General features: G+C 38.9%; 3 protein-coding genes and 1 pseudogene across 4 annotated transcripts; 3 read left to right on the top strand and 1 right to left on the bottom strand.

Moving 5' to 3' along the window:
• The first annotated feature begins 33,387 nt into the window (after positions 1-33,387).
• Positions 33,388-37,929, top strand: LOC141611544 (uncharacterized). Its single transcript, XM_074430110.1, has 11 exons — positions 33,388-33,565; positions 33,734-33,813; positions 34,071-34,176; positions 35,084-35,182; positions 35,292-35,357; positions 35,466-35,582; positions 35,861-35,935; positions 36,332-36,434; positions 37,066-37,113; positions 37,298-37,419; positions 37,526-37,929. Exons 1-11 carry the CDS (start codon positions 33,491-33,493, stop codon positions 37,625-37,627), a joined length of 993 nt encoding a protein of 330 aa, XP_074286211.1. The 5' UTR covers positions 33,388-33,490; the 3' UTR covers positions 37,628-37,929.
• A 5,424-nt stretch (positions 37,930-43,353) lies between these two features.
• Positions 43,354-45,174, top strand: LOC141613261 (uncharacterized; annotated as a pseudogene).
• A 357-nt stretch (positions 45,175-45,531) lies between these two features.
• LOC141611541 (coatomer subunit alpha-1-like) lies at positions 45,532-52,739 on the top strand. Of its 2 annotated transcripts, XM_074430107.1 has the most exons (5): positions 45,532-45,836; positions 46,334-46,593; positions 47,283-47,777; positions 49,372-52,342; positions 52,446-52,739. In XM_074430107.1, exons 2-4 carry the CDS (start codon positions 46,386-46,388, stop codon positions 52,311-52,313), a joined length of 3,645 nt encoding a protein of 1,214 aa, XP_074286208.1. In that variant the 5' UTR covers positions 45,532-45,836; positions 46,334-46,385; the 3' UTR covers positions 52,314-52,342; positions 52,446-52,739. The 2 variants fall into 2 exon arrangements, with proteins under 2 accessions (XP_074286208.1, XP_074286209.1); XM_074430108.1 differs by having other exon boundaries at positions 45,542-45,836; positions 49,372-52,498.
• Positions 52,740-53,331: 592 nt separating this feature from the next.
• LOC141611543 (CRM-domain containing factor CFM9, mitochondrial) lies at positions 53,332-58,038 on the bottom strand. Its single transcript, XM_074430109.1, has 3 exons — positions 57,476-58,038; positions 55,339-55,740; positions 53,332-54,858 (listed from the first exon to the last, which is right to left on the bottom strand). The coding sequence occupies exons 1-3, from the start codon at positions 57,842-57,844 to the stop codon at positions 53,815-53,817; spliced, it is 1,815 nt and encodes a 604-aa protein (XP_074286210.1). The 5' UTR covers positions 57,845-58,038; the 3' UTR covers positions 53,332-53,814.
• Positions 58,039-72,089: the final 14,051 nt, after the last annotated feature.

The raw sequence follows: 72,089 nt of genomic DNA, 5'->3' as shown, positions 1-72,089 counted from the left end.
CTTCATTATGTCTCCGCCTTGTGTTGTTTGCTTTTCTTCTATATTTAGCATAATCTCCCTTAACATGAGTGAGTAGATCCCTTCTAGGGTTTAGGGTGATTCTTTATGGGATTTATGGGCATGATTCTTTGAATATTTTGGTCCTTGGTGAAATTGTTTAACTTTCCTATGCATTGCACTCAAGGTGTTTGTTGATTTGCTCAAGTGAAAGCTTTGGCCTTTCTTCATTTATTGCTTAATTCTCCCTTAGAATGAAAGTTTTTGGGAGTCTTGATGTATGTTAGGAGAGGAGGGATACTTAATGAAAATTAGTAGCCACCCTTAAGATAGCCAAGACATTGGTTCTTCATCTTAGGTTAATCCTTCACCATTGACCCTTTTTGATCTTCATGTTTGCCCCTAGACCATATTGATGACCCCGAAAGCCCTAGCTTTTAATTAACCGTATTCATTATCATCATCTTGTTTGTCTTTTGCTCTAGTGATTATAACCAAAACCTTTTCTTTTAATTTTGATTAAACTTGACTCTTAACCGAACTTTGTAGCAACCCCCGCCGTCCTTGAGTTCGACCCCGACTAAATACTACGCTTTTTCGGGTTTTATAAATTGTTTTGGTATAGGAAGTAGACGACAAATTTCCTATTATCAAGCATTTACATAGTGACCTCTACCCAACTATGATAAATGATTCCAAGACCCAAATTCATATCGACTTAGGCACGGTATGGCCGATGAAACCCTTATCAACATAACTCGGTGGATTAACGTTTTAATCGATTCTACTTCTAGAACTCTTGGTCGATAAAATTACTCTAATATTTATCTATAGCCCGGAACACATGCAACTACGGTCGCGAATACTTCCGTTGAGCTCAATCCAAATTTCGAATAAATGTGTCCATTATCCAAATCCACATCAACTTGGGCACGGTATGGCCGATGAAACCCTCATCAACATGAATTCGGTGGATTGACATTTATCACCCACTTCCCCTACGTAACAAGGTTTGTACCCCGGTAGGGCCGAGTGCACTCCCTCACGAAATAGGTTTTCATGGTTTCTACTATTTGGTAAAGCTATGTCTCAATTAATTTGTTTTAGCGAGAGGTCATGTCAATTTATTATCTATCACGTTTTAAGTGAACTAAAGCGGTGAACTACGATAATTTTAATTGACACGGTCGATAAACTCGATAAAAAGACAATGCATGTTTTAGTTATGGCGATTTAGCGATGCATGTGACATATAAATAAAATGCAAAGCATAAAATAAATAAATCCTAGTATGGCATTTCCTAAAATAGAAAAACTATTTAACTATTACATATTCGGAAACCAACTCCATTGGTCCCTTGAACTTCGGTTGTGGCACGCATCTCGAGGTAACACCGTCTTTATGTATCGCCATTCTTGAAGAAATCCGTCTTGAGGAACTCCGGAATGAATAAAATTACATAACAAATTACATAATTTCCTATTATACATTTGTAACTAAAATAAAATAAATCTATTAAATTACAAAACGGTGATACGAGATCACAATAAAAATTACAACCGAATCGATATTCCCATACATTTCGGGAAATACAATTAAAATCTAAGGCCATACTAAGTAAAATTACATAATTCAAAATTACATAAATTAAAAATTATGACAATCATAAAGAAAATGCAGCATTATAATATGTATGAACATGCTCAATTTTATGCTAAATCGCCTTTAATTAGCCAATATCGTATATTACTCGGTTTTTACGGATTTGCGTGATTTCAACATTTTATAATCACAAAAATACATAAACTCATATTTATGCATAAGTTAATTACCCTAACCTCTTAGAAGTCTCAAAATATAGTCTTCACTAATAATTTGACCATAATTAACCTTTATTTACAAAATTGTTCATAAATGGACCAAAATTACAAAAATAAGCTATTAAACTTCAAATAAATCACAAAATTTCAAATAAATTCAAAATTTGAAATTTAAATCCATGAACATTCTGGAAAAATTCCATGACACTCATAATGTTCAAAACCTTAGGTTAAAAATTTCGAAAATTTACCGGAAAAACAATGTTGCGGTTTATCGATTTATAATAAAATAATCATAAAAAATGGAAAAATTATTTTCATTAAATTTTCAATTTTAGATCTGAAAAAGATAATAAAATGCAACATTAGACGTTTTTCCTAAGTCATAGATTATGTTATATTAATTTTCACCAATAATGTCACTATTTATGCTATTTTTCTTCAAAAATTCATAAATCATGCTAAAAGACTTCTTTATAGCCAATTATTTTACACACATCTTGTAAAATTGCATGTGACAACATATTAATTTTCTATGACCAGATTCGAAATTTAACTCATATTAACCTATTTTTCTCTTAAATCCGAATTTAATGATGAAAAATTCATTTTTCGAGCATAACAAGTCCAAAAATTATGCAAATTTACAGGTTATCTCAAAATAATATATGTAACAACATATCCAAAAATCAACTTAAAATTCGAAGTATAGCTAATTTTCGACCAAAAATGACATTTTTACTCATAAAATCACATTTAAATGCCATTATAGTAAATTATGAACAATAAAAATCCGAAAAATTAACCAAAATATCCTAAAACATTTTAGGACCAGAAATATTAACATGCATGTAATAATTTCGTGATATTTCATAATAACACAAATTTTACAAGTTTTATTTGTTATTCATATAACTCGGAAAAACTTTTAACCGATTTGCATGCAAACAACCGTGGCTCTTGATACCGATTGAAGGAAATGTAGATTCATATACAAACTAACATACTCATATATGTCAAAATTAATTTGTCATAAAATTAAAACGGATTTTATGCATGCAAACAATAATAAAATAGAGGAGAAATCATGTCCTTACAATGATGATTTCGGTTATATTGGGCACAAGAGAGATCACCTTTCTCTCTTGTTCTTGAGCTTTCCCTTATGGATGAACAAGATCTAAGTGTAAGATCTCTCCCTAAGCTTTATACCCAAGGCTTTCTCTTAATTTAATTAATATTACAAATACTAGTATAATATTAATCTTATGAAAAATTTGAACCAAAATGTTTGGTTTTTAGGCTCTCAAAACCGGTTGAGAGAAGAGGAGAGGAAGAGAGATTATTTTTGTCTCACTAAAATAAAATTGTGATGAGAATGAATAATTATTTTTCACACACTACTCCATATAGTGAATAATAGAAAAATAAGAAAAAGAACCCTTGTTCTTTCCAAGGGAGAACTAGGGTAGGGTGGAAGGAAATGGCCTATGCATGGCCTTTGTGCTCTTACACAAAAGACACTAGGTATGCATGCCTAAATTAGAGTAATCATCATTATGCTTACCACTAACTTAAACAAACACAATATTTGTTTAAACAACCTCCCATTTTCGGCACATATGGTAATATGAGATCCATTTTATTTTTGTCAAATGTCAATATGTCACATGTCATATGTGACATAAATTTGTTATGTAATTTTTAACATGTTAAAAAATCAACGTATTATCAAAAATACGTCACATACAAAAAATTGACTTAGTAATATCATAATTACTTGTACCAAAATTTTATCAATTTATAAATCGCATTTATAATGATTCATTCAAATCCAATCGTTTCTTTAAACAATAATTTCATCCGAGTAATGATACAATTCGATTACTCAGACCGTATCTCATTTAATCACATTTCAATTTGATACGTAAATTTTACTTCCAAAATCGTCCGTCAATTTTTCAAGTAATTTAATTAACTCGTAACATTATACGATTAATTAAATGATCAATTAAGAGTATTGCCCTATAGGTATGACCTAGGGGGTCAACTGATCACCACCGTCACACGACAGTAATGTCAAACTCTAGTCAGCCAATCATTACCGATATATGTTGACCAGTTGACAGTAACAATATTACTTCCCAATTGTATTCTTAAAATGAGATTTAATAATGATATTTAAATCATATGATCGCACTATTGTTGAGGACACATTTCCCAACATAGACAATATTTGCAACCTATTAATTGTTCCGTGTCGGCCGTAACTCACAAGTGGTTCACTGTAGTTTAGACAGCAGGTGTTAATCAGGCTATGACGTATACTAAATGGGAAGGTAACTGCTATTAAAATGACTGCATAACTTCACTGATGAAACGTATAAGCTAGGTTTAGGAATGTGTAACTCCATTAACGATATATATAACTTCAGTGATGAAACATATAACTCCATGTATTACTCTAGGTATAACTCCAGTCCTCTAATGTATAACTCCAAAGTATAAATTGTACAACTCTGAGCATATACATTAACTCTATATTGATATAGCTTAATATGATAAAACATTAGGATTTTAGACAGCTTACTCATTTGGATATTTGTAGTCGTCAAGGAAAACGTAATCAGCCACTTGTTTGCGATACACCGGGATATCCCTAGTTAATGCCTTGTTCATCTTCAGCATCTTGGCGACCACGGTAAGGTTGGCGTCTGGTTCCCCGCAATATTTGGTGCAACCAAGGCCATCGCCCTTACCCCGGGAGCGGCTATTAACAGCGGAGAGGGCCCGACTGGACGGCGTCCGGCCCAGGGCTACTTTGGAAGGTGGAGTCTGGAAGGTTGAACTGACCTTAGAGCAAGGTCGTTTAGCAGAACTGTTCTCTCCGGCGTTTCCAACACCTCTCTTCCTTCCACTTGTGTTGCCGGCTGACCTCTGTTTATCACGCACCTCCTCCAATTCACGGTCTTTAAGCTCCTTAAAAGCTGATACCCTGGATAACACATCTTCCCTGTCCAAGTTAATGTCACTGAGGACAAGGGTTGCAGCAATTTCCGCTCGCATGAGGTCATTGCTTTCCTCAGTCCCTAGGGTACAGTCGAATGGCTCTCACGGTGACAAAGAACATATGAACCATGACGTACAGACCACAGTCATTGGCAGTATGTCCTGCTCCCTGCCAGTTGAATTTAATGTTGACAAAAGGGAACCCTTCAACTCTCTTGCCTTTGTCGAGCCCTTTGTAGGCCATATACTTTCCCATTGCATCAGCCTGGCGGAAGTTAGGCAAGGCGTTTAAAAGGGGAAGACGTATTAACAAAACAAATGGAGCTGATAATTAATCTAGTCACCAGTTTTATAAGTCTTACAGTAATACGCGCAATCCCTCCGTATGGTAATTTCAGAAGATCGTCCTCGTAAGAACGGTTATCAAGATACTCGATCTGCTCAGAGAGGAAATTTATGCAAATGCAAGAGTAATGATCTTCATCGCCAGTGCTTACCGGGACGAAAACCTACAAACATGCACCAAAAATCTAAGAGTTTTAAAACATAATTAGCAGATTAGAGGCATACATTTTGTGCGTAGTTGGAGTTATACATTCTATGGTTAGAGTTATACATTATATGTGTAGAGTTGTACATTTAATTTCCAGAGTTATACAGTATATTCTTGCAGTTGTACATTATGTGCACTAAGCAGATGCCTGGAGTTATACATTATACTGTATATGCTTACAGTTGTACTCTATGTGCAGTGAGTTATACATTCTATGGTTAAAGTTATACATTATATGCCTAGAGTTATGGAGTGAAGTTAGCCACTCATCAAAACTCTAAGCATATACTGTATAACTCTAGACAAATAATGTATAACTTCAGCCCTAGAACGTATAACTCTAGTAATTCTGAAAGCTAAAGTTATATACTGTATAACTCTTGCAATAGGATGTATAACTCTAGCCATAAAATCTATAACTGTAAGCATATACAGTGTAGTGTATAACTCCAGGTATTACTCTAGGTAAAACTCCATGCCTAACTCTAAAGCATATATTGTACAACTCTAAGCATATACTGTTAAACTCTACGAAAATAATGTATAATTCCAGTATGTAAATGTCTCTATATTGATATCTGAGCTCACCATATCGGAGTCCAGTTGGAATGGACTAGGACACGACTCTTGCCACATGTCCCACGAGTAACAAAAGCCTTCAGAATGATCAACAACCAAGTTTTTCTTCCTGCCTTGCCAAATGTCAATTGCTAGGGCCTATAAAAATGATAGACGGGGGTTGGCAGCTTGTATCACAAGGTACGTACAGGTTGTCACAAAATAACTTGCGGAGTTCGAGCACACTTACAGCGTGACTTAGGCCAAAGAAACAGCGCGAACTTGAAACAGCTGCGGTGTTCGCGTGCGTAAGCTGATTGAGTAGCACGGACCAGCAGTCGATGACATTTCCCAGAATCTGTTTCGCGGGCATCAACGACTGGAGATCAATACGCGTTATGCAGTTTGGACAAGGATATGTGACCAATTGTTCCCTACAAAGGATTAGCAAAATTGAGACACGCAGCAAGGGAATGCATTCATGGCCTGTTTGTCTGTCGTATTGAAATATAGGTAAAACTTATCTTTTACTTACGATTTATTATGGTCGTGGAATTCATCAAAGACATAATCCATTACATCCTTCCTCACCCTGAACACCGTCCTGAAACGTTCCTTGTTAAAACGCAACCACTGTGAGCATACGTGCTGGTCAGGTTCGGGTGCCCCGCAATCCTCAGAACAACCTAGGTTCTCAGGTACCCATACACGGAAGGGGGGCAGTTGAATGCAGCAAGAAGGGATGGTGGATCATGTCACATCGCGGCACATAAATAGGGGGTGGATGTGGTGCAACCGGCTCAACCCTAGCACCAGCGATTTCAACTACCAAACCTTCTTTGGCAGCACCGATCGTTCGCTCCTCAACCCCGGCAAATGCCTCATTCACCTCTGCCGTGCTCATGAAAGTCAGAGGGATTTCATTTCCAGTACATTCAGTTGAAGGATTCCCCCGGGTGATCTCCACACCCTCGACAACATCTACGTTTACTCCCCCATTGTTAGAATGTTGTTCAACATTCTCAATTACATCCTTTTTAACAGTGGCCTGAATGAAAAATAACAAAATTAAACGCCAAACGTATAACTCTGGCCATAAAATGTATAACTGTAAGCATAGAATGTATAACTCGGCCATATAATGTATAATCGTAAGCATATACACTATAATGTATAACTCTCTTGTATAACTCTAGATATACCTCCAGCTATCTAATGTATAACTCCAAAGCATATATTGTATAACTCTAGTCATATCTTGTATAATCGTAGTCGATATCTTGGTTAAGAGTTGTACCAACCGGCCGTTACAGTTATACTACAGTTACAAGGCCTCAACATAAGTTTCAACAAGGTTATACTATATCAACTTAGAGTTATACACTACCAATAAACAAAAAAAAAACCATTGTATAAAAAGTAATTATCGCAAATTAACAAACTTACCTCGCCACCAGGACCACTCCCGTACGCTGGAAGTCCACATGCAGTTTCTTCATTTCAGCAGTAGAAAACAGACACTCTATCAATTCTTGTGTGTCCAAACCCAATTCTGGGACCGTAGATTTTTCCATCGCCTTTTCTGACGGTTGATTGTCTGACAATCTTTCAACATTTTCTTGCAATCCCTCCCCATGAACTTGCTCATGCACCTCATCACCTACCACGGGCCGAGATTCGGCATTTCTCGACCGTCGTCGCCTTCGCCTACAATGTCTCTTTGCTCTTTCATGGTCGTGTGTCGACAATATTCCAACATTTTCAGCATTTTCATTCAATCCGTCCCCATGAACGTGCTCATGCCCCTCATCACCCGTCCGAGAGGCGAGCCTCATCGTCCTTTGACGGTCCGATAGTTTCGTCAATTTCCTCCTCGGTGTAACGCGCCTCCAACAACAACGATTCTCGACGGTTGGGACGTGGGTGCACACAACTTGATCCTCTAACCCTGGGCTAGCAGGTGACAACGGCTTAGAAACGACTGTATCACCTCCCACTTCCTCCATAATCTTTGACCATGAAACTGCAACTGATTTCGTTGGCGTCTCGGCTTTGACGGACTCTAGACGCGGCTCAACACGGGGGTTACCACCCCTGCCACCCTCATCATTGGCGAGACTAGACAGAACTTCACTTATTTGACGCGTAGATGCATCGATTCCGTCAGATTTTTTGGGAGGCTCAGTAACTACCTCTCCAAATGCAGGAGCGTTACCCACAGAAACCTTCACCTTTCGCAACTGTTCCTTCAAAGAACGTACTTTTGAATCTTTTCACCCTCAAAGAATTCTTGAGAGGCCTGACTAGGATTTAGGCCCGTCGGATCACTAGTTACAGCTTTGATCCGTGCGGTTGCATCTGCGTACCATGAATAGAACACAATAGCGTTCCTTTGCATTTGTAGATAAAGCTCGTGAGTACCCTGCATCCAAGAAGTACGATAAGTTAGTTATATTATAATATATGGGTACGTTAGTCAAAACAGAATCCATCTGCAGAAATATATAATAGTTTGCACTTACATCGATGACCCTAGCTTTCAATTCCCGGTCATCCTCGACACTGCCTTTGGTAGTTCTATCTGAATGAACTTCTTCTCGGAAGTTGGGGAGAGAGAGGGGGTGGGGGCCTGATAGCAACAGTAGTTTGGGTTCACGCGGGCCGCTGAGGCTGCTACTGTCCACACTCCTTCCATAAGAGGGGTCTTGAAGGCACCTCGGATACCTGGTCTTAGACAAGGTTAAAGTACCCAATCCCCCTTGACCCACCTCAAATTTTACCCTCTCTACAAGTGCAGTTTCATCCCAATGTTTAATCAAAGGTAGATCATGTTTACAAGGCTTACCCTTGTAATCATATCGCTGAAAGTAGCTTATCATGAGGAAGGGGATACACCCGTTCAACAATGTTACCCCCTTTTTACGATCGACCCGCTTTCACCGTCATGTCCAAAATATAAGAGCACCAGTCAAAATGCGGGATGGCTTCAGGATCTTCTACGAGCCCTTAACATGACTTCCAATCTATCCCGTTGTTTGGGGTGGGTGCGAGGAATGAAGACATACAGAACAAAACAAATAGCCGGCAAAATTGATCGTCCGCCTCCTCGTACTCCAGAAGTTGCTTGTGAACTTTCCCTAAGGGTATTGCACTATTCCCTTTGGCCACCCCGTACGCTTGCCGCCATTTGTCCTTGACTCCTTATTCTCGGGATCGTTGGACCCCTTCGCGAGCTCACGGGCACCAAAGGGAGAGAATTGGGTCCGAAAGGTAACAAGAAACAGTCATGCACGTCATACTTACTGATCATAAACTCCTTCTTCCGCGAAGCCCTGAACACATATGACCCGTCGGAGAAGGACTCCAAGAACAGTGAACGTGTGCAAGTGGGAAGTCGCTAATCTTGAGTTCCAAAAGGCCACCAAACCCAATTTTCTTAACGGCGGACACCTGATCCTCATTAAGCTTTTCAATGAGAGAGACAAGTCTTTGAGGTCGACACGAAACCGTGATTTCATGCACCCTCTTTACCCTTGGCTTGGCCTCAACCATCCTGGGGAAAAGCAAGGACAACACACAAAATTAGACATACTATAGTTGCAATTAGAGATATTTGGAACAAAGAAATAGACATACTATGAATTAAAGTAATACAATAGATAGTCAGAGTTATACAAAATATAAGAAAAGTTATACATTCTGATAATAGAGTTAATCGTAAAATATCAAGAGTTATACATTCCGACAAAGACAAAAGTTATTCAAAATGTAATCGAGTTATACAACAAATGACAACATGATTATAAAAGGGTCAAACTTTGAACCTGGGAATCACTCCTTCTCGTACTTGGTGCATCATCCATCATCTGAGTGACAAACAAAAAGGGATTCAGATTAACAGTACAGTTATACATATAATAACAAAAGTGGACAATCTGAAACTAAAATTATCTAATGTGTAACTCTAGGCATATATTGTATAACTCCAGGAATAAAATGTACAACTCTAAGCAAATATTGTATAACTCCAGTTATACATTATGACAGCAGAAGTTATTCAACATGTAATCAGAGTTATACAACAAATGACTGCAATAGAAAGTATAACTGTGGCCATGTAATGTATAACTCTAGCCATAGAATGTCTGACTCTGGCCATACATTGTATAACTCGAGTTATACATGTTGATGTTGAGAAGGTTATTCAACATGTAATCGAGTTATACAACAAATGACTGCGATAAAATGTATAACTCTAGCAATAAAAAGTATAACTCTGGTCATGTAATGTATAACTCTAGTCATAGAATGTATAACTCTGGCCATACAATGTATAATCGTAAGCATATACGATTATAATGAATAACTCCAGGAATAACTCCAGGTATAAGTCCAGGCATCTAATGTATAACTCCAAAGTATAAATTGTATAACTCTAGCTATATATTGTATATATCCAGGTATAAATTGTATAACTGTAGGCATATATTGTATAACTCTATGAATGGAAACTAATTAAAAGTATAGTCATACATATAACAATTAGAGTTTGACATTATGAAGAAGGAGTTGGTCACGAGAATCGGAAGAGCTATACATCTAGAACCCGAGTTATACATCTAGGAACCGAGTTATACATATTGCGTACTAAAGTTATACATCTATTAACCAGAGTTTTACATTAATTACCCAGAGTTATACATATTGAGTACTAAAGTTATACATCTAGTAAGCAGAGTTAGACATCTAGTAACGTATAAATCAAAATCAAAACTTTTAACCTGGATATCAACTCCCGTGTCAATACTTTCTACATCCATCTGTAGATGACAAACAATTGGGATTAGAGTTATACAGATATTTAATTGAAGTTACAAATCATTCTATAAGAGTTATACCAACAAGACGAGACTTTTTACCTTCGATTCAGATTTCTTGGAAGATTTCTTGGCATTTTTCTTGGCAAAAACCATTGTTAATTATCAAATGACCTCGAATTTGATCTGCACAACCATAATTAACAATTGAACAAATAAACATCAGCAAACCCATAATTGAAGATTGAAAAATCAAATGAACTCTTTTTATGATAGTTTAACAAAGGCAATAATTAACAAAAAAACAAACTACAAATCTTTGAATAAGGAATGGAGAAAATACCTTATAAAAAAATGGAGACAAAGTAGTTTGCACGCGAGTTGGTATTAATTTGTAGTGATGAAAATGGCGTTTGTTAGGATGGAGTTAATTGGTAGTGATGAAAATGGAGTTATCAGAATTGTGAAGAATGAAAAGGAAGACGAAATGACAGGAAATAGAGGGAAAAATACCCGCAAGTTATTTTGAATTGTCTAGAAAATGAGGAGGGAAATGATCATGGGTGATAGACAAACGAGTGTAGCATGCATGGGTTAGTGGGTAAGAGGAGAGAGGTAAATCAAAAATATTAGTTTAATGGGGTTTAGTGGGGTTTGACTGCGAAATCTTGGCCATTGGTTTGATTGATCCAACCGTCCACATTAGGACTTATGGACTTATTATATCTAAGGACCTTAGTTGATCCCTTCTCTCTCTCTCTCTCTCTCTCTCTCTCTCTCTCTCTCTCTCTCTCTCTCTCTCTCTCTCTCTCTCTCTCTCTCTCTCTCTCTCTCTCTCTCTCTATATATATATATATATATATATATATATATATATATATATATATATTATATATATATATATATATAGAGAGAGAGAGAGAGAGAGAGAGAGATATTGGATTTGGTGATTTTGGTTCTTATGGTGAGTTGTGAGTTGGGGGAATCTCAGCCATTAGATTATATTAGAGATGAATGACCAGATCTAATCTTACCTGTCATATAAAATCATTGTCATTTACTTATTTTGGTTCTAGTGTTACTCTTTTTTAAAAAAAAAAAATTTATCTCTTTTTTTTTTACCTCGTGTTATTATGTTGTTATTGTGCTTTTTTTTTTTACGACTTTGATTTTTTTTTCTCTTATGTTTTTGTCTAATTTTCTCATTATGTTACCTTTTTTCTTTTTCTTTTCGTACCAAATTTTTTTTTACTTTAATTTTTTTTACTCTTATTTTTTTTACCTCGTTTTATTACGCTGTTATTGTGCTTTTTTTTTCACTTTGATTTTTTTTACAACTTTGATTTTTTTTTCTCTTTTCTTTTACCACATGTTATTGTGCTGTTATTGCGTTGTTATTGTTATTCCGCTGTTATTGTGTTGTTATTCTGCTGTCACTTTGATTTTTTTACGACTTTGATTTTTTTTCTTTTTTTTGCCACGTGTTATTGTGCTGTTATTCTGCTGTTATTGTGATGTTATTCCGGTGTCACTTTAATTTTTTTTAGTACTTTGATTTTTTTTCTCTTTTTTTTTTTACCGCATGTTTTTGTGCTGTTATTCTGGTTTTATTGTGATGTTATTCCGATGTCACTTTGATTTTTTTTACGACTTTGATTTTTTTTTTCTTTTTTTTAACACGTGTTATTGTGCTGTTATTCTACTGTTATTCTGGTGTTATTGTGATGTTATTCCGATGTCACACAGATTTTTTACTCTTTTTTATCAAATGTTATTGTGCTGTTATTCTGGTGTTATTGTAATGTTATTCCGGTGTCACTTTGATTTTTTACTCTCTTTTACCACGTGTTATTGTACTGTTATTCTGGTATTATTGTGATGTTATTACCGTGTCACTTTGATATTTTTTACTACTTTGTTTTTTTTTACTCTTTTTTTTACTGTGCTGTTATTGTGGTGTTATTCCAGTGTTACTCCGAGTTATTGTGGTGTTATAAAAAATCAGGCTATGTGGGAGTCGAACCCACGTCTATGTGCAAAATTACACATTGTTCTACCACTGAACTAATAGCCTTCAATTTATCTGACTAGTGTACTCTTCAGATGCAAAGGTAAAAGTCGTCAATTTGTGCATTCGAGCACACCAAATTAAACAGCAAATTAACTGAATCTTAATGCAAGCAAACAGTGAACATATATGATATCAATAAACTAATCACAAATTTGATGCAGTCAATCAGATTGTTCACAGTTCATATTTATATCTGGAATTAATCTTATCGCGAATCATATTGTTCACAGTTCATATTTATATCTGGAATTAATCTTATCGCGAATGAAATGCTGAGTAATGCTTATGCTTTTTACCTGAACATGATTTATTTTGATTTCAACTGTTAACTGAGAGGTTGTCGAAATTAGGATTTAGGACAATAAAGCATTCAAAAGGCCGAGCTTGCTGTCGCAACTTGCAAAGATGAGACTGTTTTTACCTCCACATACAAGCAGCTTAATTCAAACCCAGATTCGGCACTGAAACCCAGTGCGAAACCTGATCAGCACCGGAGCAGACCACCTCAGCTGCCATAGCACCACGGCTCCATCTTTTATTCACCTGCAGTACCGAAACCGGGCCATGGCTACCATAAACACCATCATTAACACCACCATATACCCATGCATGCAAAAAAGATGAGATACTTCAACAGGTTTATCAGAGATTCAGAGTCGTACTCTCCTACAAGAACTGATCAGGACTTGTCTAAATTTAAATAAGAAAACTATATGGAACAATCTGGTAGTTACCAATTTGATAGCCACAGGACAGCCTGATACTAGTTTTCAAGTCGACTTTCAATTTTCGAGGTTAAAAGAAATGATCAGGGCTGATGGCACTCTATCTCTTTCCATTCAACGGCTCTGTACATCTAGTCCAATCCAAATTTTTCCATCCAGAAAATTTAAAGTGCCAAAAAATCTCAAAAGAATACGCCACAAGGACACTCTTAGAGTAAGGCATCTCTATAAATTATCTCCCATCTTCCTAGAGACTCACCGTCCAGAATACAATTTAAAAATTATGTCAACCAAACATAACGTTGCTAGCCTTTCTATTTATGTAAGATAGATACCCCTAATCAAGGATACATGCAAGTATAATAAAAATGTCTCAAACAAGATAACAAATAAATCACAGCTCAAATATCAGATGAACCAATGACTGTTTAAGTGGTTGTACACCATCAAGGGCTTGTTTTTGTGTGCATGCTGGGGCCCTATGCCTGTCTAGGTGGTTGTGCACCTTCAAGGGCTTATGCCTGTTTAGGTGGTTGTACACCTTCAAGGACTTGTACGCCTGTCTAGGTGGTTGTACACCTTCAAGGGATGATACTCCTGTTTAGGTGGTTGTACACCTTCAAGGGTTGGTACGCCTATTTAGGTGGTTGTACACCTTCAAGGTAACTGTATTGTCCTTTACTGATTTGTTCTGTGTGATCATCTTCACCTGGTTTTGTTCCCTCTTTCCTCCGGTGGTATTACTGCCTCTCCTCCGAACACCAGGCTGAAGGGTGTTTGAACTGTTCTTTGAGCTTTTGCCCACAGTCTCTTTTAGCTTTCGTTTCAGGTTCTCAATAGTGAGTCAGCTTGTTCATTGGACTGCTTGTTTCTGGCTGCCACGCGAAATATGTATTATTTGCCCCCTGCGAGATTTTCATAGCTCGGGTGTGGATGACATGTACTTTTGCTTGTCATTTATTATTTCATATTCTGGGTCTCAGGGGCCTGGCTGATGACAGCATGTACTGCTGTGATTTTTCGCTTGAGGAAGCTGATGTAAGAATGTGTTCTGCAGCATTCTGGCTGCTGCATGTCTCCTGCATATTCAGGGTGCTAGGAACTTTTATGTACTGCCAGATGTCGGGCAGATGTTGGGGGATCAGATGCCAGAAATTGGGATCCTGTTGAGGACCAAGCGTCTGTTACTGGGATCCTGCTGGCAGAGTGATCTGATACTCATTAGGAGGCGGAGTATCCTGCAAGCAAGGTGATCTGCAAGTTGTTGGCGGAGCGACCTATCCTGCTGGCTGGGTGGCCTGATCTGCATGCAAGAAGGTTGTTTCTGCATGCATAAAGTTTGCTGGCGGAGCGACCTATCCTGCTGGCTGGGTGGACTGATCTGCATGCAATAAGGTTGTTTCTGCAGGCAGAAAGTTTGCTGTAGGCAGCGTTCTGTGCTCTACTCTCTGCATTTTGCACCCTGTATTTCGCAGAAGGACGCTCCATTTGATCTGGGGGAAGAGTGGCAAGTTCTGGAGCCCGTGTGACCACTTCTGCTGGCAGGAGAATTTAATGACGGTCCTGCAAGAAATATTTCTGCTAGGGCTGGCAGATGGGATAGCCAACAACCCTCCGACGCTCATGGCAGTAGTTATACAAAATATAAATATTTTAATGAGATCACGAATTGATGAGCTACCTTAGGAGCAGCGTATGTGCCTATGGATATAAATCTTCTTTCTTTTGTTTATCGCTAATTGTAGCATATAAAATGATGAGTGTGGTTAATAAGATACATGGCGCCATGTGTTGAATGTTGCCCCCAGGGTTGTAAATGCGTCTGCAATAAGATTCTGGTTACCGATGAGGGACCTACCTGGTTTCTGATCTTTTTAGGTGTCCGACTTTTTCAGATGTCAGATTGTCAGGCGCCAGACTTTCAGGTGTCTGACTTCAGGTGGCTGACTTTCAGGCATCAGACTTTCAGGTGTCAGACTTTCAGGCGTCGGACTCAGGTGGCTGACTTTCAGGCGTCAAACTTTCAGGTGTCCGGACTTTCAGGTGGCAGACTTTCAGGTCTGCTGCATGCTTTAGATGATCAGGCGCATGTCTTTCTTAGGTACCTGTCCTGCTTTCCTCGTAGGCACCAGACCTATTCATATTCCCCTTATATTGGTGGCCCTACTAGTGCGCTACGTCTAATTATAGGTCGCATGTCTCCCCCTAGGTTGGGGGTGCTTTTATCCACCTAGGTCTGAGGTACTAGACTAAAGTGGGTACAGAGTCTACCATGGTTTGTGACGTAATGGTCGTCCGAAGTTCGGATTTCATGTTGTAAGCACTTAGATGTGTCGTTCAAGTGGTCATCCCTCCTGATATCTATGGTTTACTCATAATGGCTTTCAAGGAGTAGTCAGCTAGTACATGGACATTACTAGACTAAAAATGAGAACGCAGTTTATAGAAGGCTATAACATGTGCAAGGACCAGTTTTCCAAGTGGTGTGTACTTGGTCTCTGCAGGATTCAGAGACTTAATGAAGTAATATTTTGGCTTCCAGCATGACATTGGCTATTATCTCAGCCACTGATAGGTATGGGGACTGGGTTTCTTCTAGTTCTGCATATGCCCCCTTTCGCTTCTAGCTCCTAGGTGATGCTCTATGTCCAAGCTGCTGCTAGATTCTGGCTGCCTGGGTCGCTGGCTGGAAGGGTTGTTGCGACAACTAATCCAGGTTGTCGTTCTAGTGTCTAGCTCCTCATGGATCTGTCTATCTGGGCAATATATTCTTGGGGTCCTGATCTGCCTATCAGCCTGATGTGTTTCAGTCTGTGACCCTGTACTGAACATTCCTGCTAGTCCACCTGACGTTTGTACACTGTTGCTGATTTCTGGTGGATTGATCATTCATGCACTGACAGAGGCTGATGGAGCTCTAGGAACCAGATCCGCTGTAGGACTCTAGGTAGTTCTGTTGCAAGCGTCTGGATGAATTCTGGGAAGCGTGTCTGCTGCAGGCATCGAAAGCAATTCTAGGGAGCAGGTCTGCTGCAAGCATCTGAAGTAATTCCAGGGAGGAGGTCTGCTGCAGGCATCTTAAGCAATTCCATGGAGCGGATCTGCTGTCGGACTCAGGCGTCTGTCGGGGACCAGATCTGATGCCAGATTCAGGCGTCTGAAGGAATTTTGGGGGCCAAATCTGCTATAGGTCTTTGGTAGGACTTCAGGGAGCAGATCTGCTGCAAGCCTTCTGGAGGATCCCATGAAGCTGATCTGCTGCTGGCTTCTGGAAGATCCCAGTAAGCTAATTTGTTGTTGGCTTCCGGATAACTTCCGGGGAGCAAATTTACTACTGACTTCTGGAAGATCTCAGGAAGCTGATCTGCTTTTGGCTTCCAGATAACTTCTTGGGAGCAGATCTACTGCTGACTCCATAAATAGCGATGAGATCTTGCTCGCTAGCAGACATGGCACCGGAGATTAATTTGATGATAACTTGGCTATAGAAATCGATCACCATGCCCCACGGTGGGCGCCAAAACTGTTTTGGTAAAAAACTATCAAAACACGATATTCTATCTCGTTAGGAGTTAAAATGACCTACTCTTTTTAGCCTCGTATCGGGGGGTTAAATTATATGTGAAAATAAAGGAAATAATGACATAAGAGGTTTTGGTGACGCGGAAAACCCGATGTGGGAAACAACCGCGGGGGGAGTCGATATCCCGCCAATAATCCACTATTCGATAATTAGAATACAAATATAATATGCAACGGGGCCGGATATGATGACGAATAGCTTATTCGGCACAAGTACGGGACAGACGGTACCTAAATCAGACGATAAAGGCTGTTCGTGGGTTTATATGTTCTACGTTGGTAATATAGGTTTTGGTGTGGCAATGATTAGTAATCATTGCTTAATGATGAGGGTTATTTCCTTTAGTGGGTTTATGTGATAGATTTTGTACGTGAGTTTGATTATTAAAACAGAGGGGATTTTGTATTGTATGTCGTATTGTTGAGCTAGGTCGTATATGCCGTCTTGTGTGTGAATGAATATGGATCCCTTCTCTTCCTTGCTTCCTTGTATTCATAGTGAATAAACCCTAGCCTTGTCCTACTCCTTGTATGGCAAGTAATCGTGGTCCTACCATACTTCTTTCCATAAACGATGCCTCACGTTCTATTCTCCCTGATCTCCCTGAAATCTCCCTGATGATCTACAACACGCAGGCCTCCCTTGGTCGTTGGTCTCCTAGGCCCAATTCACCAAATCAGCTCTGATGGACCTAATCTTGTGTTGGCCCGATATGCAGAAATTGACCCAAACAGCGGTATTTGGTCTTCTATCCGTATTTCTCTTTCTTCGGTCCATGGGCCCGACTCCCCCATGTATGACATGGGTCCATTTTCTTAATTAGTTATCCACTCGTCTCGTGCCACGTAGCTTAGGCCAAATAGTGAATTTTGGCCCAAACAGTCATGTTCCAAAACAAGTACGTAATTTTCATATACATTGGTATGATGGCGCTGCATTTTATGAACTCGTTTTTCGGTTGTTTTCCCTAAGTGTACACATATGTATGCTATCCAAGTAATGTCAATGAGGTACTATGATAACTGTTGGTCTCAGCATATGTTAAATTGTTTCGTAATGTCAAGATTGGGTGGAGTTATCATTTCGTGTAGTGTTTTCATCTCATCTTGAAGGTGAACTTCGGGGACGAAGTACCTTTTTAGAGGGGAAGAGTAATGTTGCATGAGGAAAAATGACAAATTATGACAAAAATATCATATTTTGAGTAGACTGTTGCTAAAAGTTTATTATGTGTACTCCATTTTGTAACTTCAAAATTTAAACTTCGGTTGTGTGAAGGTAAAGTGCGTGATTGTTAAGTAAAATTTTGTTAAGTGAATTAAATTGCTTGATTATGGTGCATTAAGTGTTGTGTGAATGATTCAAATGAATGTCAAATCTATTATTGTATAATTGACTGGTAATTTACTATACATTAGATGTTAATAATTAATTGTTGGATGAGTAAGTAGAGTGATTGTGCCAGACGGGTATGTTATGTGTGGTGTATAGAGTTGTGAAATGTTAAATTGGTGGGTATAATGGAAGTAGCAGTTGCGATAATATGTCCTTATGTGTGTAGGACGTGGTTGATGATTCGGTAGAAGGTTATATTTGTTGGTCATGCTCGCAAAGGTAGATGATGATGATGATGATGATGATGATAATGATGATGATGATGATGATGATGATGAGTTGGCGCAAACAGATGGGTGGTATTTGGGAGTGGTTGAGTTTGTTCCTTTTGGGATGAGTTGTCGTCAGTTAACTTAGTTCTTGTTATACCTTGAGTTGTGGGGGATGACGAGTTGGGAATGAGTTGAACTTCGGGGACAAAGTTCTTTTTAAGGGGGGAAGACTATAATACCCGCCCCATTAGGGACCCGTTGACCACCATTGACTGACCTTGGACACATGTCTAGACCTTTGGAAGCTTTACCAGTTCAACCTTACGCCATAGTAACCTTTGAGTTTGAGAAGCTCGATCTAGCGGGGGTTACTCAATCGAGTAGCTCTGTGACTTGATCGAGTAGAGGCCACTCGATCGAGTAAGTCCTATACTCGATCGAGTATCTAGAGTTCAGCGGTAAAATATAAATCGAGAAGTCGTGAAACCAAAATCAGTTTTATTTCATTTCTCCTAAACCTAGTTGCCGTCACATCTCTCCCCTTCACCCATCTTCATCCTTTGGAGCCCTTTGTGAGTTGAGATACCATGGTATGAGAAGCATAAGTCGAGTAGCGGTTTTATCGCCGGAACGCTGTGTATAGGTATGTCATCATCATCATCATTGTCTTCCTTAGTTTGGTTAGGATTATAGTAGTAGTAGTAATAGAGTTTGTCATACTGTTTGTAATAGGTGTTTATGGTGGTTGCTTGTCGTCTTATGGTTGTATGCGGTATTGTTGCGGATTGCTAAAGGTAGGTTTTCCTACTCAGTACTGTTGGTTGTTTAGTGTGTCAATTGTATTGTTTATTGGAATTGGTAATTGGTAATTGTTGATGTATAGTTGGTTGGTTGTGTTTGTCTGTGGTTTGCGAGGTGCGCCCTCGGCTGAGTGGAGTCACTTGCAGGAGTGGCTTCACGCCATTAATTCGCCCCTTGTGGAATCCGCCACAAGAGGGGATGTGCACATTAAGGAACATGAAGTTTGTGCTCGGTATTGATGAGCGGGGCTTAGGTGGGAACGGCTGCGGTCACCCATTGGCCTTGTGGATTACTAGTTGCGGCCGTAGTCTGGCAGGACTTGACCTTCGAGCAGTCAGAGTGTAGTGGGTAATTGGAAGTGGCATTGGATGTATGTATGTTGTGTTTAGTGTTTTTGTGGTTCTTCGGTTACTGACCTGGTGTGGTGTTGTCTGTGTTTCTCTTTGTGTTGTGTCTGCCGTGATCCATTATGGTGAGCAGTCGGTTTTAGCAGGTTGACATGTGGAGCTTAGCTGGGTGCTTGGAGGGACGAGTCTACCATGAGTCATGGCAGTGATAGTATCACGTAGCTGATAGATGTTGACAGTTGTACCTTTTTATTTTGTTGAGTAACTTGTAATAAACCTAATTGTTCTCTTATTGACATTTAATATTTACTATTCCTTGGGCAACCGAGATGGTAACGCCCTTATCTGCTGAGTAAGGTCTTGTTAAGGCTCCTTGGAAGATGGGGGTGTTACATTACTAACCCTTCATGTTACTATGATAAATGCTAGGAAGTTTTTTCTTCAGTTTTTAGAGAATTAATTTGAGCTTTAATCTTAGTTTACGGAATGTTTGCTGAAGCGATGATCTTCAGTTTGTTTCATTTTTCGGTGGGTCGTAAGAGGATTTTTACTTTGATATCGATTGAATTTGAACTGTTATCATGGTTGGTTTAACGAAGTGCAACGTCTCCCAGTTTATTTGTGTGTATTTTTATAAGAAATGCAAATGGAATCTTTGGTCAAAAACAGAGTTTAAATATTTTCAAATGTTTGATGAGGGTTAACTTTTTGAAGGTTTTGTGTGTTCCTATTGATTCACTTGAAAAAAATGGGATTGCTTGTTGCTTGGCCTCACACTTATTTAGGAATAGCAAAGTCGAACAGGAATGTCGTTCTGTTTGCTTAGAGGGAAGTTTACCAATATTATATTAATTAAAGAAGATCTGCTAGGGAGCTACGAGTGTCTATTACTAAGTTTTTCTAAAGGAGGCTGTGTTCCAGCTTAAATAATCAAAGACAATATATATGTGTACAACAGTTATGTTTTTCATAAGCTACAAAATCATTTGGGACTATAAAGCGGAAAAAGCACTTGACACTAATACAAAAGTTTATCCTTAGTTACCGTGGTGTACGCAACAATTGCGTTTCATGACGAAATCAATTTTTCTTTATGTTATATAGAGATTAATTTTTATGTCGTTATTGTGATAGAAGTGTCCTATCTTTAGAATGTTAAACTTCTTTAGTTCTATTGACACGTTTGTTTAAAATAGATTCTCAAGTGGTGTTTATCAATTCCCTTGAAGATATTTGATGAAAGAAGTAAAGACGCTAGGCTTACCTTGTTGCGTACCCGATGACGCAAGGATGTTTAATTATTAAATTGAACTTTCTGCCGTAGATGTAAGAGTTCCCAATTCCCACCCATTTCATTAAAAGGAGAGCAATTTGTTATCTAACATTAGCATAATGGCTTACGTATTTGTTTGATACAAAATGGTCAAAATGATTTCTAAGATGTGTGACTTATTTTATTGACGGTTTGTGGGACTTGTGTAGAGTCGTGTTGATCTTGGGCCTTAACATCTAATGAAGTACGGAGTAATGAGTAAGGCATGAGCTGAGTCCAAGTAAGTCGTCTGTCTACTTCGACTAACTCGGCTAACTGGGTATGTTATCCGAGTAGGTTTGTGTTAAGCATCAAATTTGTCAAGGATATTTGGTTACTTAACCGTCTTACTACAATGGTGCTATGGTAGGGATACATGTTACTTTACCGTATTACTCTTTAGTTAAATAGCATTTTTTTTTTTGCTTTAGAAATTTAATTCGCTATTTAGTTTTTCAATATTGCGAGATAGATACTTTTTAACTTAAAAGATTGAATTAGGTGTTTAACTTGTTTTGCTTCCAACGACTTTTTCATCTGTCATCAGTGTGCAGTATTGTGAATATGTTGAATAAAATTGTCTCCATCTATTTGAGGTTAGTGACTTAGCGGTTTCCACTAATGGTTTGCGATGAAACTTACATTATCCGTGTTTAGCTGTATTTTGAGGTCAGTTGATTTTTCTGGTTGTCTATAGTTTAAGTGTATCTTGTATGTGCTATGTGCGCCATCCGGGAACATGTCTCTGTTTTCGCCTACCTTTATTTTTATTGACGTTAACGCTTATGCTTACCATTACATGTAACTTGATTGTCTATTTGGAGTGTTATTCTCTTAAGTTAAAGTACCAATTGGAACTTTTGGCATTATTTTGATTTTGCAAGTAAAGGTTGTAAGCATACAAACGACATACTATAAATGATTTCGCTAGATAGCATAAATGATATGTATTTGCGTTTTATTATTCTCTGCGACGTAAGATTCGTATAAAGGCGTCATTTTTTTCATTACAGCCGATATTGGTTTTTTCACTTTTAATTTTTTTTTTTGCAACAGGTATACAAACCGTCTATCATTGTGAGCACATTTAGAGAACCTGGGCCCACATATTATGTGCATTCCTGCAAAGAAAGATCATAGAAAGCAGAAGTTACAATATAAACATAAATTATCAGCACATTTTGTAGATCCTAAGAAGTAAGAAGGGATTATTAAACGGAGTTTGTGGAAGTATGTAAATTATATGAGCATAGTTTAAATATATAGATTGTTCCCTGTTATGTAGTAAGGGGTAGGTAACATTGATAGTTTTTTATTTTTTCGTAACATTATCATACTTGGGTATATTGATACTTAGTGCGTTCGATGACTATACCACATTCTTTTCGCCACAGGTATACAGTATGTATGCTACGTTTTCACATTTATAATTATGCAATTGGGACTATATCCACTCATGGATGATGTATATTAGTTCTAAACTACGTATACGTAGACAAAAGGGGGCGGTCTTGCATTACGCCTATGATTCTCAGATGCCTTATATATGTGACAAAAATTTGGCTAGTTTGGGTTGGTTATTTGTTAGTATTTAGCTGCTTTTATCGTTCTCTCAAACCTTGTCAAAGCTTGGCCTTATTTTATAAAATTTGTTATAGTTGACATATTGCTTATATAGTTGTAATTGTCAACTGTGTGTTATGATTTTGGGTCAAAATGCACCCTAAAATGTCATAAATGCGTATATTCCTATATAATTAGTTCATAGAGCAATTATTTTGCGGTTGCTACTAAAAATTGTTTGGTAGAAGATATAACATTGTGACTGCTAATGTTAGTTCTTCGTTGTTCAAGGAAAACACAAGTGTAAATTTAAGGGAAGTGTGAAGCTTATAATGGTGCGAGCAAGTCTCCCTTGTGACGGGCATATCCGTCACAAGCTTGCGACGGGTCAAGTATTACCCATGTGGGTGGATAAGACAAAACTCGTGAGGACTCCTCCCAGGCACGACTCCAGCAACCATCCAAGACAATACCTGCTAAGACGGACTACTCACCATAAGGGATCACGGCAGACACACAAGACAAACAAGACAACCACACAAGGTCAGTAACTGAGGCAAGACACAACAATCAATCATCAACATACTACAAACACAATCAAACACACACACAATCACAACCACTCCAACCAATCTCCGTCACCGACTGTCCACTGAACCAGCCCTGCCAAAGGGGGACCGCAGCTGTACCCACCAAATCCCCGCTCATCATACCGAGCGATAAACCTTGTCCCATTAATGTGAACATCCCCTCCCGTGGCGGGTTCCACGGAGGGCGAAACTAGGGCGTGAAGCCACTCCCGCAAGTGACTCCACTCAGCCGAGGACGCACCTCGAGAACCACAGACAATCAGTCACAAACAGCTGTATCACAACAACGACGACCACAACGACAACAACAACAACCACAGCAACGACAACAACAACAACAACAACAACCACAGCAACGACAACAACAATAAATAACAACCGACACTCTAAACAACCAACAGAGACTGAGTAGGCGAACCTACCTTTAACCAAAAGCAGCGATTCCTCGATCAACCATACGACATTAACCAAGCAAGAAATCCCTATACAAACAGTATACAAGCCTATTACTACCAACACAACCCTACAAGGAACAACAAAGACAAAGATGATGATGATGACATACCTACGCATCCTAGATCGGCGTTAAGACCACTACCCGACTCAAGCAACCCATTCACAAGGCACTAACATCCTCAAAGGCTCCCATGGAAAGAATTAAGGTGAAGGGAAAGGAAGGAGGTGACATCTAGGTCTGAAAGAAGGAGGCGTAAATGATTTACGATTTCTCGAAACACGATTATAAACCCTCGCTGAAAAGACGCTACTCGATCGAGTAACCCACTTACTCGATCGAGTGGCCCCTACTCGACCGAGTAACCAAGCTACTCGATCGAGTAGCCTCTACTCTATCGAGTACCACTCACTTCTAAAGGCAATCAAGGCACAAGGTAACTCCGGCATGCATCACTAAGGGCTATTATCTTCCCCCCAAAGGTCGGTCAGCGTTGGTCAACGGGTCCCTAAAATGACGGGTATTACAGTCTTCCCCCCTTAAAAAGAACTTCGTCCCCGAAGTTCAACTCACCCTTCCCCAATCTCACGACAAGAATTTAAGGTTGATAGCACTGTTCTCCCGACACAGGTTACTACTCTCTAGAAGCATTACCCCACTACGTCATCATCATCATGTTCGACACACCACATACACCAACTTCTACAACCCACAACTTGAATTACCAACTCACAACATGTACCAACACGACCAACAACTATACTATTACTCCAATCATTTAGCCACGCAACTACGAGATTATACTTTCACTTGCACACAACTACCAACATCAAACATGTCACACAACGATCCTATTACACTGCGTGATTCAAACATTTTATTACCGTTCTCGACACACTTATCTCTTTATTTCTATCTTGTCATTGTAAATTACTTAACTTTTACTTAAACATACAAATTACTAATCAAAACAATTAAAATAATTATAACTTCATGCTAGAATTATAACAGAGACAACAGCTAACATTACAAACAAACAACGAAATCAGTATAGTATACAACAAAATTATTATAATATCGGCCTTTGCTTGTGAATGCAATAAAAGAAACCTTTATGTCACATCTATTCCCACAAAACATCATTTATAAGTCAAGCATGGACCCAAACATAACTAATAAGTCGACCCAAACATGTTACTAACCTTCAATAACCATTTGAAGTATCCAAATATGCAAAAATAGAAATAATCAAACAATTTATTTTTCGAAAAGTTGTTGCAACAGTTCTACTCGATCGAGTGTACTAGGTACTCGATCGAGCTGGACCTACTCGATCGAGTGTCTTAGCTACTCGATCGAGTAGTCCGAGATCAGAATACTTTTTAATTGTCACACCTCCAGCTACTCAATCGAGTGCGGGGCACTCTGTCGAGTGGCCACAGGTCAAATTACCGCAAAACTTCCTAACACAACACCAAAATATATAGATACAATCGCATAACCGCAAGTTGGATGATATCCCGACCATAAATCCTACCAACAAGTCTAGGAAAACTAATACGGCCTTATGGCCACCAATACAAATCGAACATAATAAGTACGAAATGGAATAAACTAATATCCAACACATCTAACAACCATAATCAAAAGAGGAAGAAAGGAGCATCACTCCTGCTGCTGTTGTTGTTCATCCATGACATAATCCTCCGCTCCGTCACCACCTGAGGTACTTGCCCCTGAAGTTCCAAGACCCGCATCATCCCCTGCTCCAACCTCTAGACTCACGTACCATGGGGTCAAACCGCCGTAAGGATAAGACTGAGGTGCTCCCCATGTGGACATATCCACCCCGTAGGAGTGGAAAACCCCGCTGTAGTCACCAACTCCCCTCCACCACACTGGATGCGGTCCCTCGGTCCCAATACCCTGAGTGTATGCCATCTCGTGCATGTTCTGGAGTGTCAGGGTAGAGGACACTCTCTCTGCCAGGTAGCTGTCACGCGTCGCCGGGGTATCAAGGTAAGGGTAACAAGGAAACGGGTGTTGTGTTGGTGTTGTCGGTCGTGGCTGTGTCTCAGCCATCCTCTCCCTCACACGACATGGTCCCCTCCCTATAATGGGTCTATCCTCTGCAACTCTCACATTTCTCTCCCTTCCTCGGCTCGGGCATAACCTGAAGGATCGTCTGGTCAATGAAATACGTCTATCTCGCCGGAGGTGCATCCTCATCCTCCTCCTCATCAGAATCGGCAGCTACCACGGTCGCAGCTAAAGGCTCAGTCGGTGGGAGGTGCTCAGGAGCCGGTATCTTCATCCAGCTCATGCCCCACACCCTCCATGCTAGGCTACCATCCGCCAAGGTTCTCAACCATTTCAAGTCGAGGAAATAATCTCTATCCATGGTAGGCACCGGGGTTACTAAGGGAACGTACTCGAAGGAACCCTCAAAGGAAGTTAGCTTTTCAGCTAACCGGGTAGCAATAGCACCACAACTCAAGATCCTAGTACTAGAGGAGGCCATCAAAGCAAGACTGGCACAAACCACAGCGGGAGCAATAAAGATCACCCTCTCAGTCCGCTCAGGGTTAAGGTAAGCCATCAGAAGCAACAACTCGTGGGAGTTTAACTTACTCATATCAGACCTCTCGTAAAGGAGACACGACACAGCACGAAGAAAGATCCTCAAGGTAACATGTTGCACATCGTTGATCAATATGTTACTAGCGGTGGGAGCTGATTTCCCGGTAATGCAGGGCATAAGGCGGCAAACCTCGCACTCAGACGGTATGTCACGAAGGGCATCCTTGGAAGGCTTAGCCAAACCAAGGTGGGAAGAAAACAGGTCCATGGTTAACATAAAACTGGCATTCACAAGATGGAACTGGATAGTCTGCTCAGTCGGCTTGTATTTAAACGAGCTCATAAACTCCAAGGTCAGAAAAGCATAAGAATGCTTCCGTAAACGGTATAGCCCAGTGAACCCCAAAGTCTCAAAAATATGACGGACATCCGTCTCAATCCCCAAGTCCTCTAAAAGGGTCGTGTCCACACAACGAGTCGGTCTCATCTTACGGGATTGTAAGGCTACAAACCTTTCCCATTGTGTAAGTCTACAAAGACCACAGAAGGATACTGCAGCATACAGTGGTACCTTTGGTCCACTACCCTCCCCAACTTCGGGCTGGGAAGCCCTACCCCTCTTACTTTGTCTGGTCCCCAAGTTTAGTCTCGGCATCTGTTTCAACATATAATTTAAATACACCGCATATATGTACCAAAACATACAAAGGACACATATTTGCTCATGAAAGGATCATCTAAGTACACACCTTCACCAACAATTCCCAATTGACAAGTAAAAATTCCAATTTTCAAAGTTCAGACGGTCTTCACAGCTGTGAAAATTTAACATAGTTATTATGAATTAACTCGACCACTACTACTTTTAAGACTCATACCTTCAAAACATACTCATATACCATCCAATTTTGCAATTACATGAGACGAATTTCAGTTTGGGGCACTTTTAAGACGGAGTTTTAAGACAAATTTTGAGGTGAAAATCACAAAAATCAACTTCCCACATGATATGTACAACATACACTACTCAGATTTCATCCTTCAACATGTAAAAGACAACCAAAAATCAATTCAATTTCTCAAACCCTAGAAAATTTAGTCACCAATATATGCAATTTCTATTTGAGTTTTGTATTATAAACAACAATAATCATAAAAGTGAAGCATCTAGATCATATTACAACAATTACAAGCAAATTTTCTCACATATAAATCGAATTTTAAGAGTTTTCTATCATCCTAATTGTTTCTAATTGATGAAAACATTAAAATAGGAAGAAAATTCATACCTTGATCAAATAGAAAGTGAAAGAACAATTATAAGCAAAGGAAATCACCAAATAAATCACCACAAGCACAAGATTTGAGAGCAAGATGACAGATATGAAGGTATTAGGGTTTATGAATGAATTAGAATGAAGAGAAGAAAGATGGGAAAAGAGTATAAGAATTCCGCAACCACCCGGGTACTGTAGCTTACTCGATCGAGTATATTGGGTACTCGATCGAGTGCCCTCTACTCGATCGAGTAGGGGCTATTCGGTCGGTTTTCCATAGGGAATTCCTACATCTTCGACGTCATAGCTTCCTAACTAGATCGAGTGAGGTCTACTCGGTCTAGTAGGCACTCATACTCGGTCAAGTAAGATTGGGTACACGGTCGGAATTACAAGATTAACTGAAGATTCCTGCAAAACAGCATCACGTGTCGATTCCAAACCAAGTTCGGAAGTCGTCACTGGTTATTATATTCATTCACATTATTCCACTACTACTCAATTGTATCGTAACGGTTTCACCAACTAAGATTCATATCATATCATTCTACGGCGAACTCCACACCACATTGTTTACCACATTATTAACTCGTTTATGTATACATCTAATGCATTATCTCATAGTTAAACCTTTATCTACTACTCCGCTAATAAACCTAAAATCACATTACTCTAATCACTCATTTAACATTAATTTTACAGGCATCATTCAAGTGTACTAGCAACCTGATTATGCTTCAACCTAAGCAACTAATCTACTCAAATTAATCACATCACATGCGGAAGCTTTCAGCCATACATGTATCACATTCATCCATTAACATTTGGTACTTCTCATTACAATTCTACAACTCTTTAACTATCATCATTAGCACTATTATAAAACTTATAGATCCGTATAGACACTATCATGACTAACGACTTCAAACAAACACAGTCATTACCACATTTCATATCGCATCACACATTTTTACTCTTGTCACATACTTCTATCGTATAAAACCTTTCACGTTCCTCATTATCTTCACACACACATACTAACTCCATCAAAACTTTACCATGCATGATTCTAACTTAACTATTACGCACATGCTAACTTCAACAGAGACTCGACCACAACCAATTCCAACATAATCACCATACACATAAGGTACATAGTTGCCGACTCAACATTCCCATACCCAGTGACTGGCTTAAGCACAATGGGGTCAAGATTTTGAAATGAGGGCGTCTACTCACCCAAAATCTAGCATCGTCTGGGGCTCCCATTATACATACACCAGGTCCATTTTATTAGGCTCACTACGTTCATTAGATCCATTTGTTACAGGTTCCATTATCGTCGCTCTGATACCACTTTGTGACACCCCCATATACCGAGGAGCCTTAACCAGACCTTCCTTAGCATATAAGGGCATCACCATCTCGGTTACCCGAGGCAAGTAATCATCAAAAGTCGATAGAAGAACAATTACAGTTATTTTACAAGTGTTACAGCCAAGCTACTAAATAAAGATACAACTCATCAACTATATACTACTGTCATAACTCGTGAGGACTCATCCCAGGCAGGACTCCAGCAACCATCCAAGACAACACCTGCTAATACGGACTGCTCACCATAAGGGATCACGGCAGACACACAAGACAAACAAGACAACCACACAAGGTCAGTAACTGAGGCAAGATACAACAATCAATCATCAACATACTACAAACACAATCAAACACACACACACAATCACAACCACTCCAACCAATCTCCGTCCCCGACTGTCCACTGAACCAGCCCTGCCAGTGGGGGACCGCAGCCGTACCCACCAAATCCCCGCTCATCATACCGAGCGATAAACCATGTCCCATTAATGTACACATCCCCTCCCATGGCGGGTTCCACGGAGGGCGAAACTAGGGCGTGAAGCCACTCCCGCAAGTGACTCCACTCAGCCGAGGACGCACCTCGAGAACCACAGACAATCAGTCACAAACAGCTGTATCACAACAACAACAACCACAATGACAACAACAACAACCACAGCAACGACAACAACAACAACCACAGCAACGACAACAACAATCAATAACAACAACCGACACTCTAAACAACCAACAGAGACTGAGTAGGCGAACCTACCTTTAACCAAAAGCAGCGATTCCTCGATTAACCATACGACATCAACCAAGCAAGCAATCCCTATACAAATAGTATACAAGCCTATTACTACCAACACAACCCTACAAGGAACAACAAAGACAAAGATGATGAGGATGACATACCTACGCATCCTAGATCGGCGTTAAGACCGCTACCCGACTCAAGCAACCCATCCACAAGGCACTAGCATCCTCAAAGGCTCCCATGGAAGGAATTAAGGTGAAGGGAAAGGACGGAGGTGACATCTAGGTCTGAAGGAAGGAGGCGGAAATGATTTACGATTTCTCGAAACACGATTATAAACCCTCGCTGAAAAGACGCTACTCGATCGAGTAACCCACTTACTCAATCGAGTGGCCCTAACTCGACCGAGTACCCAAGCTACTCGATCGAGTAGCCTCTACTCTATAGAGTACCACTCACTTCTAAAGGCAATCAAGGAACAAGGTAACTCCGGCACGCATCACTAAGGGCTATTGTCTGCCCCCAAAGGTCGGTCAGCGTTGGTCAACGGGTCCCTAAAAGAACGGGTATTACAAGAAACCCCTGAAAGAAATCATACTAAATAAACATGAAGTTGTTTTACTCGTGAGGTATGTTGCGTGTTGTTAAGAAATCATTGTAATTGAACTTGAAATTTAATAATAGGATGCTTTTTTTTACTTCTGATTGGTTGACCACTTTAAATCTTACCTGATAAGAGGTGAGGGTCTTCTTGTGGCGAAGAGAGATCGTGCTTGAACGAAATGTTTTTTTTTTTTTTGCTCAAATTCTTCATTGCTAATAGTTATATGTATAGACATGATTTGGCTCTTAGAGTGTAGGTTGTGACTTGTGAGTGTTTGTGTTTACAAATGTATTTTGAGGGAAGGAATGAAAAATTGAGTGAGAGTTTCTTCTTTCAAATATCTTCACAAGGAATTTGATCATGCTTTGATACTATATTCGTCATCAGGTCATCAAAAAGTCACTCAGCTTTTTTTCTGATCAAAATAAAAAGTTCTTTTACCGTTTATATAATACATATGTCAATTGTGTCGAATTTTCCATGTTACGAGTGTGCTATATAATCGCATGTACCTTTGTACTTATAAAATGCATTTAGTGGTGCACTCTTATGTAAAGTGTTTAAAAAAATCAGCTATAGAAATGATGACCAGTATATTTCGACAAAGTTGTTAACTTAGATTTATGAAGATAAATTATATATATGTTAAGTATAAGCGATGAAGATGATTATATTATCAACATGCCCTATTTGTGTGTGTTATAAGGTTGTAGAAAATTACTTCGTAGGACTTTTGTATAAAAGGAAACATAAATGGCTCACAAAAAATAAGGATACAATAAGTCTGATAAAATCAAGTATGTGTTCACTAAATAATAAGTAAATTGATATGGAAATCATATGTCTATCCGACTACAAGTATTTGCCACATGTATGCACAAGTATTTGCCACATGTATGCATTAGATATACCTTTTGTTTTTACTAATATATACTCTGTATATGGTAGTGTAGCTTTCATATGAAGTATACTTGGTATATTTTGTGATCTACTCTTAATGGTATGTCTCTTAAACTATAGGTTCATTTTTGCTATATAAATATGTGTAAAAAAATTTCCTTTCGAAATTACTGAAAATTTTCTATTTCAGACTCAATGAATACGTCTCGTTGTTTTTTAGAGGTTAACCTCACAATTATATTGAATGATGTCTTAAGCAAATCAAACTACCAATTGGAATCTATGTACAAGTTAAATGATGAGTTTAGGGCATAGGTTTAAACTTTAAACACATGAAACTGGAAATACCTCTAAATGTGTGACGTTATTGGAACATCTTCTAAGTTTATGCCCGATACAAAAGAACTTTGCTCGCAAAGCTTACAATTTATTTGCAAGACATATAAACTTGATGTTCTGAACTTAGGCTCTGTTTGGTAAAACGAGCTGAAAAGGTACCTTAAAAGTAAAAAACTAACTGAAACCTGAAAATGTAACTGATAAGGTAGTTGAAAATTAGAAGCTGATAAGCTGACTGATTATATAAAACAATGTTTGACAAACTAACTGTAAAGGTAGCTTATTTTGGTGAAATGACATAAAAGGATAAAATAATTATTTACTATATTATGGATTGAAGGGGTAAAAAAGTAATATAACATAGAATAAGGTACCTGAAATCTAAAATGCTACCATATGTAGCATTTCATTTCAGGTAGTTTATTTGGCTAATAAGTTACTAATGAAAAACTATCAAAATAATAAGCTACCTAAAATTTTTGACAAAAAAGTTACTTTAGTCAAAACAGGTACCTGAAAAGGCATGTCAAACAGAACCTTAAATTACTATGACTAAGTAGGGCTGAGCAAAAAATATCCGATCCGATATTTTTTCCGAATCCGATACGAAATCCGGGAAAAAAATCTGAATATATGGATACCATTTAAATTGGATATCCGATCCGATTTTTTCCGAATAAACTGGATCGGATGCGGATTGTGATTTTCTTAAAACCGGATATCCGAATCCGATCCGAATTTTAAAAATTTATATATATATATATATATATATATAAAAGGAAAACTTTATGTTTAGTTTATGCGGTTTTAGACTATTTTGAAATTTATAATAAAGACTTGTAATTTATGCAATTAATACTTATAGTTTATGCGATCGAGACTTGTAATTTACGCAATCGAAGACGTTACCTTTTTTAGTGGGTTGCAAAATGCGAAATGGACCAAAATTACCTTTAGTTTTAGCCTGCCAATAGTTAAATACCACCAGCCTCAGTGGAATTTTTACTGTGCATTTAAATCCGGATCGAATCCGGATTCCGAAATTTGAATCTCTGAATTTTAGGATTCCAGATTTTCGGATATCCGAATTATTCGGATCGGATGTGAAACAAGAAAAATGAAAATTTTACATTCGGATATCCGATCCGGTTTTGAAATCCGGATCCGATATCCGGTTTTGCTCAGCCCTACGACTAAGAACAATTGAAACATAAGTAACACGTATTGGAACATAGATACATTAAAGCCAATGCTTCAAATAGTTTCGGAAACAGTTGAAAGATTATTGTCGTGCAACGACGGTAATGGATAACATATTTCACATGAAACTGTTGTGTAAATAGAAGCATAACCCCGAATGTACAATGCATGTATTTTGTATATTGCAAATTTTGTTTGAATAAGACATATGTTCATTTTATATGTCTTTGAATCGTTTTACAATTTCGCGAAAAAATCAAGAGTTGGATGCCTACGCACGCGGCATTCCAACTAGTATTCTTAAAAATAAATTAACAAATATTTAATCTTTTCACAGATTTCCTATCACAGTCCAGATCATTTCGAGGTCGTGTCAGAGTGTTATCAAGTTAGTTAGAGTCTTAGAGATAATGACCATTATACATCAACAACATTTGGGTCGGATCAATTTGAATTGCATGTCAAATTCGTATCCTCTATTCTGATACAAATTGGGTACGGGTCGGTCAATTTTGCCGAGTCTGTAAATAAAAACTAGCTCCAGCCCAATTAACTGTTACTACAATGGTAAGTAACTAAGTACGTGAAAGCCCAGATATCCAAAGTAGTAGTGCAAATTTCCACCATCCAAAATTTCTGGTTAATCATCTCTCTTTCACAAACATGGCTTCCTCCATTGCAGTGATAACGCCATGCTCCTCCCGCACTTACTCATCACATTCTTCACTCCATGATAAGGTTCTCACTCTCTGCACTTTCTATTCTGTCAATCTTCTTTCAAGCTTGTGACGTCTCATAACCGATTTAAATAACGATAAAAAACAAAAGGGGTTGTGAGATGTCACAAGCATGTGACCGTCACAAGGAAGACTTGCTGATTTTTTTTATTTTCCCGGGGAATTTCAGAGTGCATTGAAACAAACTTGCAAAAATGGACTTTTCAACTTGAATAATCTGAAGCAATGTTCTCTCTTATTGAAACCCAGGTGCTATTTTCATTCACTTTTTATACATTGTTGCTCATGGCATATAGCGGTCTTATTTGAATATTTATGTTGTTATTAGTGATTACGAATTGCCAAATTTCGTCGATTTCAATTGCAGTTTTATTGCTTCATGTCTGTTAGTTTAAGCACCAGTAGTTTATGTATGCTTTGATTAAGAAAATTGAAGTTTTGATTACTGGATGGGTGAGCATTTCATGGTAAAACCGTAAAAGGTGTTGTTTGGGTATATTAAACAGGAGAAATTTGGTATGTGCAGTCAGTCGAGATGCCGAGGAAGCATTCAAGAAGACGGTTGAAGTTGATAGGCTTATCGATACTTTAAGAGATGCCAACCCTAACAAAGTGAGCCTTGCTCGTCACATAATCTTTAGTTTGCTGTACTCCATATAGCCTCAAGCTCCTTAAACTTTGTTACTACCTCTATTAGGAGTCTAGCACTAGCATTGTCTTAGGTTCGAGAACTGAGACTCCACTTCGAACTGAAAACTAGTCCTATGACCCTAATTTATGCAACAATAACGACGACATTATCCTACTGTATCAAGGGCTTCAACATATGGCTAAATAGGGATGTTTAGATGTACATAGTCTCACCCCTGCATTGCTAACAAAGAGAGGATGTTTCCGAATGATCCAAAATGAAAACTGCATCATGAATTGCGTCGAATGACTACTACTTTACAACTAAGAAAAAAGAAAGATCCATAGTGTGTACCAATTTGCTTTATACCATCATAATCAAGACCCAAATAATAATGAGTCTTTGGCTCCATTGGATATTGTAATGCAACCGATTATGAATTGTAATATATTCTACACAAATTCATACTTGTGACAGCCACAAGTTATGACGACGCTCACAACCGATTTAAATAATGTTAAAAAGGAAATGGGGTTGTGACTACTACTCATTGTTCACTTATAAAGGGATCAATTGATATAAGGGCTGTTTCTAAAGCACTTTTCAAGCTTAAGGATTTGATTTTTTCGTGGTGCCCTTCTTAAAGCACTTTTCAAGCTTAAGGATTTGAAAAATTGGACAAGTTCAATCAAGGTGTTGCATTTTATTTACACAGACACTTGACAATGCACATTTTGAAAAGGATTTGATTTTTCGTGGCTTTAACTTTGTTTTCGACATGAGTGATATTTACTCACTGTTCTGTGTTTAGATGAGTGGATCTTTATTTCAGGTTTCACTGATCAAATTTTCTTGTGACTAAATTTGATTTACTTTTAAATTTAACAGCTTCCTCAGCTAGTTGCTGAGAATGTTCTTGCTTTCAACGAGGGTTTCTGGATTCGTCTTGCTGCAAGGACTGAGACCTGCAAATCGGAGGATGATAAAGCATGGTTTTTTATACATGATTTTGATGATTTTTTTTTCCACAAGTGATAGTACGTTTTGGACATACAAGCTTATTTTTCTTCTCAAATATTTTGTTGATCATATTTAGAAAGATTATGAGGAACTAGCAGCAACGCTGATGAGCACAGTGGACCGTCTTGTTCATAAAACCAAGGTACCAGTTTTATTTCTCCATCCTCACTCATATGTTTATGACTGCTATTTAATCCCTGCACTTCTACCTGTTATTTGCAAACAATGTTGATCACAACTTTTAATGTAGGAGAAAATTGAGTCAGCCACTGATGTTCTAAAGTCAATTCTCAAACATGTGGTGGGTGATGAAGAGGAAATTACCTGGCCACCGAGAGATCCTCAAGCTCTTAGTCGAATGGAACAGGCAAGTCTATCTGGTATTCTCATCTCTGATAAAATAGTTCGTGTTTTCATGTGTGAATTTTGTCAATTGGTTTCCTCTTATCCTACACTTCACTGCTAGTTGCTTTTCAATGTAAATTGTGCATGATCAACCATATATATTTGGTTGACGTCCTCTATCAGAATTAGTGCGGTTGTCACTATGTTTCGTCTTGGTTAGAAAAGCTAGTTGAGATTTCTGATAACTTATTCTACCTGATCTGCAGCTATTAGTAAAATTAATCAAGTTATTTACTGCAGGAGCTTATTCATAGAGAGCAAGAAGGATATCTTGATGAAGGTTTCCTCTCAGAAGTCAATGCACAACTACGGCAAGTGAGTATCTTTTCTTTTACGTGTTCTGTGTTAAATGCTCTTGCACTGTACCATAGCCGTAAGACGCAATATGTGTCAATTGGTTATGGTGTGGTCTTGTAGATACTAACGGTGGAAGGGATTCCTTATGTGGTGACATGGTGTTATTGAAGTCCAAATTTCATGAAATTTATCGTAGGGACCCAAGTGCTTCTTTATGTGTTTGGGGGCATCCAAATGATATTACCTCTTGTTTTACTACTCCCTCCGTCCCAAACGTTTGTTTACATTTGATTAATATACTCCTCCCAAAGAATTAAAAAGGTAAATAAATGATTGAGATGGATGGAGTGTATTAAAAAGACAACAATCGGTAAAAAGGAGAAATAATGTGCTAGTCCATCTTTCTTTTTGCAGGCAAAAGAAGATGTGGATAAACCAGGCCTCGTGGCTATGTTGCAAAAAGTCTTGCAATTCTATGCGTCAAGAGTCCTTTCAAAACGTAGTTACGCCAAGAAAGGTATAAACCTACACCTCGGAAATTAATGATGGATGACAGGACAATCAAACTCATCTGAAAGACACCGGCCATCAATTTATACATCCCATCCTTTTGTTTACTAACACATCTAAACTTTATACGAAACCTTTCCATTAGTTCATCTCTCAGTGGATTGGCCTGGTGTACTCGAACTACTTTATTAGTTGCTCCTTGCTAGATCAGTGCTGCATGGTTCAGTTTCCGATTTGATTAGGGAATAAATTCGGATTTGCAGAATGGTTCTGGATTCAATTCTAAAGACTGTTTCTTCTTTACAGTATGGACAATTCAGTTAAGACTGTTTGAGAATCGGCCGACCCAACCCCAAACCATGCATTAGTGAGCTATATATGGACTCTTCTTCTCTTATTCTTAGATGACTGCAGTTTTGGCTTTCATATCTCTAAATTGGAATTTCCTGTTAACATCTGTTGCTTTCGAGTATATCTTTTTGTCATAGAGAAGTGGCCAGAATCCCTTCAGCTTAAATATATTGCTCAACTGTTTTGGGACTATTCAGCATTCTAGAACCCTTCAAGTTCAGCTGATTTTTTGGGGTCTGCCTAAAGTCCCTATAGTGAGATCTGATCTGCGAATGTGATGTGCACAGGGAATGAAATTTTGAAAGCAGAGCAGTTGCTTGAGTCGATTATTTCAGGTACTCTCTTTTTTCATCTACATAGATCCCTATCACTGGTTTTTTCCCCTTTGGTTACCTACGGTTGGGCTAATTTCATCTTGGTGCCCTGATGTTTCAGTTTCCCTCGTATATTTTCTTATGTTTTTTCTGCTTTCCTCTATTATGTATTTCATAAATGAACATTACAATTTTACAAATGCAGCTCCAGAAAATGAATGGAATACACTGTTGATCAATGGCCTGACAATTGCCAAGGGAGAAGTTACGCCTGAAGAATTCAATTCTGTGATCAAGAAACGAATAGAGCGAGTGTTGATCCGAACAGTAAGGAATAAACATTCTTCATACAACTGTGTCCTGTATGTCATTCTCTTACAGTTTTACCTACTTCAAAGACGCTTCTTGAGTTATTCTTTGTGTTCGCTCTCAGGAAGGAGGATCTTACCAACAGCGTATTCTCACAGAATACCTCAAAGGCATACAATCGAGAACTGACGAAATTGTGCAGGCCCTCCAAGGAAACACACAGTAGATGTCTCTGATGCCAATTAATCAGATTCCCAAGTTCATGAGGCCTTTGAACGATTTTGTTGTCCGCGAATGTATGAGTTGATTTAGCACCGCCTCTGTAATTATTTGTTCATCCCTCTTGCCCTTTAAATATTCCTTCCGTTTTCTTCTTATCCTTTCTTTACTTTCCTTATTAATTTTTCAAAATTACCGAAGTATCCTGATGACCACTGTCTTCAGAAGTTATTCGCCACGTGAAAATAGAGAACAAAGAGTCTTGAATACCATAATTTCCGTTTTTGCTTATCAAATTTTTTGCTTGTATTCCTTATGGTTAAGAATCATTCCTGTTAAAGCTCTAGAAATTCGGCGATCAATGCATTATGTATTATACATTCTGGCTTGACAACACTACGGCATTTGGCATGCAGCCTGTCCTTGTAGCGTGGAAGTATTGTATAGAAAAGTTTCACTCCGTAATCGTCTCAAATACTCTGGTAAATAGCGCGGCTAATGAGTATTAGGACAATGCTACCGTATAATTGTCATTCCAAAATTTTTGCCAAAAGACAAAAAGCAAGTTGGTTTTGTCTAATATAATTGTAAGGTACAAGATAGCTAGTTACATACTTACATAAAGGGTGAGAACAATAATGTGAGTTTATGCGACAATAAACATTCAAGTTGTTTTTGAGTTTATGCGACAATTTTTTTATGCGACAATTTGAGAGTTTATCCGAGGCTAATGAAGTTGTTTTTTTGAGTTTATGCGACAATTTGAGTTTATCCGAGGCTAATGAAGTTGTTTTCAAGTTTATGGGACAATAAACATTCAAGTTTGAATAGGGTATGGACAATTTGAGTTGCCCTTTAAATTCAGGTCATCTATTTGGGTGTGTGTTGATATATGTTGGGTTATTGAAACGGATCATTCAAGTCAAGTTAGTTTTACTAGGTCTTACACTAATTAATCTAAACACCAAACACAAACTAAAATATTACTCCGTAAAAGAAGGGCAAAACGGGAAATTGATGAAAAAAAGGAGCATAACGACTAAAACTAGATGCGTGATATAACAATAGATGGAGAACTCCTTTGGCACCATCTTACTGTTATCCTTATGCAGTGTATCCATTGTACTATAGTTCATAATGCTACCAATCATAAGATGGATATTTTTATGGTTTATGGTTGTAACTCTGCTAAGGATAGAGAACTCCTTTAGCACCATCTAACTGGAATCTCTATTTCTGCTATAAATTGGATAATTCTTGGTGACTTTAACCTTGTGAGGGATGCTCTGAAAGAATTGACCCTCACCCACCTAAACCTTCTGAAATTCTTGACTTCAGCAATTGCATAAGGGATTGTCAACTGGATGATTTAAGCACTAGTGGATGTGACTACTCTTGGACTAATAAGCACCATGATGGATCAAGAGTGTGGTCTAGGCTGGATAGAGCTTTAGTCAATCACAATTGGATCCAACAGTTTCCTACTTCAAATGTTGTAGTTCTTACCCCCGGGTATTTCTGACCACTCCCCTTTAATTTGGTTGTTAATGTTTTTGAGGAGCAATTGGTAAGGAAGCAATTCAGTTTCCTAAATTGCTAGATTGACAGTCCCAACTACATCACTACTGTCACTAATGGTTGGTCCAAACCTTGTTCTGGCTCTCTCATGTACATCCTATTCAGGAAGCTATCTTTTGTTAGAACTGAACTGCGTAAACTGCACAAACAGGAATACAATGGCCTTACTGAGAGGGTAACTGATGCTGAAACAAAGCTTAGAGATTGTCAACTGCGTATTAATGCCTCACCTTGTGATCATAATTTACTTGATGAGGAAGTAGGTCTAGTGGACATATACAAGACACTCAAGAAAGCTGAGTTAGCTATGCTTTACCAAAAAGCAAAAATCTCGGGGATTAAGTCTAATGACTGCTCTTCTCGCTATTTTTTTGCCAAAATTGCACAAAGAAAGCAACAGAGTATAGTGGGCAACATCTGTAACCATCATGGTGATACTGTTATTGGAGTTACTAATGTCAATGCTGCTTTTGTGGCTTACTACCAGCAGCTCTTGGGGACGCAGCATACTATTCAGGAGCTTGACAGGGAGTTTATTGCTACTGGTCACTGTCTGCCTGTTGAGGATCACGCTGGCCTGTGTGTTCCTATCACTCCTGCTGAAATTAAGAAGGCTCTTTTCCATATAGGAGATAACAAAAGTCCAGGTTATGATGGGTTTTTCTGCAGGGTTCTTTCAATTTGTCTGGCCTCTAATTGGTGATGACTTTATTAAAGCTGTCCAGTCTTTCTTCAAAACTGGTAAACTTGCTAAGCAGGCTAATGTCACTATTCTTACCCTTATCCCTAAGAAGGCAGTTGTCTCCTCTGTTAAGCATTTTCGGCCTATTGCCTGTTGCACTATTTTCTACAAGACCATTAGCAAAGTACTGGTTGCTAGACTTAAGCCACTACTGCCTAGATTGGTTGGTACTGAGCAAGGGGTCTTTGTTGAGGGGAGAAACATTTTTGAAAATATCATGATGTCTCAGTCCCTTATCAAAGGCTATATTTAGAAATCTATTTCCCCTAGAAGCTTAATTAAAGTCGATATCAAAAAAGCTTTTGATTCTGTGCAATGGAGATTTATTGCGGATGTGTTGCAAGCTCTAAATTTCCCTGGTCTTTACATAAAATGGATCATGGGTTGCATAACTAGCACCTAGTTTACTTTGAAGATCAATGGTGGGCATGCTGGGTTTTTCAAAGGGGAAGGGGGCCTCAGGCAAGGAGACCCCTTGTCTCCTTACTTGTTTGTCCTTGCTATGGAGATTCTCTCTCGATATTTGAGAGTTCTTAGTGTTAAGCCACAGGTAACTTACCACCCAAAATGTGCTAGAGTGAAACTTAATCACCTTATATTTGCAGATGATCTTATGATCTTTATGAGAGGTGATGTACCATCTGTCCAGGCTGTTGCTCAAGCTCTACATTTCTTTGATTCCATCTCTGGATTAGAGCCAAATAATGAAAAGACAAATATTTACTTTGGGGGTGTATCTGATGGCATTAAATTGATGATTAAGAACTTCACTGAGTATTCTGAGGGGACTTTTCCATTTAGATACCTTGGTTTACCTCTGTATGACAGTCACCTTCATGGTCATATATATGATGCTCTGATAAGCAAAATCCATCAGTCTATTACCCATTGGACCACCAAGCTCCTCTCTTATGCTGGTAGACTTTAACTCCTGAACTCTGTTCTTTTTGGACTGGAGTGTTACTGGTGTAATACTTTACTTCTACCTGCTGGTCTTTTGAAAACTCTGAATAGGCTTTGTAGGAACTACCTATGGAATTCTAAGGAAGGACAACACCGTATGTATATGAAGAGTTGGCAATCCTGCTGCTGCCCCAGGGAAGAAGGAGGTTTCAATATTAAGGAAGTCCTCTCTTGGAATAGAGCCAACATCTGTAAATGGCTCTGACAAATCTTGTCTAACACTACTTCTGTCTGGGCTACTTGGCATTCTGTCTATAATCTCAAACTGCAAACCATTTGGACTGCTGGGATTGGTGCTCATCACTCTGAGAGCTGGAGAGCCTTACTGCACACCAGAGATCACCTCCTAAAGTTCTTTGGTACTGCTGCTAATGCCACATCTGCCCTACTCAGTTGTGTGGATACCAAGGGCCAATTCAGGGTTGCTAGGATGTATGAGCAGTTGAGGACTAAATTTCCTAAGGTGCACTGGGTCAGAGTTGTTTGGAATAGTACTGTTATTCCTAGGCATAGTTTCATTGCTGCTCTTGTTGTACAAGCTAAGCTTCCTACTGTGGACTGCATCACTAAAAGGGGGTTGTGTTGGGTGAATTGGTGTATTCTTTGTCGAGCGGCCAGTGAGAGACTCACACCCATCTATTTTTCAAATGTGCTTTCTCTAGGGATTTATGGTGCAGTATGCTCACTTGGATGAGAATTTCTGGACGCAGTATGAGCCTAAGACATGAACTTAACTGGTCCAATGCAAGGTATGCTAGGAAACATTGGAAAATGAGTTGGTTTCGTTGCTGCCTTATTGCTACTACGTATGCTATTTGGCAGGAACGAAACACTCGTTTATTTTCTGGCAAGGAATCTTCTCCACATGCTTTAGAAATCTTCAACTTAACATAGGAGTTAAATTGCTTGATAAGAATAGATCTGTTAATGACGAGATGATTGATCATCTCAATGCTATTTATATTTAACTTGGCTACTCTTTGTAAGAAACTATTCCTATTTTCTTCACCCCTTAAGGATGAATAAAGATAGGATAAACCTTTCTTGCAAAAAAAAAAAATATACTCTAAATAATTCAATTTAAAACCTCCAACGAAACAAAAAAAACTCCAAACTTTTGCATATCATTCAACTACTCATAAACTCAGGGCACTAGCAATAGAGGTTTGTCATGGGTTTATAAGATGACATGTCAAGGTTTGTTAACAAACCTTCTATTACTAGACAAAGGGGTTGGGGTTTGTTGATAGGAATGGTTACTAAATAGTTTACGGGTTTGTTGAGTGAGTTGTCCATAAAATCTGACAAGTAGTGGCCCCTACAATTATAAAGCAACGGCTATTTTGCATGCAACAGCTATATTTTTCACATTATCCTATATACTACTGCATTAACCCATGGGTAAAAACCTCTTAAAATTACAAAGCAGATATTATTAACAAACCCACCCACCATTTGTGAATGATGGACGACAACTACAAAGCATATGGTGATTTGCTTAAGTCTTCTAAATCTTCTAATACCCCTTCACAAATACCAGAACAACAACCTCATCCTCCTTCCCAAATTAAACCAATTTTATTACCTCCCCATGATTATTCCCAATCAAATCATCACCCATATCCTATTATTTATCCATATTCTCCATATCTCCATCCAAGTATGGGTCCATTTGGAATGCATGCAACTACAACCCGAACTCCAAATCCTTGTCCTAATTTAATGGAGCAACGAAGGGAAAGCATTGAAATTTCCGAAGTGCCAGAAGTGCAAGTAGCTTCTACTCAACAAGGGTTGGATAATATTGCAATAGATGATGATGTCGATGACGATGGAGGGAGCCAAACATGGACCATTGAAGATCAGAAATGTTTAGCAAATTCTTGGAGTGTTATCTCACAAGATGAGATCCATGGGAATCAACAACACTCCCATCAGTTTTGGAAGAGGGTCACTGACTATTTTAATAAGTGGAACAATTCTCTGATTAAAAGAATCCCAAGTACAGTTAAATCTTACTACTTTCGGGTTAACCCCTCCATTAATGAGTTTAATCAATTTTACAATCAAATATATAACCAATATCCGAGTGGGTGGTCGGAAGATCAGTTGAGATTGAGTGCTCATGAGTTGTATTCCAAAGTTCCTAAAAAAGGGAGGAATGGAAAAAGTGTTAAGAGACATTTCAATTTGGAACATATGTGGGCAATTTTGAAAGAAAATCCCAAGTGGAGACGACAAGCCCAGCCCGAAGGGATCAATAATTCTTCTTTAAAAAGATCGTCATCTAATTCCGAAACAAACATTGACATAGAAGATGAAGTTCGACCAATGGGTCAAAAGAAAGCAAAAGCTCAACGAGAAAAAAAGGAAAGAATAGAGGAAATGAAGATTCATTTGAAGGTAAATGGAAATTTATGGAAGACAATCAAGCAGAGAAGATTAAGGTTATGAGAGAATTAACAGAGGGGTTGAATGCAAGTGTGAAGGCTAAACAAGAGGAAGTGAAGGTAAAAGAGTTGGAATTGCTTTTTAAGGATACAAGTAGTATGACCTCTTTACAACTCCTTGTTCATGAAAAAGTTTGTGAAATGATTAAGAAAAAATATAATTTAGGCTAGATTTGTGATTAATGATGGTTGTCTAATGCTAATTTGTGAAAGAGTAATGATGCTAATTGGAATGCTCATGTAAAACGTACCAAAAGTTTGTTTAATTTGGTCTACTTCTATTACTGTGGCTTCTTAATTTACATTTAGTGTGAGAACAAATTTATTTGTGTGAGACGATCACGCAATAAATTATTGTGAGACGGTCTCATAATAAATTTATTTTGAGACGGCTTGACATTAGATTTAGTGTGAGACAGTCTCTCAATAAATATAATGTGAGACGGTCATTCGGATAAATTTAGTGTAAGACGGTCTCTCACAATAAATTTACTCTCGCAATAGATATCATTGTGAGACGGTCTCACAATAAATTTGGTACAATATTGCCTCTCACAATAAATTTGGTACAATATTGATCAGACGGTAGTTAATACATTTACTGTCATTAATTTGACGGTAGTTTGATACCATAAATCTGATGGTAGTTTTATACAATAAATTAGATTGTAGTTTGGTTCATTTATTGTCATTTAAGCAAATACTCCTTCCACTATATACGAGTCTTTTGTCATTAAAAAAATTCACCATAAAAATCCGGTGTATACACCTAATATGTTCCGACGAAGATTTCGAATGAGTAAAGAGTTATTTGTTCATATTGTTCAAGCATTGGGAAATCATTCTACTTACTTTCAAATGAGGAGTGATGCATCCCGGAGGCAGGGAGTTTCTACCTTACAGAAATGCACAGCTGCTATACGACAATTGGCTTATAGAACCCCACTAGATAGTTACGACGAGTATTTACGTTTGGGTGAAACTACTGCAAAAGAAGCTTTGTACGAGTTTTGTCGAGGGGTCATAGCGGTGTTTGGCGAGAGATATTTAAGGCGACCCAATGCAAACGATGTGCAGCGTTTGTTTCATATTCATGCTGAAAAACATGGTTTTCCCGGCATGTTAGGTAGCCTTGATTGTATGCATTGGGCATGGTCTAGTTGTCCGGTTGCATGGGCTGGCCAATTTACTCGAGGTGATCAAGGGTGTCCAACAATTATGTTAGAAGTTGTTGCCTCAAATGACTTGTGGATATGGCATGCCTATTTTGGGGTTGCCGGCAATGTTCTAAATCAGTCTCCATTATTCAATGATAATGCACTACAAGGATTTGCTCCGCCAACCGATTTTACTGTTAGTGGAACCGAATACAAACAAGGGTATTATCTAGTTAATGGTATTTACCCGGAATGGGCATCCTTTGTTAAAAGTTTTTCACCTGCTCAAGACCCAAAAAGGATCTTATTCAAACAAAAGCAAGAGTCTGCAAGAAAAGATGTGGAACGAGCATTCGGAGTCCTCCAATCTTGATGGGCAATTATTCGAGGTCCATGTAGGATATGGCATCGAAGGTTAATCAAAGATATAAAGTATGCTTGTATCATATTACATAATATGATTGTCGAGGATGAAGGTGCAACAATAAGCGAGTGGAGTGATGAGGGATCATCCACGTCATATCCAACTAATCACGGGTCAATACAACAATTTCGAGACAACCTTCAAAAGCATGTGGAATTACGTGATAATGAGATACATCACCAACTTCGAGCTGATTTGGTAAATCACATTTGGCAAAAATATGGAGGAAATAAAGACTAATTATTGATTTTACGAGGCAATTTTTATAATTATCATAAATCATTAATCATAAATTCTTAATTTATATAATTTTTAATCTAATACTAATTATGATGATGGATTTGTTTTAATGTTTAAAATTTGACAAATGTATCCAACATATATATATGAGGGAAAGAAATGGATAATTTTATGTGGGTCCTATGGTATGAACCTTGAAAAGGTTTGTCTATTGTTATGAATGAGTTTGTTATTAAAGGGGTTTGTTAAATTGGTGGTTTGTCTATTGTGGATGCCCTCATGAATGAATCATGATGACATAACCACTCAAGATCTCAACCATTGAAACATAATCCAACGATACACCTTCACCCTCTTACAACTCCTCATACCAAAAACACCACTAGTCAACGTCTTATAAAAATTAAAATTCCCTGCTATATTTCTCTCTGTAAAAAGAAAAAAAAATTAATAATTCTCCCACCAAATAGCTAGTTAGTGGGCAGATCTACACCAAATTAAAAAACACAAAATCTTCTTCACCATTTTTCTCTCACTCTAAATCCTCGCAATTTTCTCTTCTTCTCTCTAAATTTACTCTTCCAATTCTTGATGCTAAATTTGCTAATACAAGACATCACTTGATTTAACTGTCCAATTTCACTAATCAGATCTGAGTACCGGTAATTAATCTTTCAATTCAATTATTTTTTGTTTTTCCCCAAATTTTAATTTTAATTTTGCTCGGTTTGGTGATTACTGTAGTTGATTGCTGTATTTGATTCGATGCTTGTATTTTGGTTAGTAATTGTGATTTTGATGTTATCAGGTTAAGAGTTGAGCTTAGATTTGGTTTAATTTGTGGAAAAATGTGTAAATAGCAGCAAATTGTATAAGGTTTATGCTGCAAGGTAGAGAATTAGAGATCGTGGATTTGTTTTGTTAATGTCGATCGTTTTCGATCTTTTGAGGTGTTTGAGTTGATGAATTTCGTTGTGCCGATTATTTGCACTTCGAGTTTGATTCAAAATATGTGAATTAAGATTGAAGATATTTGGAGATGTATAGTAAGACCGCCTTCTGAATTGATGTCGTGAATTCGTTGTAAAAGAATATGTATTGCGCGATATATGTGTAAAACGGGCTTACTAGAGACTGATTTTATTTTGTGTTTGTGTAGTTTATTAGGGGTTGTTTCCGGGCAAGAGCGAGAAATCCTGGATTGTTGAATAATGTTGACGAAGTTTGAGAGTAAGAGTAGTAGGGTCAAGGGACTGAGTTTCCATAGTAAGAGGCCATGGATCTTGGCAAGTCTTCACAGTGGTGTGATCCAGCTATGGGATTACCGGAATGGTACTCTTCTTGATCGTTTTGATGAACATGATGGCCCTGTTCGTGGTGTTCATTTCCATCAATCTCAGCCGTTGTTTGTGTCTGGGGGTATGCCGTTATCCTATTTTCTTATTCATTCACGTTCTTTTGCTTAGAAAGCCTTTGATGCTACTAATGATGGATGTTGTTTTTGTTGCTCTTATTTATTCACTCTATGTACTATGTTACCCTTGGCTCAATCTATGGATGTGTTGTTTTTTTCTTTTTTGAGTGATTTTCTCGGGCATTGCATATTGCATAGAATTATGGACGGTGTGGAGTTCAACTTGTCTGGAAATAAAATGAACACCTGGTATTCAACTTAGGCATTAAGATACATAGTCTTGACTTTTGACTTGAAGATGACTTGGAAATTGTATAGCTTCCAAGAAATTAGTGAGTAACATTGATGCCCATATACGATAACAGAGTTATTATCTTTTTGTGCACATGTTCAAATGTTTGATGTCCATTGACTGATACCATCTACTAATGATTCATGTTACGTTCTCATACTTGAGCCATAGATATAAATGTGGATTCCAGCTTTTGTTATCTAAATAAGCTCAAAATGAAACATAAACCCTTGCTCAACATCTTAATATGCTGATTGGAATTCTTTCTTAATATTGGAAGGGTGAGGTAGCATGGGATTCGATATATTGGTCGTGTCATTTTCTTAGGGTTTTATGCTTCCATGATCAGATTAGTTAAATATCAGATTCTTGGGGTCTTTATATCTTACTTGTTTGTCTCAGGTGATGACTACAAGATTAAAGTTTGGAACTACAAATTGCACAGGTGTCTTTTTACCCTTCTTGGACATCTTGATTACATTCGGACCGTGCAGTTTCACCATGAGAACCCATGGATTGTGAGTGCCAGTGATGACCAGACTATTCGCATTTGGAACTGGCAATCACGGACATGTATTGCAGTCTTGACAGGGCACAATCATTATGTGATGTGTGCCTCCTTTCATCCTAAAGAAGACCTTGTCGTGTCAGCTTCGCTTGACCAGACAGTTCGGGTCTGGGATATCGGAGCCCTAAGGAAGAAAAGTGCATCTCCTGCAGATGACTTAATGCGGTTGAGTCAAATGAATTCAGATCTTTTTGGTGGTGTCGATGCCGTGGTTAAGTATGTTTTGGAAGGCCATGATAGGGGAGTTAACTGGGCATCATTCCATCCTACACTCCCCTTAATTGTATCTGGGGCTGATGACCGACAAGTAAAATTGTGGCGCATGAATGGTAAGTCTTATAATCTGTCATTTTGTGCAAATTGTGGTGAATGTGAATGTGTTTAACCACTAGTTAATCCTGCTTTTTGGTAATTGTATATTCCAAACAGTTGAGATTAATATTGTTCTTCTTTAAACACTATAACTTCAATGTGAGGGCGCAAGGCAAGTTTGATCCAGGATTGGTGAGGAATGGTGAAAGAAAAGGCTGGGTTGGATTTAGGGGTCTTTGTGCGAGCCATTTCAAAAAGTTCTGGCGCGTAGGCCTTTGAATTAAGACTTCCCTCCGCCCATTTGATCCGGATTGCCGGTGAATTTGTCAGAAAGAAAGCTCTTTTAGAAACTGAATCATTTGGGTGATTGCCTCTGAGGCTTAAAAGACTCCCATGAGTTGTTTATAATCGGTAAAACTATCCCCTGAGGTTTCATTTCTGACCTGTTTGTAGTTTCTTCACCCTTGGTTAAGTGTGAATTTGACTCCGTGACCTAGTTTCTTTGTTAGCAGTCTTTTGATGGATGTGTTTTATGGTCTACCCTTTCATGGACACCTTCTTTTCCACAATGCAACTAGATTGATGTTGGTTTGGCTATTACTTCACGTCCCAAGATGATTTGCTGTGTTAAATATCTGTTGCACATTTTCGAGGGACTAAATTGTTGAGATTTGAGGGGCTAATTGACCTGCATGACTATGCAGTGAGTCGTTTTCTTCACTGTTGTGAATGTTCACTTAAATCTGATTCAACGTTATTCACTATTATCGATCATGCTACTAGCCACAGGCCAGAGCGAGTGTTAACAAGTAGCCCATCTATGATGAAGTTACTAAATTTTGGGCTAAGATTAATTTTGACTTTCAGGTGTGCTGCGATAAACAAATAGGTTTTAAGAGATGCAATTCATAGGTTTGAAGAGATTGGTTTTCTTTTGTTAGCGATTTTATTAATAGTGTTACTCCTAGTTGTGTTTGTTTATTACTAGTAGGATGTGTTCTGGCTTGCTGAAACCTGATCCTTACTTGAACTCAAGTTTTTTTTTTTTAATAAACCCCAAGTTTGAAGGACATGAGTTGTTTCTTAGGCTACATCTGGACTCTTATAATGTTATTTTTTTTGGCTGATGTTGAGTAGATATAAGTCATACTCCTAACAGAATGTCAGAATATTTTGCTTAGTGGAAGTGAATTTCTTCATTTAGTTGGTGTCGAAAGGGTTTGAAATTGGTTCAGTGAGTTGAATAAACTTGATGCTGCAGAAGTTGTCTGGGAAAGAATTTCTTGCTGATAATGTACATTAGTCTTTTTAATTTTGATTGGTTGTCTGAAAACTCAAGCTACCTTATTCTGCGTCTCTTTTATAAAAACTTGTAAATTATGTGCAAGGGATGTTCTTCTGAATTTCTTTTCCTCAAATCGTACTGTAATGAGCCTATAGGGTATATGAATAAGAGATCCTATTGGATAAGTAACTAATCTTGAATCTCATCTGATCTTCTATGTTTGCTCATATCTATGATGACTTTTATGTTCTTCATAGTTTTGAATGGCTTGCTGAATTCATTTAGCGTAAGGTGCCTCACTGACTTGCTTTTACTTTATTTATTAGATACAAAGGCTTGGGAAGTAGACACATTGAGGGGGCACATGAATAATGTGTCCAGTGTCATATTCCATGCCAAGCAGGATATTATTGTTTCAAATTCAGAGGACAAAAGCATTCGTGTATGGGATGTAACAAAGCGAACTGGTATTCAAACATTCCGCCGGGAACATGATAGATTTTGGATTCTCGTAGCTCATCCTGAGATCAATCTCCTAGCTGCTGGCCACGATAGTGGGATTATTGTCTTTAAATTGGAGAGGGAACGACCAGCATTTTCTGTCAGCGGTGATGTATTGTTTTACGCAAAAGATCGTTTCTTGCGGTTTTTTGAATTCTCCACTCAACGTGATACACAAGTGGTTCCAATTCGTCGGCCTGGCTCAACAAGCTTAAACCAAGGTCCTAGGACTCTTTCTTATAGCCCTACTGAGAATGCTGTTCTCATATGTTCTGATGTCGATGGTGGGTCCTATGAGCTCTATATTGTACCCAAAGATGCCTCTGGAAGGGGTGATGTGGCACAAGAAGCGAAAAGGGGTGTTGGAGGATCTGCTGTTTTTATTGCTCGCAACAGGTTTGCAGTGCTTGACAAAAGCCACAATCAAGTCATGGTGAAAAACCTGAAGAATGAAATTGTGAAGAAGAGTCCCTTACCTATTGCCACTGACGCAATATTCTATGCAGGGACTGGAAATGTGCTGTGTAGGTCAGAGGATAGAGTTATTATTTTCGACTTGCAGCAGAGAATCGTTCTTGGTGAGCTTCAAACCCCCTTTGTGAAGTATGTGGTGTGGTCAAATGACATGCAGACTGTTGCCTTGCTAAGCAAACATGTCATCGTGATTGCTAATAAGGAGCTTGTTCACCAGTGTACTCTCCACGAGACAATTCGTGTTAAGAGTGGAGCCTGGGATGACAATGGAGTTTTTATCTATACAACTCTTAATCACATTAAGTATTGTCTTCCCAATGGAGATAGTGGCATTATCAAAACACTTGATTTCCCAATTTACATCACCAAAGTTTCTGGCAATACACTTTTTTGCTTGGAACGAGATGGAAAGAATAAGGCTATAGTTATTGATGCTACTGAGTATATTTTCAAGCTAAATTTATTGAGGAAGAGATACGATCATGTCATGTCAATGATACGAAACTCCGAACTCGTGGGGCAAGCTATGATTGCTTATTTGCAGCAGAAGGGGTTTCCAGAAGTTGCTTTGCATTTTGTAAAAGACGAGAAAACCCGGTTCAATTTAGCTTTGGAAAGTGGAAATATTCAAATTGCAGTTGCTTCAGCCAAGGAAATTGATGAGAAAGATCACTGGTACCGACTAGGGTTGGAGGCTCTTCGCCAGGGTAATACTGGTATTGTGGAATATGCTTACCAGAGGACTAAAAATTTCGAGAGACTTTCTTTTCTTTATTTGATAACAGGGAACACGGAGAAATCTACCAAAATGTTGAAAATTGCGGAGGTGAAAAACGATGTCATGGGTCAATTTCATAATGCCCTTTATTTGGGCGACGTTCAGGAGCGTGTCAAGATCTTAGAAGATGCCGGTCATTTGCCTCTGGCATACATGACGGCATCGGTTCACGGCCTTCATGATGTTGCCGAGAGGCTGGCTTCTAAATTAGGAGATGATATTCCTACTTTGCCCTCGGGAAAGGTTCCCTCCCTTCTGATACCTCCGGCACCTGTTAAATGTGCCGGCGATTGGCCTCTTCTGAGAGTGATGAAGGGTATCTTTGATGGCGGAATTGACCTTGGGAGGGGTGCTCCCGAAGAAGAGGAAGAGGAAAGCGGAGCTGATTGGGGCGAAAGTTTGGAGGAAGATGTAGAGATAACAAATGGAATTACTGAAAATTTATCTGATAGAGAAGAAGCTGAAGAGAATGAGGAAGCTGGAGGTTGGGACCTTGAGGATTTGGATCTGCCTCTAGAGGAAGATACTCCTAAAGTCTCGGCTAGTTCCCGTTCTTCAATGTTCGTGACTCCAAGTCCCGGCATGCCCGTCAGCCAAATCTGGACCCAGAAGTCGTCTCTCGCAGCCGAGCATGCTGCTGCCGGAAACTTTGATACTGCTATGCGGTTGCTGAGTCGGCAACTTGGGATCAAAAATTTTTCTCCATTGAAGTCCATGTTTGTTGACCTTCATGCAGGAAGTCAAACTTATTTGCGTGCACTTACTTCTGCTCCCATCATATCCGTTGCCTTGGAAAGAGGATGGAGTGAATCTTTAAGCCCAAATGTGAGGGGGCCACCTGCTTTAGTGTTTAGTTTCTCTCAATTGGAAGATAAGCTCAAGTCTGGTTACAAATCCACAACCGCTGGTAAATTGTCAGAAGCTCTCACCATATTCGTAGCCATCTTACATACCATTCCTCTGATAGTTGTCGAGTCGAGACGAGAGGTTGACGAAGTCAAAGAGTTAATTGTAATTGTCAAGGAGTATGTATTGGGTCTAAAGATGGAGATCACGAGGAGAGAATTGAAAGATGATCCAAAGCGTCAACAAGAGTTAGCTGCGTATTTCACTCACTGCAACCTTCAAACCCCTCACTTGCGACTTGCCCTACAAATGGCTATGCGGGTTTGCTATAATGCCAAGAATCTTAGCACAGCTGCTAACTTTGCCCGACGACTACTTGAAACAAACCCTCCTAGTGAGCAACAAGCAAAACAAGCCCGGCAAATTTTACAGGCAGCTGAGCGAAACATGACTGATGCTGTGAAACTAAACTATGATTTTAGGAACCCTTTTGTGGTATGTGGCGCCAGCTACGTGCCGATTTACCGTGGTCAAAAGGATGTGTCCTGCCCCTATTGTACCGCCCGTTTTGTACCGGAACAGGAGGGAAAGATCTGTAATGTTTGTGAGCTTGCACTGGTTGGGGCTGATGCTTCTGGTTTGCTGTGTTCCCCATCTCAGAAAAGATAAGGTGACAGAATTCGCTTCCTCGGCCACAGGTAAGGAACTACAAGTTATCCGCCAAGAATCAATATTTCAATGAATTGCATTTTTATTTGATTTGATTTTTTGTTCATCATTTTCCCTCTACTCTTGCTGTAGATGAGTTATTTTCGAAATCTATGGTTTTTGGCTGCTCATGTTAAATGTTAGAAGACAGAAATGACCTTGTTAAGACGAAGGTCATACGGACAATAGATCGCGGGTTCAAATCTCCTCCTACGTCAAGGAAAGAAGACAGGAATGGCCTAAAAACTCTTGTTATTGATATATGATCATAGTTGAGACAAGTCCAAGGACAGTATTTGCGCAAATTTGAAGATGATTGTGCTTGTTAATTTTGTGACACAGGCAATTTGAATTTTGAATTCATTTATCGAAATTTCCGTTCATTCACTGCTTATCTGAAAATCCTTGACAGGTTTTATGGCGAAAAATTCGCTGTTCCTTGTTTCTGAGATAGACAGACTGATCTTTAAGCCAAATGAACCTCCCCAGAACATTAGCAAATGGTGTTACTTGGGTGAGGCCTCATGTTACAGAGATATAATTTGCTCTCCGTTACATTAACAAATGATGTTTCTTAGTGTGTCCTCGTGTTAGTGTGTTACAGAGATATAACCTCGCAAACGAGGCTCTCCCAGTTGTAAATGTGTGCAAAATACAAATGGGGTGTGTAATACGGAGTATCAATTTAAATGATATTCCCTCGGTCCCGGTTAATTGTTGTTCTTTGGTTTTGGCACAAAGACAAAGGAAAGATAATGGGGTTAATTATAAGATGACAAGTGGATCAAATTGAGTGTGAAAGATCAAATTGCTCATCAAATATAATCCTAAAATAGAGAATAGGACAGCAAATGACTGAGAATTTGTGAGTAATTAAGGTGTTCAAATATTACTCTCTCCTCTTCATGTTCCCATTTTTCAAAATCTGAACACGGTGAAATGAAGGTTAGCATCAAATAAAAGAAAAACAGATGTCCTACGACATAACATTATTAGGCTATTAGCATCACTAAACCCATTCATGATTCAACAATAAAAATTCTGTGTGGAAGGGCAAACCATGAAAATTACTTCCATAATTCACTCTTTGAATAAATAATATACCCGAAAAAAACAATACGGAGTAGAACTGTTGCCTGTTGGTTTATCTACTCTACCAGAAATCCAGGATCCTGTTGCACAATGTCACCCCACAATGCATTCACCCATCTCATGCATGTCCAATTTGAGCAAATCGATAATGATGAACTTATTCCACAACAAAGTTTCTCGGGATCGCAGGACGTAATGGTAGGAATCTGCCAATCCAGTAGATACTAACATGATAGACCATTTCCGACCCTTGCAAAATTATCCTTGTACAGCCTTTCTAACTAGTCTGAGCAACCTGAACCACGATGCAACGGACATAGCTACATGACAGAATGATGCCCAATCGCTTATGGATTCACAAGTATCAAGCTCAATCGCTATCCCAAATTTCGTCATTCTTTCCAGACACTGGTTTTCCCCGTGAAAGGTCTTTGCCTTCATGATAATATGGGGATACAACAGCCCCACTATAGTCATCATCAACTCCTTTAAGGGCACTTGACTCTAGAGCTTCATCATCTGACTCCTCGTACATGGGGATTTCCGATTCACTAAATACTTCGTCAATCTCAGATTCATCCTCCGCCAGTTTTCTGTAGCAATCATGACCAGACTCTCTGGACCCACCTCTAATCCTTGTAGATTTGGGTGATTTCGAGTCAAATCCTTTTTCTGTGTCGGAATTCCACATTACATCATCGAGATCATCTAACATTTTTGCTGACCCAGATTCCTCATCAGATACCATTCCTTTAAATCCACTATTACTGTGCTTAGGCCCTCGGCTTTCGTGAGGTCCTCTAGTTCTTTCTAGCTTATATAGATCTCTTTCAGAATCATTTGTATGGCTTTCATCTTCACTTGCATCATGATCCTCAAAATCATCATCATCAACATCATCATCATCATCATCGCCTTCATTCTCACTGTCTTCTGTTCTTTCCCTTCGGTATGGATCCCTCGAACCCCTACCTCCTCGAATATCACCATTGGAGTCATTATATATATACCTCTCAGGTCGGAATCTTCCACTTGAATCATCCTTATTTAAGTATCTAATTCTACCTACTTCTTCCTCTTCTGCAGCCTCCTCTTGGGCAAATTCTTTATCGGCAGCGTCCTCTATCTCGGCTATAAATTTGTCCAGCTCCTCTTGGTCACTATCCTCGCCAGGCCCAGGGTTCTCGGAGGTTCTCTGAAGTCCACTCCGGGATTCCTCATCCCCACGGAAGACATAGGGACTCCCCTCTTTCTTGTCAATAGCATTAAAGAAGGTTGATGCTACTCTTTGGATGCTCGCCATGGCAACAGGATCATCGGGGCTAATTCCTTTTTTACGAAGCTGCTGCTCGGTTTTCTTTATGTTCAGTTTTTGAGATTCGAGTGCTTGCTCGAATCTGGCTTTGAAAAGGGCCTGTAATTCCAAAACAAAACATGCAATAGGGAAACTTCAGTAATAGCATATACTAAAATCAGTTGAAGTCTCATGAGGGACCGTCTCATATGTATTAGTAATATAATCTTAAGACCAACCCGTTTGACTAAAAACGTTTCCCATATCGAATAACCCACAAAAATCACAAAAAGTCGTCATCTGTCTACTCTCATACAAACAGTTTAATTAGCATTTCATTCAACAATTTACATCAAGAAAATTTGCATTCTTTATTGCAAAGCAAAAATGAGTTTCACTTTATCAGGAATTTGTAGTCCCATTCGTGTTTTACTCATTTTCCTAAAATACCAGGGAAACTAAGAAAAACCATGTTCCAGGACATATTTACCTCCAACCAAACTAGGCCTTACTGAAGTTGACATTCAGCGAAATGAAAAAGAACAACTCAATGACATTATGGAAGGAAAAGACAATAAGACCAGAGCAATGTAAACATACCTTTCTTTTGGTTAAAGTGTTGACAGGTATCAAATTTTTCGGTTGACGATAATTTCTACCACGGAACATAATTATTGTTTTCACATTGTGTATATTAACCACGATACCACCACTGAGCCTTGCAAGTAAATTCGCCATCTCCTTAATTTTTTCCTTAGGGAAGTTATCACAGCAGACTTGCACAGTCTCATGGAACTTCCAATGAAGATGCATATTCTGAACAACTCCTCCAAAGACTCCTCGAACACCAACTGGACAATAATTTTTGTTCCTGAAACCTATTTTCTTATATGCTTGAAGCTGCTCAGATGTCAAAAGCTCTGGGTCATGTCTAGGTTGAGGCAACTCGGGCAGATCGTATTTCTTGAGCTTTTGCAGAAGCAGTGCCACCTTTTTCTTGGCCTGCATAAGTAGAGAAAGAATGACACGAGAGCCTAATTCTCGTCACACTGGTACAATTGGCCACAAGTTGTGCCAAAGAAAAAAAAAATCGCATGAAAGTGTAGCAAATCACTTGGGAAACTTCTTATGTCACTACAGACATTAGAATATAGAATAGACCTCATCTTTTCCCAAAAGCTGGAATATTGTTTTTGTGAGGCCACTGAAGAAATTGACTTTATACACAATTGGGACATTTGGGTCTTGCTCTTTCAACGTGGGCTAAAACTTAGACTACTTAGTTGCTTTCACTTTCCTTTCTTCTGAAAGGATGAGATGGTTCAAGTCTAGTTGATTAACTTATTTCCGCATAAAAAGAACTATATATTTTTTTTTTTTTTGCAAGAGGTGAGGGTGATTGAAGTCAGGCGACTATCATAAGTAAAAGGCTATCTACGTGCATGAAAATTGGATAAATGCCGCAGCTTGGTGTTTTACAGCTCGAACAAAATAGAGACATGGACACAGGAATATTTGAAAACCAAGTACAGGTTATGTGAAAACGTACGGTGGGTGAATTCAGGCAGAGTTCAATTAGGAATTCAATATAAATGTCTCCATTGCCAAAGCATTGGTTAACGATGATAACAATGAGTCTATGAATTCACATGGTTACAGTATCAGTCATTGAACTCTCAAACTATTGTCTTTTATGTATATTACAAAACATGAAGTAAAATATGGAAAGGAAAGTACACGGCCATGAATATAGACTGTTGAATACTATTACCGAATGTACCGATTTTATCAGACAATTACAAAGCGCACACTAAGAGACCCATAGTTCCTAATTCAAGACATAACCAGACATCCAGTAGTCCCAGGAAGTCTTGTAATGACCAACAATTACAAGTGTAATTGAAACTGGAACCAGACCAAACCGAACCCTGAAAACTCTTCAGTAACTCACTTAAGTGAAAGGGTCAGCGACTGAAATTTATCACACCAAACTAGTCATCACAAACTACCTACCTTCTGCCTAATGAAAATTATAAATCTCAATACTTCTCAATGATGTCATTTGTTGGACTTGAAACGAACGCACAGATTAGCCTAACATAGAGAGGTTCAACTATACACAGCTCTACCACTAATTGCAGTAAAGGTGCACAGTTTTACCCTAATTACGGTGAAGGAAGCCACAAAGGCAATTTTGACACTTACGGACCAGGTTGATAAATATCACCCCTTGTGACTTTACAAAACCAGTTAGCTCTAGAAAGGTCCAAATATCAGCTAGATAGACAGTTTTACTCCCTTGTCTAACAGAGAGTCTATTTACTATCCATCCAACAAAAACCAACAACATTACAATCCCAATTGAAACCTAATACTCCTCCGTCCCGGTCAATTGTTGTCCTTTGATTTTGGCACAAAGACCAAGAAAAGAGGGAGCCAATTACCAAGAAAAGAGGGGGTGTTCGCATGTACGCTAGCAACACAAAGAGGACGTTTCCAAATGACCTCAGATGAAAAATTGTGTCAATAACGGCATCAAGGGACTGATATTTCACAATGGAAAAAAAAGAATCGTAGCCAGTTTAGCGAGTCATTTTGCTTTATTCCATCGTAATCTAAAACCATAGAATAACGACTCTTTGATTCCTCAGTCTAAACAATCACACAATTATTAACTAATCAATACTCAAAAACTATAATCAGATGAAAATGAAATAGATAAAAAAGACAAGAATACCCTTCTGAGACTATGAAGAAGGCGTTCTTCCTCAGTCATAAGCTTAAGCTTAAGTTTTTTAGCTTGACGAATTTGTTTAACAGTTTTACCAGCTTCTTTCTGCATTCTTCTCTCTACTTTACTCCTCATACTCCTCCCCTTCGCCGTAGACATCCATCTTCTCCCTCCATCAAAACCCATATGCCGAAAATTACTAAACGCGTCAAAGATTGAAACTTTATGATGAAATCCAACAATTGAGGTTGATTTTATTGGGTTTTTGGGAAATGGGTAGTTGTAATTTGAAGGGTTTGGGTGGTGTGTGGTGTGGTGAAGGAGGGTGAATATGGTTTTGAGTGATTGTTTGCGGAAATTAATGGTGGAAATCATTGTTTGTTTGGATGAGATTGTATGGTGTGTGGATTTTGGGAGGATTAAAGGGTGAAGTGTAGAAGGGATTGTTTCTTCATTGCAGAATCAGGGGTTTTTCGCATTAGCTTAAACCCCAGAAAAGAGTAAAGAAATGAGGAAATGAGGAAATGAGGAAAAGATTAGAGTCTCACTCGAACACTCTATGCCACATGGGCCTTTGAATGAGGGTTCAAATCCAAAAAAAAAATGAATGAAAACAATTCACACAAAACGAGACAAGAAAAATTTCTCTCTCTATCTCTAGAGAGTTTCCTTTTCTCTCTTTGAGAGTTGCTCCTTTTTTATCCAAAAAAATCCACAATAATCACCGTCTTCTCATCCACAAAACTTCACCGAAAAATATTATATTAACTTAAGATCTGCTTTTCTTATCCGTTACACATATCTTTTAAAGATGGAAGGTGCTCCATCTCCTTTTCGCGCAGGTGTGAAGATCAATTTGCCTGCTAATTTACGAGTAAACCTTATGGGAATTGATTTCAACCGAGTTCTTATAGGCCGTTTCATTGATCAAAGGAATTTTGATGTTAATCGTGTAATACAAGCTGTCAAGACTCGCTGGATTTCTAAAGATGAAATTAAAGTTCACCTTTTCTTTCCTTATTTCTTGTTTGAGTTTGCTAATTTAGCAGATCTAGACTTTTTAGAGAAAATGCATGTGCTAAATATTGAGGGGAGCTTGCTTGTTTTGAGAAGATTTTTATGGAATAAGGTCTTGGGAGGATTTTAATTTTCATATGGTTCCTCTATGGATTGGATTAAGGTTCACGGGCTACCAATGCAATTTCTTCATACTTGTCATCATGACTCATCTCCTAGAACATGTTGGTCCAATAATGGAAGTAGATAATTATCATGCTTCTTTCCCTCCGCGGCAATTTGTGCGAGTTCGTCTTTGGGTTGATCTAGCTAAACCCCTAGTTTCTGGATGTTATTTGGCCTTAGAAGGAGGGACAAATTGTTGGATTTCTTTTAGTTATGAAAACATCTTCCGATTTTGTAAACGATGCGGGGTTGTCGGTCATCGCATTTCATTCTGTCGCCTCACCTCCTTTGAAGCTATGTCACAAGTTGTACGAGAGGCTAGCTAATCTGCAAGGAAAGGGATTTTCAGTCGTTTATGGTCCAACAGAAGTGCCATATTATAATAAATCAATTATGGGCCTTCCTGCAAGATTAAGATTTCTCTCCACTTATTTTAATACTTCTGGTTCAGTTCCTGGATTGGACGACTTTGAGTTGTCATCATCAGTGTCTAATTTTTACTCCTCTTCATCTTCGAGCAATGATGATCCTTGCTTTAAAAGAATGGTAGTTGATGATCCAAATCGGGTTGCTCGCACTGATGTTAAACAAGATGATTTCACTATGAGAGATTTCCCTCTCTCGGACCCTTATCCTTTTACGGCGGATAGCTCTATTTGGAGCGAGGAGTTTCCCTTGAGAATCGGTATTTTTCCCTTTCGGACCTCCAACCCGGAAGACGACCCATCCTTGGATGCTACGTTTGTGCACCGGGACCCGAGACAGGTGGCTTTTAGGGTCTTGCATGCGAGAACAGATGGCACCGTTTTACACTCTGTTTTTCAATCATGTGGTGCTGCTTTGGTCAGTAACTCTCTTGCTTCGAAGGCTCACGTGATATTTCTTCTTTTGGGCTGGTGTTAATTCGGTCCCCGTGGATCATTTGGAAAGAAAATAAAATTAGTTTTTAAATGCAAGGTACCTCATGGCTTTCGCTTTTGCAGCAAGCCCAAATTTAAAAGATCGAACAGGCTCAGATTTCTGGACTTAGCTTGTCCTGTTGATCATCCACATCTATCTCACCCTGAGTTGATGTTGGCTTTTTTGGGCCTTAGAATTTTTCGTATACCGGCCCAAATCCCCAAACTTACAAGGCCTGGACCCGGTTTCACGAAAGCGATCTTTTCCTTTTGAGGACCCGCCTTGGTTGCAGCTTCCCTGCAAGCGTACAAAAAATAAGCTTTCCTTTTCTCTGGACTCTGACCCACAAAATTTTCTAACGTTACCTTCCTCTTCTTCTGTTTCCTGTTCCAACGTTGGAGATTATGCTATCGTCTTAGGTTTGGTGGTGGACCTTAATTCACCACCAGGGGATCAATGACTGCCTTTTCTTTGGAATTGTATGGGATTTGGTGAGACGGATGATCCTACAATTCCATACCTTCATCATCAGTATCCGTAAATTTCATCCGTCAATTTTGTTTCGCAAGAGACTCACTCTCTTTGTGACCGTAGTGACTATGAAGACTAGTCATCTTGGTTTTCGAACACGTGGGGTTGACTCATTAGGGCGTAGTGGAGGCCTTTTTTGTCTTTGGGATGACTCGGTAAATATTAGTGTTTTGTGTTCTGACAAGCGTTTTATCTTTTGTAAACTTGTTATAGAAGTCTCACCTGGTACACATGAATCCATGTATGTAATGTTTATCTATGGGGAACCTGCTTTAGCCTACCGATGTGCTGTTTGGGAACGAATTTCAGAGGTTATTTCCGGCTGCTCCCCTTTATTAATCATAGGCAACTTCAATCAAGTCGAGTTACATTGTGACAAGTTGGGTGGCTCACCAACGATCCGTGGACAAGACGAGTTCCTTGCTTGGAAACTTAACAACGATCTCATTGATGTTCCTTTCTTTGGCCCACGGTTCACCTGGACTAACTCGCAACTGAATACAGATTGTATTTTTGAAAGGCTGGATCGCGCTTATGCAACACCAGGCTGGTTTGATCTTTCCGCACGCTTCTCTACTTCATCTACCTATACTTATTTCTGATCATGCTCCGATTATCTTACGTTTTTTCCAGCCTACTACAAAGTCTAAGAGACCATACCGAGTTGACAATTGGTGTCTTTCTATCCCAGAAGTCATTGATTTGGTGAATAATGCTTGGAATGCTCCTGTTGTGGGATCATCAATGTATGTTCTCTCTCGAAAACTCGCTTCCGCTAGATATGCTATTCTGTCTTGGGTTGTACAGCACAGATTTTCACATGGCATCAATTGGTCCATTGTGGACTCGGACCTTGATTGATTCGTCGACTCTATTGTCAACTCTTTTACGGCAAATGCTTTTCAAACGGTTAGATCTGAGCAAATGCAACGCATCCACAAGCAACATCTTTACTGGCTTCAACGCGTTAAATTGCGTAAGGAAATTTTAGATGGGCTTCCTACTAGTTTCTTGTTCAATAGAGTCAAGCAGAGATCTTCTAAGCAGCGTATACTTGCCTTGCGAACTTCTGATGGTACATGGCTTCATAATTTGCCTGAGATTGAAACGGAAATAGTTGGATATTTTCAGTCGCTTTTGGGTCCTCCTAAATCCAAGAATCCTGCTTTTCCAAGTGATAATTATGATGATTTTCTGAACCCACTTGATCTGCCTTTCCTTACACCTCAAGATAGTTCAATTCTCGCTGCTCCTTTTACGGATATGGACGTTCTTCGTGCTCTTCGTAATATGGACGGCTCTAAATCACCAGGTCCGGACGGTATTCCTCCTAAATTTTTTCAGGTTTTTTGGCCACAAATTGGATCTCTGGTTACCTGTGCAATTCTACGTTTTCTGAATACGGGTGTCATGTTGAAAGAGTGGAATAGCACTCACATTATTCTCCTCCCAAAAGTCGAGCACCCAGAGATGGTATCGCAATTTAGACCAATCAGTCTCTGTAATGTGGTTTACCGGCTCGCTTCCAAATGCCTTGCCAATCGCATCAAACTGGTAATTTCGTCCCTCATTTCTGATACGCAACAGGCTTTTGTGCCGGGGAGATTAATGTCAGACAGCTCAATCATCGCTCATGAGGTTATGCATTATCTTAACAAGACTAAGACTGGTTCTAGCTGTTATGCGGCTCTCAAATTGGATATGCACAAGGCTTTTGATCGTGTCTCGTGGCATTTCCTTATGGAGGTCTTGCGCCATATGCGATTTCCACCTGCTTGGCGCAGTCTTATATGGGAATGTATTTCCACTGTTTCATATCGGATCCTAATTAATGGCGCGCCATCATCTACTTTGACTCCGACATGCGGTCTTCGACAAGGCGATCCTTTATCCCCCTATCTTTTTATTATTTGCATGGAAGTTTTATCTCGACAACTCTCTCGAGCCGAGAAGACGGGAATGCTTACGGGTTTAAAAATATCTCGCTATGCTCCAACTGTTTCACACTTATTCTATGCGGATGATGCGCTTATCTGTTGCAAAGCTACACCCTCTGCTTTTGATGCCTTAAGGGATCTCTTCAAGGACTTTGAATCTGCATCGGGACAGATGATTAACCTCAATAAATCTTTCATTAAATTCAGTCTCAATGCCCCACCTGATTTTAGATTACATTTAACCTCCATCCTCAAGATGCAGAGCTCCTCAACCTTCGGAACCTACTTGGGTGTTCCTGTTGACATCCCAAGAAACCGGTCTCGGGTATTTCATCCTTATATTGACAAATTGACGACTCGCATTTCATCTTTGTCTTCACTGCACCTTAGTCAATCAAGTAAGCTTGTGGTCATCTCTGCTGTTTTACTCGCCTCATTCTATCACTTAATGGCGGCTCTTCCGTTCCCGCTTGGGATTTGTCGGAAAATTGCTTCTGTAATTACTGCATTCTGGTGGCGCCATGACTGGAAAAGGCAATCTATTCATTGGCTCAAGCGTGAGACTTTACAAACGCCGAGAGACTTCGGTGGTTTGGGAATCAAAAACTCTCTTCTCTTGAGTCAAGCTTTACTAGTTAAGAACTACTGGCGGCTCAAGGTGCATCCCACTGGTTTGCTTGCTAGATATCTTGTTCCCAAATATGCCCGAGATTTACCTATCCCTTCAGCAAAATCACGTGTCTCAAAACCATCTTTCCTTTGGAGCGGTATTTGTCGTGCGGTGGATGAGGTTTCCTCGGGAATTTGCTGGAAACTTGGCAATGGAAAACAGATAAACTTGGTAAATAGTCGTTGGGTGCAAGGTACTGTTCCCATTCGTTTGGGGACTGATAGAGAACCTGCTCCTAGTTTACCGAATTTGGTACATCCTTCGGGTGACTGGAATGCTACAGCCGTATTCAAACACTTTGCTCCGGTTACAACAAAGTTAATTATCGAAATGGAACCCCCGCTTCTTGGTATTGATGATTTCCTATACTGGAAATACACGGAGGATGGTAGCTATTCGGTTAAAACGGGCTATTTACACCTTTGGCATAAATCTTCTGCTTCGTCTCCGTCTTTAACGTCTTATTTTCCATGGTCTCGCATTTGGAAGTTAACAGGTTTAGCTAAATTTACTTTGTTGTTTTGGAGGCTTGCCCACAATATCATGCCTACCTCGGCAAATCTCAAGTCCCGCGGCGTGACCGTCACTCTCCCTTGCCATTTCTGTGGTTCTGCAGAAGAAAACGCTGAACACTTGTTTCGCTATTGCAATATTACTCAGCATGTATGGCGGTCGTCTTTGCTTGGTCTCAATTCCCAAACAAATTCGATGGTTCCTTTTACTCAATGGCTGGCTGATTTGGTGACCTATTTTTCTCATCAGTCATCAAGTGCTCTAAATCCTTTACTCTACTTCGGTTGTGTCTTGCAAGCGATTTGGTCGGTACGGAATTCTATTATTTTCCAACAGTGTCCAATGGATCCTTAAAGAATCACGGCTTCTTTGATCACTCTATTCCTCTCATCAACTTTTCCCATCAATTTGGCGCACTCTCAATGGTCCTATTCCGCTACCTACAGCTCCTTCACAGCTGCATCAGACTATGAATAGCACTTTAGGATCCATTTGCTTCTATGTGTTGGTCAGTCGTTTACATCCGGGTAATTGCTTTCAGGCGTCCATTTCAGACTCTTATACTGGACAAGAGCAATTAGCTCTTATCAGAGCTACCAATATGCTAGAGGCTTCAACAAGAGCTTTATTGATCGCTATGCGAACTGCCCGGTCAGCGGCATATACCTACGTTTCTTTTTCCGTTTCATGTCGTAAACTATCAGCCGTTCTGGCACGCTTACTGCCAGTACCAATTGGTGCGCGGAATTCAGTTCATGAAATCCGGCACCTCTTTGTCATTTACCCTTTTTGGTTGGTTAGTTTTGCTACTGGATAACGGGTTTATGTATTTGTACTCCGTCCTTTCTATTTTTATATAATTCAGTTTATTGTTGTCAAAAAAAAAAAAAAATCCAAAAATAAATTTGGAAATGAATTGGAATGAAACTATTTGTATAGAATGAATTTACCTCGATTTAAGAGTAAAGTCGCTATTTTAAGTAGCGGTTTTGCTTGGTATACGGAAATAACTTGATGTATAATTATAGTGAAATGGAGAAGGGCTTGTGCCTTGTGCTAAGCCGTAGATGTCGTGGCTAAGGATGGTGTGCACGGAGCCCTAGGACAAGCCACTGCGTGCGTCCAAGGAAGGCCTTGTGCGAAGTGGGCTTTCGTGAGGTGGTGGGCACGCATACGTAGACGTTGATTCTATGCGTTGTGCCTATCCCCACGTGTGTGTTTGTGCTTGTGTCGAGTCTTTGCTTTGGCATTGTGCCCAACATGTACAAGTACTGATCGATGCAAATACGGTGGTGTCGATTTTGATTTTTTGGCGATATATAAGAACATATTTGGATACAATCTTGACTTGGCTTTTCTTAAAGTCTAAATATCTTGGAGTCGCTCGATGACTTGACATCGGTTGTTCGACTTTGAAAATGATTTTGATCCAAAATACCTTTATTTTGTTAGAAATGACACGATGGTCTCAAAAAAAGTTTATTTTGTAATCCGGGTTATGCATTATCCGAGTTTCATGCAACATGGGTCTACTTAGGAGTAACAAACTATGTTAGCATCTTATCATTATCGGGTGTTTTCGGAGTTGTTCATGAACTAGTGTAGACCCCGTGCATTGCATGCACGGTATTTATAGAGTTATAGTTTTTAATATATTATTTATTGATTATAAATGAGAAAATTGTTGATTACAGCCTTTTATAAACAACTTTTTGAAAATTACAGCCTTATATAATTTTTTTTTGCAAATCACATCCAAAATTTTAGTTCTGATGATAAATTACAGGCAAAACTTTAACTCCGGTGGACAATTGACTCCAATTTGAATTTTTGTCACTTAAGTTCATTTTTTATGACGACAATACCCTTACCTTTATTCTTTATAATCCTTGGTTCATCTCCTTGTTCATATTTCACTCCTTCTTCCATTTTTACTCCTTCTTCATCTCTCTAATTCTTCAATTGAAATTTCTTCATCAATATTACCAAATCATTTCAATTTAATTCTACCCTATTTCAATTTGCTATCTTTTATTCTACCCTATTTCTATTATATATGAAATTTCTACCCTATTTCTAATCTTATACCTTCTAAATCAAATTTCCCCAAATTCAAGTTAATTAGGGTTCATCAATTTTGCGTAAAATGTCTTCAAATTGATGTGAGAATAGTTCTTCCCCTTGTAGCTCAAGATGTAGTGTTGGAGGGAGACTAACATGCTACTGTGGCAACCCAGCTGCTCTTGCCACATCATGGACGACTAACAACCCAGGTAGAAGGTTTCAAGCTTGTGCTACATACAACCCAGCCACTAAGGTGCGTGGTTGCAAGTTTTTTCAGTGGATTGATCTTAATCCCACTAATTGCCAAAGGGATGTTGCGAATGAAATCATGTTTCAAAAAAATCGCATGAAAAGTGAGGTGCGTATGTTAAATTGTGAGGTTCAGTCACTTAAGGAAGAGAGGAAAATGTTGAAGATGGAGTTGGATAACTTTAAATAAAAAACGAGGAAGATGGAGGAGAAGATTGGTAGAAATGGAAGACATGGCCTTTGCTTATCTATTATTGTTACAACAATATTGATGTTGCTTGTATTCAAATTATTGTAGATTAAAATTGACAATTTAGTTGTCAATTTCCATATGTATTGATGGTTTAGCCATTTAGGTGAGTTGATAAATGTACTTGTAATGAAACTGGCTATTATTCAAGAGAAATATAATAAAAACAGTCTGATTTGTTCCAAAATAAGTTGTCACATTGCATTTCAAATACTTGTTCAACATTACATCCAAATACTTGTCCAAAATTACATAGCAACTTAAATGGAACATAAAATCAAAAGTTTAAGGAAACGGAAGTTTCAGAAACAGAAAAAAAAAACACACAACTTGAAGTTCAATTACAGAATTCCAAACTAATCCTTCAACTATTTTCCCTAGTCCAGCTTAGCTCAGCTATTGTGCTTCGTTGTGTGGCTGACTGAGAAGGGTTAACTTGACTTGCAACTTGAGAAGGATGAGCAGCCTTGTATGCTTCCTTTATAGCCTTTCTTGTTGCAACCTTGTCTCTTCTTTTCTTTGCCCATTCTGTATTCACCAATGGTCTGCCACTTGCATTTTTAGCAGCTCTAACCTCAACTGCTGGGTTCTTGCAGGTCCTTTTATAGTGTCCTAACCCACCATAGTTACTGCATTTGTTGGACCTCTTCTGCCTCTTTACTTTCTCTGTTTGTGCTTCACCAGCTTCCTTCCTCCTCTTCTTCTTTGAAGGCATGCCAGACATCTTCCTCTCATGTGGTGGTAGAGGTTCAGGTAAGCCACTATTCTCCCATTGTTTAGACCCAGGCATAGGTAAAACAACATGGGCATATGCTGACTCATACTTGGCTTTAGAGTAGGCTTCACCAATATAATCTTGCACAATTTGTCCTTGCTCAAGTATAGAAGCAACAACATGAATACAAGGGAGTCCGATGAGGTCCCAATGACGACAAGTGCATGATTTTGTGTGTATATTAACACTGTGAAACTCTCCCCTATATTCCACCTCAAACAACTCTGTTGTTGTACATTCAACCAAACAAAACCTAGACTCTTCAATAACTTTCTTAGTGTACTTTTCAGCATAAGGCATGAACTTGGCTTTATATTTCTCAACTCCTTCCCTTTTCTCAAAGTTTCTCTTCATGACATATCTCCTCATCCACTCCATATGAGTGAGGATAAGCTTGTTCCTTACCTCTCTCAAGACATTATTAAATGACTCACACAAGTTGTTGAGGAGCATGTTTCACTTACTTTGAGTGGAAAATGCATGTCTTGACCATGAACTTGGTGGGATTTTATTCAGCCATTGATGAGCTTCTTTGGATAACATTTCCATTCCTCTCATCCGAGCTTTAAATTCAGCCTACATATAAGTAAAAAATTAGGAAAACTCTTATATAAATTGCAAGAATTTAAAATCTTATATAAATTCATAAAATGAAGGATCTTACCTCAATTATTGTCCTTGCTGCTGACCAGAAAGTATCTTTATAAACTTCCCAGACCAACTAAGCTTTCTCCATATTTGTAACAACACTTTCAATTGGCTATTCAATAAACAACTTCCTTTTAGGTGGCAGTTTACCAGGTATCCCCTCAAGATCTATAGGAAGTTCAGGAAATTTTTCTGTTTTTTATTCAGGAAAAAGATTGATAATAGGGCTGCTGGTATTTGTTCTAGGGCTTCTCCTTAAAGTTGTGATTTGTTGTGGATTTATTGAAATGACACTGAATTTCTGTCTGGGTGGATTCAAGGCAAGAGTGGTGGGTTTTAAAGTGGTCCTAGAACTTTGTGTAACATCTCGCTTAATGGATTGTATTGGTATTGAATTTGCTAGTGAGCGTTATGGAATTAAGACAGAGTTAGCAACACTTATGTTGTTGGTATTAGATAGCATTATGGAGTTAGCTAGGTGAGTTATTCTATGGTTGATGTTAGGTTGTGAGCTGCATTGTTGAGATAGACGTTGTTGAGTGAGTTAGCGTCGAGGATGTAGGATGAGAGTTAAGTGATGTTGGTTGGCTGAGTGACATGTGCGTATGATATATAGGTATGAGTGTGAACTTCGAGGACGAAGATCGTTATAAGGAGGGAATACTGTAATACCTCGGTTTTCTGGGTCTAGTTACTCGGCCGAATAGGGCTAACTCGGCCGAGTAAGGTGTCGTGTGTTTTTTGATCTGGCTACTGTCCAGGAACACTCGGCCGAGTAGTGTAATACTAGGTCGAGTAAAGGGTACTCGGCCAAGTAAAGGGTACTCGGCCGAGTACTCCGTGTACTCGACCGAGTAGCCGGTCTGACGGGATTAATTTCCGCGGTTTGATTAATGATGGTTAAAGATTATATAAATCGTATTTTATAGTTTCTATTCATTTTTACCAAAACCTAATTATGTTCTTCACTCTTCTAATCATTATTAATCACCCTCAAGGCAATTGATCGTTCGTGAGTCTTTCGTTCATCTCTTTCACTTCAGTTTCGTCGATAAGTCAATAGTTTCGTATCTTTTATTTAGAATTGTCTTTTAGGGTTTTGCCCTAGTGTTTGGAATTGGGTAAAAGGGTTGTTTGACATGTTTGTGATTGTATTGTTGTGTTTTTTGTTAGGTGAAGGATTCGTAGAGGAACGTTTTAGCTTCCGCTGTGTACTTGTGATTTAGATTGGTGATAAGGTAGGGTTTCCCTACTCAGTTGTCTGTTTAATTTATTTAAGATGATTTATTGTGGTATTGGCATGATTAGTATCCTTGTTGGCATTGTCTTTCTTGGTTGTTGGAATCGTGGTTAATTGGCTATGTTTGCGAGGTGCATCCTCGGCTGAGTAAAGTCATTTTTGGGAATGGCTTCATGCCCTTGATTCGCCCCATGTGGTTGCCGTCACAAAGGGGGATGTGCACATTAATGAACATGGGTTGTTGCTTGTTGCAATGAGCGGGGCTTAGGTGGGCAAGGTTGCGGTCCCCCACTGGCGGTATGGATTACCTATTACGGTGGGTAATCTGGCAGAGCTACACACTTAAGTGTGTAGGCGGATATGAGATATGATTGGAGTTGGAGAATGGTTGTACAGTTGGATTGCTTTGGTTGTTTCTTTGAGATTAGCTTATTTTGATTATTCAATGAACTGACCCTGTCGTGTTTTATAAAACTGTGGTGATCCATTCGGGGATGGTGAGAAGATTCTGATAGGTGATGGTTTCATGTTAGCTGTGGGGACGAGGATGGGATGTCATCAGTTTGAGTCTAGCTTCCCCTATCACGAGTTTTAGATACTTGTTTTGATGTGTTGGGATTGATATTCTTTTACTTTGATTTTCAGTTAAGACGATGTAGTCATTTAACGTTATACTTTAATAACTGTTCTTGGATGGTCACTTTTAATATACTTACCTCGGGCAACCGAGATGGTAGCATCATTATATGCTAGGGTGGTCCTTGATAAGGCACCTTGGTATATGGGGGTGTTAGAAAGTGGTATTAGAGCGACGATTTTGGAACCTGTAACCAATGAACATAATGAACTTAGAGAGTATAAATAAAATGAACCTGGGTAGGAGTTGTTTGGAGCTATGACAAAGGTTTGGGAGACGTCCTATGGCCGCAACTTTGCCCTTACAACTTTGAGCCGGTCACTACGGGGTATCAAGGGATCGTTATCTGTTGTATGTCTTTATGTACATGTTGGATGAAGTATATGGTTGTGTTGGATGGGAGTGGTTGATATATATATATATATATATATATATATATATATATATATAGGGTCGAGATCCGGTGAGAACCACTAGTATAATGAGAACCATGAGAACCACTTATAGCCATCCGATCTAAATAATCCTACGGAAAGCTGAGATTGACTCAACTATACTCCAAAAGTCCAAATCATCGCAACAACACCCCCTAAACCTTCTGATCTGCTTCATTTTCACAAAATTATTTTCTCTATCATCGTTCTTTCTCTCTCTTCGACTATCAAAACCTTCCACCATCACTCTAGCTCTTCGAATATGATATTCTTTCGCTTCCCTCGATCGTGACATACCTGATGAACAAACTCTTCGACAATTAACTTTTCGATGATTATTCAATCAATGAATCCTGTTAATTCGAGGTAAAGTTTCAAAATTGATTATCATTTCTGTGAAATTAGGGTTTCGTGAATTAGGAATGAAATTATGGTGGCCGAATTGGTGACTCGACATTTAATGGGATCGAGTGAATTGGTGGTTGAATTGATGTCCGATCGATTGGAGGAGCGGGGACGGGTTATGGTCCTTATGGAGTCGGGGTTTGAGTGAAATTGAAAGTGGTGTTAAGTTTCGATCTTTGTTATGACTCGAGTCTGGGGTTGATGGAGTTTTGTGGGCTCGGTTGAGTCGTGGGGCAGGTGTGAATGGAGAGGGAGGAGATGAAGGGATGGTGACGAGCTGCTGCTGCGGCTGTTGGTGTTGAAGCAGTTGAAGGAAACGAGGCTGCTCGTGGTTGTTGATGCCGCTGATTGGTGATGAATGGTAGTGTTCAAATAGGCAACGACTATTTGAGGGCTTTTCTGGTTTTATACTATTCAATCGGTCTTCTTTAAAATGGTTATATCTAAACCTGATAAACGGGTTAATCGGGTTGAGGGTAAAATGGGAGGGTTCGAGGAGGAAGAGGGGCAAAGGAAGAGTAGGGCTGGTATGGAAGAACACAAGTATCAAATTCCGTCTGATCAGGCCGCTCATCTTATTGCCGAACAAAGGTAGTGCCTCATTTACCACCTACCTCTTGTAGCTTTATTATAATCTCTCCGTCTCAATCATTATTTTTAGATAAATTACCTGATAACGAATTAAAAAAGCAAACGAATAAAATGTTGATGATAAACTAGCTAGTCAATCCCCTTGGAGTATCTTTATATAGAGGACAATACTCCAATATATGATCATGGTAGTGCTCTGACTCTGACTCTATGTGTGTGGAAATGTGTAATGAAATAGGTATGCCCAATCGAAGCAACACGATGCCTGCACACAACAAGGTGACCGCACACAGACGCGAGAAGAGCATCACCAAGAGAAGCACCAGACGACTCCTTCTCTGGAACATATTACTCAGTATAGACAAACTGCGCAGCAGAACTCAATGGATGTCATTCGAGCTGTTGAGGAGAGGTACTTAAATCCCAAACTCTTTGATTATTACATGTGCATTCTACCTTGCTTCTTTTCTATCACTATTTTAGCTTTGAATAGTTTCAATTTAGAAATAATTCCCTACCTTTGAATTCAAAGCTCAACTTTTATACTTTCACTGTTTGTTTGGTTGGAGGTGTTGGAGTGGAATGGAATAGAATAGGTTAGAGTGATTCTAGTGTTGAACTGGAGGCTCTGAGTTTGACTGCTTTTCATGAAATCTGAAAATGCGTGTTTTTATGGCCAAACCGTGTTCTTATATTGTTTTTGTTCCTGTTCCTGGGTTTTATATTTAATAAGATATGCCAAAGCCAAGGAAGAGGCTGCAAATGCTGCTTATGCAGCCAAAGGTTTTTAATCATTTCATTCATTTGCAATTAGAGTGGTTTTGTATTAACTCGACTCTTTTGCAGCTACTTAAAAAATGTTGAAAAGTAATCAAGGCGGAATAAGGCAGGCTTATGCCAGTGTAATTGCAATCATCTCATGGTTGCGGATGGTCTAACCACATAAACCCTTCCCCATATAACTATCACTATTATTTGGAGTCTGAAGGCAATATCTTGGCTTTCCTGTCTGCTTCATATGTAAAATAAGAATCCAAAATATTTTGCTGTCACTTTCTTGATGCCGTTGATTGACATAATTTTCATCCGCACTACTCCGTTTCCTTGGCAGTAGCTATGAGCTAGCTGCTTTTCGAGTAAAATACATGCGTTTCTGATGAAATAGTCCTCTAACTCAAGCTTAAGCTCTTCTTTCTTCGGCGTGTTACTTAATTTGAAAGCCAATTAGCTCAAATGGGAGAGCATTGTGCAATGCACAAGATGTGGGTTCGACTCCCATATTGGCCATGAAATACCAAATCTTTCATTTATTCTTAAGAATGAAAAATAGTGTAATTGGTAATCCCATTTAATTCAAGTATGGCATGTATGGTAATAGTTTTGGTTTATATGCTAGTCTTTGAAATGCTTGTATTGAACTTCTGATAATTGCAAAGCTATTTCACGAGCTCATTGCCATTGTTGCTGCTCGCTTGAGTCCAATCAAGGTTTGCGCGCCTTTCTTCGAATATGATTATAGCCTCCTAAATAATTGTATTGTATTGCTTGCATCATGACACGTTCCTATCATTGGATTTGTGATTTAATAGGCTAT

The sequence above is a fragment of the Silene latifolia genome, chromosome 11, assembly GCF_048544455.1.
Source record: "Silene latifolia isolate original U9 population chromosome 11, ASM4854445v1, whole genome shotgun sequence".
Lineage (NCBI taxonomy): Eukaryota > Viridiplantae > Streptophyta > Magnoliopsida > Caryophyllales > Caryophyllaceae > Silene > Silene latifolia.
The sequence above is the reverse complement of the archived record's forward strand: the minus strand, read 5'-3'. Positions and strand labels throughout refer to the sequence as shown.

Excerpts from the sequence above, each read along its gene's own strand:
- LOC141611544 (XM_074430110.1), top strand. The coding sequence starts at position 33,491 with ATGGCTTCCTCCATTGCAGTGATAACGCCATGCTCCTCCCGCACTTAC. Across the intron at positions 35,583-35,860 it reads CTCTTAGTCGAATGGAACAG|GAGCTTATTCATAGAGAGCA; the intron begins GCAAGTCTATCT and ends TATTTACTGCAG. Across the intron at positions 36,435-37,065 it reads ACGTAGTTACGCCAAGAAAG|GGAATGAAATTTTGAAAGCA; the intron begins GTATAAACCTAC and ends TGATGTGCACAG.
- LOC141611541 (XM_074430107.1), top strand. The coding sequence starts at position 46,386 with ATGTTGACGAAGTTTGAGAGTAAGAGTAGTAGGGTCAAGGGACTGAGT. Across the intron at positions 46,594-47,282 it reads GCCGTTGTTTGTGTCTGGGG|GTGATGACTACAAGATTAAA; the intron begins GTATGCCGTTAT and ends TGTTTGTCTCAG. Across the intron at positions 47,778-49,371 it reads AAAATTGTGGCGCATGAATG|ATACAAAGGCTTGGGAAGTA; the intron begins GTAAGTCTTATA and ends TTTATTTATTAG.
- LOC141611543 (XM_074430109.1), bottom strand. The coding sequence starts at position 57,844 with ATGATTTCCACCATTAATTTCCGCAAACAATCACTCAAAACCATATTC. Across the intron at positions 55,741-57,475 it reads TTCTTCATAGTCTCAGAAGG|GCCAAGAAAAAGGTGGCACT; the intron begins GTATTCTTGTCT and ends CTACTTATGCAG. Across the intron at positions 54,859-55,338 it reads ACACTTTAACCAAAAGAAAG|GCCCTTTTCAAAGCCAGATT; the intron begins GTATGTTTACAT and ends TTGGAATTACAG.